The sequence below is a fragment of the Podarcis melisellensis genome (genome assembly GCF_964234715.1).
Source record: "Podarcis melisellensis genome assembly, chromosome: 13".
NCBI classification, from domain to species: Eukaryota; Metazoa; Chordata; class Lepidosauria; order Squamata; family Lacertidae; genus Podarcis; species Podarcis melisellensis.
The window spans coordinates 807,495-868,657 of NC_138545.1; the positions used below are offsets into that span (position 1 = coordinate 807,495).

At 54.1% G+C, this 61,163-nt stretch overlaps 2 protein-coding genes across 3 annotated transcripts; both read left to right on the plus strand.

Moving 5' to 3' along the window:
- Nucleotides 1-23,839: 23,839 nt before the first annotated feature.
- On the plus strand, nucleotides 23,840-42,072 carry SERPINE1 (serpin family E member 1). The gene is made up of 9 exons (XM_081886912.1): nucleotides 23,840-23,859; nucleotides 24,254-24,561; nucleotides 28,344-28,577; nucleotides 29,389-29,583; nucleotides 30,706-30,904; nucleotides 38,250-38,350; nucleotides 39,415-39,501; nucleotides 40,606-40,689; nucleotides 41,930-42,072. The coding sequence occupies exons 2-9, from the start codon at nucleotides 24,255-24,257 to the stop codon at nucleotides 41,965-41,967; spliced, it is 1,245 nt and encodes a 414-aa protein (XP_081743038.1). The 5' UTR covers nucleotides 23,840-23,859; nucleotide 24,254; the 3' UTR covers nucleotides 41,968-42,072.
- Nucleotides 42,073-45,855: 3,783 nt separating this feature from the next.
- On the plus strand, nucleotides 45,856-54,437 carry AP1S1 (adaptor related protein complex 1 subunit sigma 1). 2 transcript variants are annotated; one of them, XM_081886570.1, is made up of 5 exons: nucleotides 45,856-45,976; nucleotides 48,686-48,864; nucleotides 50,572-50,680; nucleotides 52,813-52,956; nucleotides 53,604-54,437. In XM_081886570.1, exons 1-5 carry the CDS (start codon nucleotides 45,974-45,976, stop codon nucleotides 53,649-53,651), a joined length of 483 nt encoding a protein of 160 aa, XP_081742696.1. In that variant the 5' UTR covers nucleotides 45,856-45,973; the 3' UTR covers nucleotides 53,652-54,437. The 2 variants fall into 2 exon arrangements, with proteins under 2 accessions (XP_081742696.1, XP_081742697.1); XM_081886571.1 differs by having other exon boundaries at nucleotides 52,813-52,950.
- The last annotated feature ends 6,726 nt before the right edge of the window (nucleotides 54,438-61,163 follow it).

A 61,163-nucleotide genomic window follows, 5' to 3' on the forward strand; every position in this document is an offset into this window, starting at 1 on the left:
AATAGTTTGTAAATCCTTATTTGAAACAATTTGTATACAATTTAAAACAAATGTAACCGGCAAAGTCCTCAAAGCAAAGTCCCTGCTTTATTCTTCCGTTTTGACAGCCTTTGACAGCTGTCAAAACTCCCGATGCTCTTCCCCAGGTAGTTTCGCGGATCACTCCAGGGATTCCGGGGGGGGGGGTTGTTTTTTTAATACAAATTCCACTTTTCTCCTCCAGCACAGTCTTATAATTTTCCCTCGCGAAGTTGCTAATTCATGAAGATAGAGATACGCTCGATCTTAGTCGTTAAGTCCTTTGTTTTGGCTCTTCTACAATTAAGGGGTAGGCTGACTTCCTTTTTTCCACCTCCCCCGTTCGCTCCAGATTTTAAAAATTTATCCCTCTTTTTTAATCCATAGTCCAATTACTCACGGGTTCTTCTTTTAGGTCCAAATTTTCAATAGAAGAAGTCAGCGCTCTCCGCCGGATGGCATGCGGCTGCGCTCGGCAGGGATAGCAGAGAACTCAAAGCACCACGCTTCTCCCCGGCGCCCGATCCGTAGCCTTTAAAAAGGCTCCTTCACGAGCCGGGAGGGCGCTAACGGTGCCAGCCGAGTCTCCATGTCCACGGCCTCACTCTGGCCGTGGTTTTTGAGGGTCCCCGCATCGCCGGTGCGGTAGGACCCAGCCCCTGCCGAGCAGGCTCCCTCCGGAGCTCGGAGGGAGCCCGCCATTCGGCGATGGCGCCGACCCGGAAGTCCTGCACAACCTTTCTTATTCTAGGGGTGGGTCTGTAAACGACGCCATACCATGGGAGCTTTGTTCAGTTAAATATGGGTCCTTGGACGTGGCCATCAAAAAGATTGGGGAATTGGGCACTGGGGCCTTATTGGCAAAATGCGACGTCGAGTCAGCCTTCCGGCTGCTCCCGGTTCATCCTGAAGATTTTTGGCTTCTAGGTCTCAAATTCAGGGATAGCTGGTATATGATAGCGCGGCCTTTGAAACCTTCAGCACATTCATTGCATGGGCCTTCAAATCCACATCTGGTTCCCCTTTCGCACCCATTACTTAGATGACTTTCTTATTATGGCGGCCCCAGACTCCCCTGACTGCGCTCTATCCCTAGCTACATTCATGCGCCTTGCAGCTGACTTTGGCATACCTCTGGCTGCTGACAAGAGCGAGGGCCCTTCAACTCTCCTTTCCTACTTGGGTATTGAATTGGACACAATTCGGCAGTCGTCGCACCTCCCACAGACCAAGCTGGAATCCTTGAAAGTGTTTCTGGAGGCAATGCTTGGGGTTAAGAAGACCACCCTTCGCCAGGTGCAATCCCTATTGGGTCATCTTAATTTTGCATGTAGAGTAGTGGCGCCAGGCCGTGCCTTTTGTGCCCGTCTGGCTCGGCTCACGGCCGGGGGGGTAGCACCCCACCATCACATCAGGGTGACAAAGCAGATAAAGGACGATCTGAGGGTTTGGCTTGCATTCCTGCAGGATTATAATGGGATTTCCTTTTGGCAGAAGAGCCTTAACCCCAGGGTGGAATTCCAGGTTCATTCTGATGCTTCTGGCCGCTTTGGCGTCTTCTTCAGGGGACATTGGTGCGCCCAGCCATGGCCATCTTCTTGGCACGCAGCAGGCATCACTCGGGATTTAACCTTTCTGGAGTTCTTTCCTATTCTAGTCGCCATTCACATCTGGGGAACCCTCTTTTCGAATTCCAGGGTCTGTTTCTGGTCCAACAATCAAGCGGTGGTAAGAGTTATATCTAGGCAGTCAGCAAAGTCCGAGAGGGTCATAAGGGTCCTGCGCCTGTTTGTGCTGGAGTGCCTGCGGCACAATATTTCTTTCACTGCCCGCTTCATACCTGGCCTTATCAATAACATTGCTGATGCCCTGTCTCGTTTCCAGATGGAGCGTTTCCGCGCGATGGCACCAGGAGCAGCCCAGTCCCCGGACGCCTTCCCAGACGATCTGTGGGAGATTGGAAGCGAGAAGTAAACCAGGGAGTGTTGGCAGCAATAGCACCTTCCACTAGACGTTCTTATTCCAGGGCCTGGGATGCCTTTGGGCGCTTTCGTGGCTCTGCAACATGGCGCGCATCTGAGGAGGAGGTGCTTCAGTTCTTGGTGCTCCTAAAGCGCAAGGGCCTTGCCATAAAAACTTTAATGCTTTACAGGGCAGCTATTTCTTTCTTTTGTAAATTCCGTCACTGGCCAGACCCCTGTGACAGCTTCCATGTCAAGAAGTTGCTGGCTGGGTGGCGACATTTCATTCCCCCTCGTCAGGATGGCAGGAAGCCTATCACCACAGACATACTTCATCTAATTTGGAAAAAACTACCAGAGATCTGATGGTCAAATTTTGAAACTCGTCTCTTTCGGGCAGCATTCTCCCTAGCCTTTTTTGGTGCAATGCGCATTGGGGGGGGGTTTGGCTGGGCCCCTGCAATCAGGGTTGGCAGACAACGACATCAAGTTCTCTGGGCATATGTTGAATGTCAAGATTCGGTCCTCAAAAACTGACCAATTGCGGAAAGGGGTCACGCTTGCGCTGCCTCCGACGGAACAGGCGGGTCCCTGCCCATATCGTGACACTCGCCGCTTCTTCAGGGTCCGGCCACAGTCCAAGGGCCCTTTCTACATTCACTCAAACACGCGCCCGTTGACGCGATCACAATTCACAGTGGTTTTACGCAAAGCCTTATCTGCTTACGGTGTTAGTCCCCAGGAATATTCTGGGCACTCATTCCGTATCGGGGCTGCTACTTCAGGGCACTCGTTCCGTATCAGGGAACGATACAGCGGCAATACAGGGTTGGGACCCTGCACACATCAAGACACTGGGGCGCTGGCGCTCAACAGCCTACAAAAGTCACATTCATCCCGGCTCCTCCTCCTTATCACTTGCAATTTAATTGTCTTACAGGTTTGCCCACCATGAAGATCTGGGTGATAGGCCACAGCATTGTCCATTGGGCAGAGGATTATGCCCAGTCTCAAAATCGTGGCCATAACCTTAACATCCACCCAAGGTACGCTTTTGTTGGATGGCCCAGCGGGGCATGCGTTGGCAGAGCTTGATGCCCATGCTGCGTAGTGCCGCAGCGACCCATGGCCCTCCAAGGGTCTTGATTATACATGCGGGGGAGAACGATCTAGTGGAGCAAAAAGGCATTGCCCTTGCCCTTGCTGCAAGGGCAGATTTAAAAAGCCTGCATGCCTTGTACCCATCAATGACCATCGGCTGGTCCAATCTCCTACCCCATCTTCGCTGGGGGGGGGGGGCTTCCAATCCCTCTCGCCTCAATTACGCGGTGAGTAAAATTAGCAGGGCCACGCGCATCACCATGCGCCAAATTGGTGGGTTCTCTATCCCACATCCCACCATCACAGCAGATAGAGTTGACCTATTCCGGGGGGGGGGGTGCACCTGACCCCACTGGGCAATGACTTCTGGCTCCACGACTTGTGACGAGCCTTTGGGGACTGGATAGATTGTGGTGTTTGATTGGTCCTCGGTTGTGGGACTTGGCGGCGAGGCCCCTTAGGGCCTCAAGGCACAGGCCTTGGCAAGGTAGCCTTTAGTCTAACATCAAGTTGGGGGGGGATGCATTCATGCTCTCTTCCCATGCAGCGGCACTTGTAGGGCCCGTTAAAGGGCAAAACCGGGAGTCCCTGGCCCTAGAGTGGCGGCATGTAGGTCAAACTCCCCAGACGAGGTCAGTGGAAGGGCATGCTGTGTAAGTTTGCGCTTTGCAGTCCCCTCTCACTGGGCCTCAACTGCCTGCATATCCTCAGCCAGGCGGGCTGAGAGGGTTGCCTGCCAAGGCCTGTGCCAAGCTCCCCACTTCTGAAGCTCAATCAAGTTGTGGCCAATTTGAACCCATACTCTGGTCTCTTGTCTCATCATTTGGGATAACGGGGTAGGCACCACAGACAGGGTTTAGCGCGTGTGCCCGCAAACAACTACCTAACATTCAGAAGACATCTGAAGGCAGCCCTGTTCAGGGAAGTTTTAGTGACATTTTAATGTTTTAGTGACATTTTAATGTATTTTTCATCTTTGTTGGAAGCCGCCCAGAGTGGCTAGGGAAACCCAGCCAGATGGGCGGGGTACAAATAAATTATTATTATTATTATTATTATTATTATTATTATTATTATTATTATTATTTGGGGGTGTAACATGGGGATCAGCAACTAATACAAGCTTGGGTTCTGTTTTGTTTGGGGCTTCCATCTTGTCCCACCTGGTGGCAGGTGGGAGTCCTGTCATGACAGTCTTCAATCAAGACCAAGCCGACAGGCTGCTGTTTGGCTCTGATATTCCTGGCTGGTGTCCTTGCTTTTTGTCCAAGGGAGCCCTCAGATTTCTCTGTTAACACTAGACAGGATGGTTTTGCTCTGCCTCCGAAGTTGGAGTAATAATAATAAACTGGAGGCAGTAACGCTTCTGAATGCCCGTAGCTGGAAACAGGGAAGTTTCACCTGTTTGGCCACTGTGAGGACAGGATGCTTGAAGTCTATAATTTGGTGTAAAAATTAAAATCACAATGCATTAACCAAATGGAGCAAATCTTCTTAGCTGCCAGAGCAAATTTGGTTGCCTGGTGTGTAATTTTTAGGTATTTATCGGCTAAGAGGTCAACTATCAGTTCTTGGGAGGATCAATCCAAGAACCAGAAGTGGAGTTATAAATTTTTCTCTGGGCACCGTATTTAAATTGCAAATCAACTATTAGTAGTACAGTGGTACCTCGGGTTACATACGCTTCAGGTTACAGACTCCACTAACCCAGAAATGCTTCAGGTTAAGAACTTTGCTTCAGGATGAGAACAGAAATCGTGCTCTGGCAGCAGCAGGAGGCCCCATTAGCTAAAGTGGTGCTTCAGGTTAAGAACAGTTTCAGGTTAAGAATGGACCTCCAGAATGAATTAAGTACTTAACCCAAGGTACCACTGTAGTGGTAGTAGTAGTAGTATACGACCCCTATACCTGTAGATTTCAGGGAAGTTCACAACCTAAAACCACAACATAAAAACAAAAACATAATAAAAACAAAACCACAAAGTATTCCACAAATGGAGATTGCCAAAAAGGCCTGTTCTGGTGCTGCCCCTCTCCAGACCTCTCACGGAGGAGGCACCAATAGTGGATGATATCCTCACCCCGACTACATAAGTGCATTTCTGTTCCATGTGTGCTATTCCAAGATTTCTTCCCTCTAAGTACATTGAGGGCACCTGTTGAAATCCAAGTTCAACTAAGGCCCTGTGTAATTGTGGAAAAAAGTCAGTGAGGCCTTGAATGGATGTCCTTAATTTGAGGGTACCAAACAGAATAATGGGCAGCGATAATGGATGACCCTGCTTTGGCTGGTTTCGTGGTCGAAGATCCAGTTTCTAAGATCATGCAAACTAAGAGATAAATATTTGGAGAGTCTGACACTTTGGGGAACCAGCCTCCTGCCCGTAGCTGCTCCAACCAGCAGAGCTTGGTGAATGTATGGTCCTCAAAGGAATTTAGTATCTGAGATGAGCTAAATCAATTCTAGCTGCTATCGAGGGGAGACCCAGCTCAGCTCTAAGATGAGCCCATGGAGTTCCAGCAGAAAGCCCACCGGCCCAACATCTGGAGAGCATCTGGTTGGCTGGACTAGGCAGGCTTGGAGGGAGGGAAGGACTGACTACAAGACATGCTAGCTAAGCGAAACCTCCCTATTCAGAGGCAGTCTACCTCTGAATGCCAGTTGCTGGGGGTGGGGCACTGCCCTTTCTGCCCTGCTCGTGGCCCTCCGCCCGGCCAGGGTGGCAGAGACGATGCCAGTGGACTTGGCGGTTTCTGCTTGGTGTGGCCCTCCTTCGATTCTTCTCCCCACAAGCTCTGAACTTGAACTCAAGATGGTGAAACCTTTCCTTTTATATCCTCTTAATCAGCAGGATCTCCTGAAACCAAAGCCGGCTGCCCCAGCTGCATCTTTCCATGACACACGCGCGCAAGCAGGGGTGCGCACAGTCAGCCGACCGCAAGTTACGCAACCCCTGTTGCATAACCTTGAATTCCTACATGCCAAAGGACTGCTCCAAAGCCAGAGGGGAGGAGGCTCCCTCGGACGCCCAGTGACATGAAGAAACCTCTGGGCTCGCCCCTCTCGCATTCCTCTTGTCACAGCAGTCACAGAAGTCGCCAGCTGTGCCGCTGGGCCACATACTTGGGTGGGGTGGGGGGTGCCGGCCTGAAGCTTCTTTCCCCAAAGAGGAGCCCTGCGGAGGCCCAGAGACGAGGCTGGCTGGAGGCCGGTTCAGACATGCAGCCACACGACTGGATCCGTGGGCGATGGGGTGAAGGTGGCGCATGATGCATCAGCAGCCTCCGTGGGGAGGGTGGGACGTTGCCCCAGGGGTGTGGGGTTGATGCTCTGCAGGAGGAGGCTGAGTTGGGTATATTTATTCAACATTCGTAGGCCACACTTTCGTGAAAATACAGCAAAGTACAGCATAACAGGCAAGAACGGGCATCCACACATGCGAGAAGCCCCACGTTTGTGTCTCCAGGCCCTGGAACCACAGAGTCCTATAATTGTAGAGTTGGAAGGGAACCCCTGAGGGTCATCTAGCCCAACCCCCTGCAATGGGAAAGGGAAGGGGGTGTCTGAACGGGCCTGCCAGTGAATCTGCTGTGGCAACTGCTTGTCTGAACACTCGGGCAGATCACAAAGTTCTGGAAGAAACTTAAACACACAGTGCGCCCACTTAGAGCTCCAGCCAAAGGTTCTTTTATTTGGGGGGGGGGGCATGGGATCCTCTGGCAACAGCAGAGGGGTGTGAAAGGAGGGTGTGGACCTGTAGCAGGAGTTGCTGTTGCATCACCCTGGCAGACTTGTGGAGGGTCAGGCTAGATGACCGCTGGGAACCGTTCCCAACTCTTCGAGGTTTGCCCTGGAGAACTTTGGGCTGGATTGTTCATTAACTAGAGAAGAGGAGCAGAGGGTGGGGGAACCCTTTGGATCTCCTTTGGATCTGGAAAATCATAGAATTGTAGAGTTGGGAGGGACCCCCAGGGTCATCTAGTCCAGCCCCCCGCTGCCGGAATCTTTGCCCAATGTGGTGTCCAGGGAATATGCAGAGATAAGATACATATATAGCTGTGTTTCAGTTGCCCCAATATATGGGGCCGGCTTCCCCTACCTGTTGCAAATGTTTCAGTCTAAAGTGTGCATCTCTCACGCCAACCCCAGAGAGCCACTGGTGTGTTGAAACCAGGAACAGGGGGTGGGCAGTTAAACAACTCGCCAAAAACCCCAAGTCCCCACCACAGCCTCGAACTAAGGCCAGGACAAGGACCATTTATGCAAGCACCATAAACACACCACAGCAAAGAGGCTCAGATAAGCAGTCTATAAAATTGTAGCAATAAGCGGATACCATGAATGGTGCTGGTTCCAGAATAGAATCAAATAATCGCCAAAATTCAACGGTTTGGCGGATTCCCTTGCTTCCAAGGGCTAATGACTCCTCTGGAAGAAGGGAATCCACAATCCCTTAAGCACAAGGTCACATACTCCTTCCGCCTCCACAAGGTGGAGGAGATCAAGGCCAGCCGATACCCCAGACAGACATCCATCGGGATAGTGGATTGAATCCTGATACTTTCGAAGGAGAAGCGCAGGAAAGCCCTACAGCCGGAGGGATGTGTAAATACTTTTGATTGTTCTTTGGGGAAGAGGGTAGTTAAAAGGTGTCGGGAACGGGGGGGGGGGGCTTTTGAAAGGGATGGGTGACAGGCTCAGGTTTCTAAATGCCAAAAAATTCCTACTTATTCATGTTTTTATACCGTATGTTATGCTGCATTTATAATTGTTTTAAATTTGTTGTTAGCCGCCCTGAGCCCGGTTTTTGAACCGGGAAGGGCGGGGTACAAATTATTATTATTATTATTATTATTATTATTATTATTATTATTATTATTATTACTTTGTGACATATTTGTGATATGGGGATGCTGCTGGAAAACGTATTATGGGAAATAGGGAGAGGTCTTAAAAGTTCACGCAGCCCGAGAATTGGGGGGTTCCCCACTCTTTGCGTGTTTGAACCTTGCTGCAACTACGGACCGCTGGTTACTTCTTCAACTTGGCTGGAGACTCCTTCCTTTGCTGACCAGAGAGAGGGGCGCCCCAAGGAGCTGGGCAGAGGAGTAAATCCGCACCCCAGAATTTTTCTTTATCAGGTGGTGGGATCCTGGCAGGCCTCCCCCCTATACACACTTTGGCCGGTGAAGCGTTTTGGTGCTGGTGGGAAAACTCCTGCCCTGTCACTCAGAGAGCTCCCCCCCGCCCCTGCTCGCCTCTGCGCGGTCTTGGGATTCCTCAAGAGCCGACTCTGCGCCTTCTTCCAAGACCAGAGAAAGCAGTGACTCAGCTTGGCTGCTGCTCCGAGACCTGTGTGGGACCCGGCAGGGATCCTGGGTGTGCCGCCCCTCCCTCCGCACCCATCTGTCACGTTGAACTCCTTGTGCTAAGCTGGGACTCGGGACCTCTGTCATCCGAAGGAAAACTTTGCCCGGGGAATAGTTTCCAAAACCGTCAGCCCACAGAAACGAGAGTTGTGGCTGCGCGGTAGCCTCTTGTGTGTACGTGTGTGCAGTGGGGAGGAGGAGCTAAAGACAGTCTCCGTGTGCGTGCGCGTGCGCGTGCACACACCCACACAGGGCTGGCATTCCTCCGTGTCGCAGGGAGCAAGCGGGCACATGTCTCTCCATGTGGCCAAACTCACCGCGTCTGTCTGCCGGCCAGCCGCGCCCACATCTCTTCTCTGCAGGGGCTCATAGCTCACAGCCCAGCCTCCCGCCCAGAAATCTCACCCAGACCTCTAAGCTTCCGGGGCTGTGGGGATGAGTCTGTGTCTGGGAGGGAGGGAGAGGGCTGGCGCCCCTTCCCCCTGGGGCAGGGGCTGAGCCCCGAGTGGGGTGAGTGGGTTCTTCCTGATTCATCGCCGGGGAGAAAAGTTGGAGGAGGAATAGGCAGCCACCTCCAGCAGCACTTAAAAGATGCTGGAGGTCTGCCTGTGACAGGGAGCAGTTCAGATGCAGAGGATGAAGCAGAACATCTCTGGGAGCAGCTGACCAGCTCAGGGGGTACAGGACAGGCTATGGCAAGGGGTGTCCACTACCCCCCTCCCTCTGCCGAAGTCCTTCTTTATGCAGCACAAAGTTAAACTGTGGAACTCCCTCCCACAGGATGGTCACCAACTTGGAATTCCATGGGGGAGGGGAGAGCTATCAATGGCTTTTGTTCTGTCTCCACAGTCAGGGGCAGCAATGCTTGTGAACCACACTTGCTGAAAAGGAGGGCAGAGGTCTCTTGGGCTTGGGTGCTTCTCACCTGGTAAGAAGGGGGTGTTGGACTCGGTGGGCCTGATCCAGCAGGCTCTTCACAGAATCTTGGAGGGGGCCACGAGGAGTATCTAGTCTAACCCCCTGCAATGCACCAACTACCAAAGGAACCATCGCAGCTCCTCCTCTCTCTTTCTCTCTCTGTTCTTCCATCCTGACACCCACTTTCCCAGAAAGCCCAGTCATTCCTTGGGCTCCCCCCTCGGGGCTTTCCAAGCATCTGGGATGAGAATGAGACGCCCCCTCAGGAAGCATCTGGAGAAAGAGAGGAAACCCAAAGGCCTATTCGGAGATGGAGCGACAGGGACAGGAAGGACGGAGGAAGGCTCCGGCGGCAGATAAAGGCCGGCGGGGAATTCTGGGCTGCACCGAACCCGGCGGCTCCATGGCAGATGGGGATGACTCAGCTATGGAGAACCTGGAGCTGGGGGCTGGGGGGGCTGTGTGTGATTGATGAGCCCTATTGAGGGGAGGGGGAGCTGGGAAGAGGATCAGGGCTCAAGAAAAGGGGCCCATCGAGGCCAGCACCCACTCTTCACAGTGGCCAACCAGATGCATTGTCCAGCCTTGTTGTTGTTTAGTTGTGTCCGACTCTTTGTGACCCCCTGGACCAGAGCACGCCAGGCCCTCCTGTCTTCCACTGCCTCCCGCAGTTTAGTCAAACTCATGTTTGTAGCTTCGAGAACACTGTCCAGCCATCTCGTCCTACATCGTCCCCTTCTCCTTGTGCCCTCCATCTTTCCCAACACCAGGGTCTTTTCCAAGCAGTCTTCTCTTCTCATGAGGTGGCCAAAGTCTTGGAGCCTCAGCTTCAGGATCTGTCCTTCCAGTGAGCACTCAGGGCTGATTTCCTTCAGAATGGAGAGGTTTGATCCTCTTGCAGTCCATGGGACTCTCAAGAGTCTCCTCCAGCACCAGAATTCAAAAGCATCAATTCTTTGGCGATCAGCCTTCTTGATGGTCCAGCTCTCACTTCCATACATCGCTACTGGGAAAACCATAGCTTTAACTATACAGACCTTTGTTGGCAAGGTGATGTCTCTGCTTTTTAAGATGCTGTCTAGGTTTGTCATTGCCCTTCTCCCAAGAAGCAGGTGTCTTTTAATTTCGTGGCTGCTGTCACCATCTGCAGTGATCATGGAGCCCAAAAAAGTAAAATCTCTCACTGCCTCTTATTTCTTCCCCTTCTATTTGCCAGGAGGTGATGGGACCAGTGGCCATGATCTTCGTTTTTTTGATGTTGAGTTTTTTTGATTGCCCAGCTTAAGAAGGCTAATAACAGTCCGGGACTCATAGCCAGGATGGGCCCTCCTGTTAAACTGCCCTGCATGAGCTAGGCCCCTGGCGAGGAAGTGGGTGAATCCCACCCAGAGGGTGCTGGGCTCTGGCTTCCAGCATCCTCCTCCTCCTCCTCCTCACCCCCCACCGCCCTTGGCCCTGCTCTCTGCTGGGTCCCTCTGGGCGTTGGAACCTTGAGAATGACCCCCTGTAGTTAGCCACACACACCCTGACCTAGGCTGGTATTGTCCGCTCTGACTGGCAGCTCTTCTCTCCCACCCCACCCCCAAGGTTTCTCCACCTGGGTCTCCTGCGTGCAAGGCAGCCCCCACCCCCTGGGCTATGGGTCTACCCTCCCATAACAAGCTCCTCCACATCAAACCCCACTCTGGGCTAGCGTCAAAGAGGAAACCTCCACGTTCAGAGGCAGCCTACCTGAAAGGACCGGGAGCAAAGGACAGCAGACAGTGGCCACCAGATAATACTTTTTTAAACAATAATTTTATTATTTATACCCTGCCCATCTGGCGCCTGAGCCTGTTCTAGCAGAAGCTGCCAGTTGGTGCTGGGATTAACTCGAAGCCCTGAACAGACTCCAAAACCCACCATTTTTGCATTTTGTTCCTTTGACTAGACCACCAGAATCCGTTTTCAGAGCTCCCTCCTGGCATATGTGAATCAGCCGGCAATGAACAACGGAGCCTCTGAGCATGTGGAGAGTGCCGCTCCAGCTAGGAAGTTAGAATCATAGCATTGGAAGGGATCCCCCCAAAGGTCATCTAGCCCAACCCCCTGCAGTACAGGAATCACAGCTAGGTCACCCTCTGTCATAGAAGCCAACACCTAGAAGCCCCCGCAATAAAATATTTGAAAAGTCGATGGGCATTTCCATTCAGATGGTTTGTGTGCACTGCGTCATGTGACCGATTCTGCAGGTAAGCCCCGCCCTCACAGTATTTTATTCAATTGGCACCTCTGCCAGAAAAGGGCCTTTCTTGCCGTGTCAGAACCCCTGGGCTCCAGGAAGCTGTGAGCCCCAGCACCTCTCAGTTCAGGCCCCTCCTGGACCTCCCGGGCACAGCTTCTATCAGCGCCGGGTGGTGATGCAGGGCTGAGTCGAGTCTGCCTGGAGCAGGAGATCGTGGGGAAGAGGCATCCATGAATCAAGGACAGCTCATGGGGCAAATGTCTGTGGGGAGGCGGCAGTGTGTGTGTGGGGGGGGGGGTGTCCCAGGACTCCCACATTGATCTGGGACATGGGAGGGCAGGGGGGGCAATAGGGTTGTCTCTGGAGCCAGAGAGACAGGTCCTTCCTGGAAGACGTGAAGCTTAAATAATTAGTAACAGATTAGTATTAGCCTTATTAATTGCCCCGCCCTTCACCCTAAGGGCACAGCACAGCATCGAAAACATTTTGCAACCAGAAAAATAAGGTGGGTGCTGAAAACATACACCTGAAGTGCCAAAAGCCATTCTCTCCCCCTCCCCCGACGCATATATTTTTTTACTTTTCATACAGTTTAACAAATTCAGTACAATATTCTCTTATGGTTTTGACTCCCCATCCTTCCTTCCACGATGTTTCTTCAGCATTCGCAGGAAGCAGTGCAATGACACCTCTGTGGGGAGGGAGTCCTGCAGCTCAGGGGCCACCACTGAGAAGACCCTCTCCTGGGTCCTATTGTTCTAGGACAAATCAGACTGCTGCGATTTGGATCCTATGCAACTCAGTACATATCACCTTGTAAGAAAGCAACCGCTTCAGTAGTGGCTAGGGCCCTTTTACAGGACATCATTCCGCGATATGGGGTACCCCGTCGACTGCATAGTGACAGGGGAACACACTTTATTGCGGAAGTAATCCAACAGGCAGCTGGACTCCTTCTTTGTTCCGCATGGACCCACGAGCAACCTCGCACCTAGATTTTTCCGTAACAGAAATTAAAGGTCTTGAGTCCTGAAGGAGCTGCAGAGGGCCTTCCTAGCCCCGCCAGCAGCTGCTCTCCATATGGGGCTGGCACACTCACCTCCATCTCCAGCCGATAAATATTTGCCAGTCGGCTGGCTTGGGGTAATGGCAGCTCTCCAGCAGACATGGCAGGGAGCCAGGGACAGGAGGGGCCCACAGAAGCCAAACAGAAGACAAAGGGGGAAAGATTAGCTGAAAATGAGCTCAGCTGTCTGACCTGCGCTCCTTGGAAGTAAAGCAGGAGCTCATTCATTCGTTGCTCAGTAGTGGGGGTGGGTGACAAAAGAAGCCCCCTTTCTCCATTAGCTGAAAGGTAGATGAGGGATGCTAAGACCACACAAGGAGACTCTTTAGGCTATGTTTGCAGCGAGAAGAATCACATGGAATAAGTCTGTCTTGCTTTCTGAGGAGGAAGACAAAAGTACTCTGCTTCTGTGTTACCTCGGTCTTCTCCCCGAAGGGGAATCGCGTTCAGCCCCAGAGAAGCAGAACGAATACTATAGATAAAGTAAAAGAGGCCAGCGTCCACGCAGAAGAACACAAACCTGATATGAGAAATGGCAATACCCGAAAGCCAGCAGGGAGAGATTTCAGGATTCACCTAGAAATCCAGAGCTCAAATTGAAACAATCGGGGATTCTTCTTGTTATCAAGCTGCGTGTGCCAATGGGCCTGTCAATCTCCGGAAGCCAGCGATAGCCGGAGCAATGTCCACACAGTTTGTTGCGCAGCGGCCATTGTCTACGGACTTCATTCTCCTCTGACTTCACTGTTTACAATTCCTTTCCCTGCCAACTCTGCCAGGAACTCAGGATAAGGGCTTGGGGTTTATCTGACAAAGTGGAGAGTCACCCATGAAAGATTCTGTGCCGGAATATCACGAGACGCTGCTGTTGTTGTTCCCGCATAATGACAAAGGCGGGAAATAACACAAGGAGAGTTAAATAATAATAATAATAACAGTTTGAGGACTCCTAGATGAGTTTGGGGCAAAGGGAATTCCATTCTAGGGTGCTGGAGGAACTCGGAGCTGCTGGCTATCCTTGTAATCGTTCTGATGGCTTGGCGAACGGGAGAGGTGATGGAAGGGTGCAGGTGGACAAATGGGGTCCCTAACATCAAAACGGGGGGAAGTGAGAGATGGTCCACCCTGGTCCACCCTGGCAAATATCTAGCACTGGGGTGTTGTTGTTTAGTCATTTAGTCATGTCCGCCTCTTCGTGACCCCCTGGACCAGAGCACGCCAGGCACTCCTGTCTTCCACTGCCTCCCACAGTTTGGTCAGACTCATGCTGGTAGTTTCGAGAACACTGTCCCACCATCTCGTCCTCCGTCGTCCCCTTTTCCTTCTGCCCTCCATCTTACCCAACATGAGAGGTTTTCTTTCCAGAGAGTCTTCTCTTCTCAGGAGGTGGCCAAAGTCTTGGAGCCTCAGCTTCAGAATCTGTCCTTCCAGTGAGCACTCAGGGCTGATTTCCTTCAGAATGGAGAGGTTGGATCTTCTTGCAGTCCATGGGACTCTCAAGAGTCTCCTCCAGCACCAGAATCTTTGGCGATCAGCCTTCTTGATGGTCCAGCTCTCACTTCCACACATCACTACTGGGAAAACCAGAGCTTTAACTATACGGACCTAGCACTGGGTAGCTCCGTTGGTTACAGCGTAGTGCTGATAATGCCAAGGCTGCAGGTTCGATCCCCCGTTAGGGACAGCTGCATATTTCTGCATCGCAGGGTGTGGGACTGCTAGACTGCTAGATGATTGTCAGGGTCCCTTCCAATTCCACAATTCTATTGTTCTAGAAAATGTAAGGAAGTGAGAACATAACCAGAGTTCTGTTGGATCAGGCCAAATGGCCCGTCTATGTCCCGCATCCTGTTCTCACAGTGGCCAGCCAGATGGGAAGCCCTCAGGCAGGAACCGAGTGCGAGAGCAACTCTCTCCTCTTGTGTTTTCCAGCAACTGATACCCAGAAGCATTGCTGCCTCCAACTGTGGAGGCAGATCACAGCCATTGTGGTCAGGAGCCACCGATAGCCCTCTCCTCGTCCTCTGTGAATTTGTCCAACCTTCTTTTAAAGCCATCTAAGTTGGTGGCCATGCCTGCCTCCAGTGGGAGTGAGTTCCATAGACCAACTATGTGCTGCCTGCAGAAGGACTTCCTCTTTTTTTGGTACATATTTTTTATTAACTTTTCTGTCCTGAATCTTCCAATACTCAACCTTCTGTGGATGTTCCTGAGTTCTAGTGTTAGGAGAGGGAGACAGGAGGAGAAGGTTTTTCTGCCCCCTCTCACCTTGCCTCTCCCTGGCTTTTTCTCCGAACTAAAAAACCCCAAATGCTGCTGTGGCTTTTCCCCATAGGGGAGTCATTCCGTCCCCTCAACTCAACCCCCGTCTAGAACAGTCAGCCTGTGAGCTTCTAAGAAAAGAATTCACGGCTGCATTACAGGGTCCAGCGGCAAGAGCAAAATTCACGCCAGAGAAGCCTTTTCCGTTTAAAAAAATGGGTGAGCCCAGGGTTGAGCAACTGTAGCCAGCAAGAACCTTGGCCAATGGCCTGGAGGGAGGGTCTCTCCCAGGGTCCCCAAAGCCACGGCTCAATACAGCCTTGGCCAACCTGGAAAAAGGAAAGAGGGGAATGGAATCAAGTTGATTGCAAGCCAAAGCCCAGGCGGAACAACTCTTGCCTTACAGGCTCTGCGGGAAGAAATCAGATCCTGCAGGGCCCTGGTCTCATGAGGCAGAGCATTCCACCTGGCCGGGGCCAGTGTTGACAAGGCCCTGGCTCTGGTGGAGGCTAATCTGACTTCCTTAGGGCCCAGGACCTTATTTATGGACCTTAAGGTCCTCCGTGGGGCAGACCGGGAGAGGCGGCCCGTAGGTATGAGGGTCCTAGGCCGTGAAGGGCAGCCTCATTTATTTCTCTTTCCTCCAGAGTCTGGGGGTTCCTGCTCTGTTCAGTAGAACTGGATAGGAGAGCAAGGCCCCTTTCGGATCCCTCCTTGCAGAGGAAAGAAATGTTGAGGGCCTGAGGGCTCAGGGACCAGCAGAAAAGGCCCTGAGGGAAGACAGAGAGGAGCTGCTTAAGGAAATGAAGTTTGCAGGCACTGAAGCAGCTGCGACCCTTCCCTTATTGCAGCGGGTTGGGCTAGATGTCCCTTGGGGGTCCCTGCCTTCCAACACTGCAATTCTTCAATGGGAAGCCACAGTTTCAGGACCACCACGGTGTGTGTGTGTGTGTGTGTGTGTGTGTGAGGGGCTGCCTGGAAGCAGGGTCAGCCCAGGGGAGGCCTCCGCTTGTCAGCAGCCCAACGCCGCGCTGTTCTGGTCCTCTCCCGGGCATCTCCTGACCAGCCCAGAGGCTTCCCCCGCTTTTGTCTCTCTCCGGCTCCTCCCGTCCCTGGGAACGCTGAGCCGGCGGCCGACCAGCAGCCTATTGTTCAGCAGGAGCAGGACGGGAGCGGGTGATGGGGCAATGGAAAGTCGCTGCTGTCCCGGAGACCCCCGTTGCGTAACCCGCCCACCCCATTCCTCTGCGATGCGCGGGGATGCGATCCAGAGCTCCCGCCCGGCCCTTTATGGAGCGGAGTCCCGCTGGGCTGCCGGTCTGAGCAGCCGGCTCGGAATGTCCTTGCCTGAGGGCCACTCACTTGGCCCCTGGCCGGCCCCCTCCAGCCACATGCCTGACTCAAGGCTCACACGGAAGCTCAGCGGGAGGGAGGAGGGGATCCGGGACCCGGCCCTCTCCAGCCGCTGAGTGGGTGGTCCACAAAAATTCACACCCTCTCCTCTCTCCCAGTCCCGGTGCTGGGAAGGGAACCCAGGAGTCCCAGCGGCTGGGATGCCTGCAGGGTGAGTGTCCCCCTCGCAGGGGAGGCGAGATATTTTGGGCCTCGGAGGCGTGGAGAGCAGCCAGGACAGAAATAGCATCCCGGTGGGGTTAGCCTCTCATTCATGTTTTCCTTCGCACGTGGGCGGGGAGCGCAGGGGCCTCGCTGCTGCTGCCGCCCTCCTCCTTCCACGCACGTGCAGACACACACACACACACACAGCTCTCACCCTGGACCAGAATCAAGAGTGCTGCAAACCCACGTAGTTCACACACAGCTCCGGTTTAGGCAGAAGGCAAAGAGGAGAGACTGTGTCAAATCTATTATTATTAATTGAGAGCTGAATGCAGGGAAAGCGGGGGACCAAAGGTGGGCAAAATACACCCCCCCCCTCAGAGACACTGCCTCTCCCCCAACACCCCACACACCCCTAGAAGCTGTTGGCACAGCAGCCACAGCCCAGGAACAGGCCGGCTAAAGCAGGTGAGGGGAGCTGGTGGGTCTCAAACCCCCACTCATTTAGGGGCTTTCCCTGTGTGTGAAGAAGACAGGCTCTGGCCGATTGAGTGGACAAGACCAAGATGGGGTCCAGCAGTCAAGAAGGCAGTTTCTGCATCTGCTGTGTGGGGAAGTGAGGGGCAGGTGGGGCTGATCCACCTGGGAAGGGAGCCCGTGTAGGAGAAGGAAAACTCTGGTCCTAAACCTCTGCTGCCTTGCAGGAAACGTTTGAGAGGCTGAGAGGGGGGTCTTGTCATCGGGGCAGCCCAGGACCTCAAGATACACTGCCCAGGCTTGCACCCTGGGGAACTCACAGCGGTTTCACTTCACCCCTGGAAGTGCACTCCATTGCCTCTCAAGACAAACGGGTGCCAACAGTATTGTCATTTGCATTTCTATCCCGTCTTTTTCCTCCAGGTGGGGCATGCCTGGTTCTTCTCCCACCTCCTCGCTTAATCCCCACAACAACCCTGTGGGGTAGGCAAGGCTGAGAGAAGACAGCGGCTGCCCCCCAAGGTCACTCAGTGGGCTTCACGGCCAAGTGGGGGATTCGAACCCAGGTCTGCGACTTCCTGACACTCTAACCAGTCCGCTACCACCGGCTCTCAGGTGCGCAGAATGAAAGAGAGGCAGCTGCTGCCTTGCGTGGAGTCTGACCTGGTGGAATTCACCTCGCTCAGCAACACCCACACTGGCTGGCAGCAGGGCCTTTCCAGGGTTCCTACCTGGAAATTGCCATTTGGGGACTAATCCAGGGACTTTCTGGATGCAAAGCAGGTGTCCAGCCCTTCAGAGCAATTGGTTACATGGCACAGCCATTCTGCTGCTGCTAAGCTTGGGTCATGAGGGTCTTGGGGGCAGGGATCTTCCTTTGCACTTCTGACACCACGACGCACCTTTGCACATGGGTGGCACTACATGTGTGCATTTGGCAAGGACAAGGCGACGTGCTCCGGGCTTAATCGGGGGTCACGCTGTCCTCCAGGCCTCAGCCCAGAAACCTTTCTTGAAGCCAGGGTCCGTTGAATGTCCAGGCCCCTTGGAGCAGTCTGCACTCTGGGCATGAGCAGTGTGCCATCCTTGGGAGCCATGAAGGGCCCAGGGATTCAGACTTGCGTGTGTGCGCGCGCACACAACCCTGGCCCAACTACACTGGCTGCCGATCAGTTTCTGGGCCCAATTCAAAGGGCTGGTTTCTGAAGGCCCGAAATGGCTCAGGACCCCAGTATCTCAAGGGCTACCTCTTTCCCCATAGGAACCAACCCGGACCTTGTGATCATTATCTGAGGCCCTTCTATGTGTTTTCCCCCCCTTCCACGGGAGGGTGGCAGCATGAGAACAACAGGGCTTTTTCCGTGGTGGCTCCCCACTTGTAGGACACTCTAATGAGGCTCATCTAGCAGCATCATAGAATCACAGAATTGTAGAATGGGGAGGGACCCCGAGGGTCGTCTACTCCAAGCCCCCTGCAACGCAGGACTATTTTGATGTAGGCGTGTGTGTTTTTTAATGCTGGTTTTAATGTACAAAGGTCCGTATAGTGAAAGCTGTGGTTTTCCCAGTAGTGATGTATGGAAGTGAGAGCTGGACCATCAAGAAGGCTGATGGCCCAAGAATGGATGCTTTTGAATTCTGGTGCTGGAGGAGACTCTGGAGAGTCCCATGGACTGCAAGAAGATCCAACCTCTCCATTCTGAAGGAAATCAGCCCTGAGTGCTCCCTGGAAGGACAGATCCTGAAGCTGAGGCTCCAAGACTTTGGCCACCTCATGAGAAGAGAAGACTCCCTGGAAAAGACCCTGAAGTTGGGAAAGATGGAGGACACAAGGAGAAGGGGACGACGGAGGACGAGATGGTGGGACAGTGTTCTGGAAGCTCCCAGCATGAGGGAGGCAGTGGAAGACAGGAGGGCCTGGCGTGCTCTGGTCCAGGGGGTCACAAAGAGGTGGACACGACTAAACAACAACAACAACATGAGTTTTTTTGCTTACAATATTGTAAGTTGCATTGCCGTTGTGGAAAAAAGTGATGAATAACTTTATTAGCTATTGTTTTGTTCCTGTTCCAGTTCCTGTTACGTACTTTGTGGTTTTACTCTGTACACTTCTGCTGTGAACCACCCTGAGATCTTTGGATGGAGGTCATTATATAGATTTAATAAATAATAATAACTATGCTGCCCTCTTATGTACTTCCAGCCCCCTTCTCTCCCTTCCTTCCTCTCTGTCTCACATGTGGCTCCTGGGCCCCTAAAGAGGATTCCCCGCTTCCTTTCTGCTCTCTTGACCTTCCTGCCCAGGCCTCCTCTTGCCCCATACGCAGAGCAGCCTCAGCTGACATGTGGGGGGGAGCGTGGCGGTTGCAGTGGGGCATTCCCGGACACTCAGGAACAGCTGCGGTCATCCTGTGGGTGTTTGGGGACACCGGGTTCATCTGTGTGTTGTCGTTTGTTCCCCCAGAGGAGAGAGTCACTGGAAAATCTTCCTCAGCAGCTCTCAGCATGGCCCTGGAACGTGGCCTCCTCCGTCATGGGGCCCCACTGCCTGGCAGCCAGGCAGGAATATGCTGAGTCAAGGCCCCCAAAGTGCAGCAGGGGCAGTTAGCAGCCGTTCCCCTGAATCAGCAGGAGATAGGGCCAGGGTGCAAAACCTGACCCCTTCTCCTGATAAAGCCCTGGCCTTTCTGGCCCCAGAGCTCAGCCGGCATCACAGCGATGCACCCGCTCAGCCTAGACCCCTCACCAAATGTGCAGCGAGCTCCAGGAAGCACATTACACACTGACTGACCCTACAGCCGATTGGACGGCTAGATGCCTTTGGGAGGAAACTTGCACCTCCAAACACCTTGGGGCAAGGTGCGGCAAATGCCTCAGGTGGCAGGACCCAAAGGCACAGCAGATCTGGCCTCCAAAGAACGCACTGGCGCAGTGTTGGTGCTGACCTTTAAAGCCCTAAATGGCCTCAGCCCAGTATATCTGAAGGAGCGTCTCCACCCCCATCGTTCTGCCCAGATACTAAGGTCCAGCTCCGAGGGCCTTCTGGCGGTTCCCTCCCTGCAAGAAGCCAAGTTACAGGGAACCAGGCAGAGGGCCTTCTCGGTGGTGGCGCCCACCCTGCAGAACGTCCTCCCACCAGATGTCAAAGAGAAAAACAACTATCAGACTTTTAGAAGACATCTGAAGGCAGCCCTGTTCAGGGAAGCTTTTAATGTTCGATGCATTACTGTATTTTAATATTTTGTTGAAAGCTGCCCAGAGTGGCTGGGGAAACCCAGCCAGATGGGCGGGGTATAAATAATAAATTATTATATTATTATTATTGTTGGCCATTGCTGCTGCTGCCGAAGCGGCTGTGGTGAAGAAGCAGCAGCAGAGTTTGGATTTGATATCCCGCTTTATCACTACCCTAAGGAGTCTCAAAGCGGCCAACATTCTCCTTTCCCTTCCTCCCCCACAACAGACACCTTGTGAGGTAGGTGGGGCTGAGAGAGTTCAGAGAGAAGTGTGACTGGCCCAAGGTCACCCAGCAGCTGCAGGTGGAGGAGCGGAGACGCGACCCCAGTTCACCAGATTACGAGTCCACCGCTCTTAACCACTACACCACACTGGCTCTCACTCCTTCCAGGCCAAACCTGCCTCCTCATTGGCAGCCCCCCCCCATGCAGCCTGAGCAATGGCCTCTTGATAAATAGGAGGTGCTGCTGGTCTCCTCCCACCCCCTCTATCTATATCAATATCTCAACGCCACCCACATGGGCTGAGTTGGGAAGGTTTTGGGCATCACATGGGAGGACAGGGTCTCAAACAGATGTGCGCTCTCCCAAGCCCACATTCCCAGAATGTGTCTCAGCGACGTCCACGCTGGTTTGGCCACGTCCACAGAATGGAAGAGGGCAGGATCCCCCAAGGGCTCAGTAGCTTCCAGCACCAGACCAACACTGCATGACAAAGATGTCTGCAAGCGTGACATGGAGGCTGCGACATCAACTCTGCCGTGTGGGAATCCCTTGCAAATGACTGTAGTGCCTGGAGACAGATCGATTGTGCATCTGAAGCAGTGACCAGAGGAGGAATGGCTGCTTTGGGGAGCGCAGATTGAAGAAATGCCCTGGTGCATCTGCAGCAGCACAATCGGCCGCATTCTTCTGCCCCCGCTGCAACAAAACATGTCTCTCCTGTATCGGTTTCTGCAGCCACAGCAGGCGCTGCAACCTTCCAAAAGCTTGACTTCACCTCCAAAGGAAGAGTCCTCTATTGTCTCCTGAGACAGATGGACGCCAACAACAACAATGTTCTTTGGAAGAGAAGGGTGTTGTCCATTCAACATTTTTGTCGACTGAGGTTGTGTGGCCATCGGTCATGGCTGTTTCAGCCGAGTTTCCTGCATTGCAGGGAGCCGGACGAGATGGGTCCCTTTCAGCTCTAGAATTCCACAGTTTTGCAATGCAGTTTCCCAATCGAGTAAGGAGCAGAAAAATGTACAGACCATGGCAAAGAGAGCCTATGTGAAATAGCAGAGAAGAATGCTTTGCATGACGGAAACAGGTTTTGCAAAAATGCGCGTATGAAGTGAAATTGCATGCAAGGATGTGAATATTAGGATACAAGGGTGGCGTTACAATGCTGGTAGATTTTCATGTAGACACCAACACCCACCAACTGAGGTGCAAATGTGAACAACTGAAAGATGAGCAATAGAGAGAAGAAACCAGAATTGATAGATCTGCCTGTCTGTAGCCCAAGAACACACTCCCTGAAAGGCTGAATGGAAAAAAATAAGCCACGGAAATGGATACGGGTTTGTGGGTGTTCAAGGAAACCCCAGGGAGCATGAAAACAGTTAAGCAACAGGAAACAGAGAGTAGGAATAAATGGACAGCTCTCCAAACGGAGTCAGAGAGATGTAGAAAGTGGTTCCCCAAGGATCTGTACTGGGACCTGTGATTTGAACTGGATCATAGATAAAATGATTCAGAGTTAAGCGCAGGCAGTGAAGCGGCCGGGTTTGCTGATGAGACTAAATTGTTCGTGGCTTCAAAAAATATTAAGAGATTGTGAAGAGCTCCAAAAGGACCTCTCCAAACTGAGTGAGTGGGAGGCAAAACGGCAAATGAAAATGGCAAATGCAGTTCACGGAGGGTCAAGGATTCTTCATTCCACCTGTGTCCTTGTGGGGTCTGTGGGCCAGGAGGGAGACCTTGGGGGTCACAGGAGAGAGTTCTCCGAAGATGTCGACCCAGAGTGTGGCCACTGTGGACAAGGCAGGTTCCCACGCTAAAGATCTTTAGGAATGGACAACGAAACCGGCAGTATCACAAGGCCAAAATACTAATCTGTGGTGTGGCCCTGTTTGGAGTGCTGTGTGTCCGGTTCAGGTGGCCTCACTGCGAAAAGGATATTGCAGAGTTGGAGAAGGTTCAAAGAAGATAATAATAATAATAATAATAATAATAATAATAATAATAATAATAATAATAATAATAATAATAATAAAAAAAAAATTTTATTTATATCCCGCCCTCCCCAGCCGAAGCTGGGCTCAGGGCGGCTAACAACAATCAAAATAATCCAACATTCTAAAAACATTCATTATAAAATTAATTAAAATCAAATTAAAATCAAATTGATGGCAACCATTAAGCAAAATTCTGTGCAGATTGTCAGAGGAGGGGGTCAGGCTGCGCCCTGACCAAAGGCCTGGTGGAACAGCTCTGTCTTGCAGGCCCTGCGGAAAGATGTCAAGTCCCGTAGGGCCCTAGTCTCTTGTGACAGAGTGCTCCACCAGATCGGGGCCACGGCCGAGAAAGCCCTGGCTCTAGTTGAGGCCAGCCTAACCTCTCTGTGGCCTGGGATCTTTAGGATGTTTTTATTTGCAGACCGTAAATTTCTCTGTGGGACATACCAGGAGAGGCGGTCCCGTAGGTACGAGGGTCCTAGGCCGTATAGGGCTTTAAAGGTTAAAACCAGACCTTAAACCTGATTCTGTACTCCACCGGGAGCCAGTGCAGCTGGTATAGCACTGGGTGAATGTGATCTCGCAGCGAAGACCCCTGGAGCAACAGAAAGGATGGAAGGGTGCATTGTGTGTGTGTGTGGGGGGGAGTTAGTTTAGAGAAAAGGCGAGTAATATGAGACACGATAAAAGTTTATCAAATGCTACATGGCATGGAGAAGGTGGATAGAGGAAGGTTTTTCTCCTCTCCTAGCACTAGAATTCATGGCATTCAAGGAAGCGGAATTTGGGAGATTCGGGATGTATAAAAGAAATGGTTAACTTTCGGAACTCCCCGCCACAGGAGGCAGTGATGGCCACCCACCTTGGTGGCTTTAAAAGAGGGTTAGGCAAATTCATGGAGGAGGAGAGGGTTGCCAGTGGCTTTATGTTGTGGGAGGTGGTAATATTTCTGAAGCCACGGGAGAAGGAGGGAGTTCCAGTTCTGCAGCCAAGGGCTGAGATTCCTGCATTGCAGGGGGTCAGACTAGACGACCCCTGAGGGTCCCGTGCAACTCTACAATCCTGCGATTCTCTCTCTCTCCCCACTTCTGGAAGACTCCTGGTCCTGGGGCAGGGATGGGGTTGGGGGGGGGCTGCAGCAGCAGCAGGAGGAGGAGGGGCCACATCTGGGCAGCCAAGCCCCCTCCGCGCTCCGCTGCCGCCGCCGGGGCGTGACTCAGCCTCTCCGCGCCCCTCCGCCGCCCCCCTCCCGCGACAAGGGCGCAGCGAGAGTTGTTTGCGGGCGTTGCTCATCGCGACGAGGGAGGGAAGCGGCGGGGCCGGCCGGTGACTTCATCGCGGCTTCCTGGCCCGCGGCTGGGCGGGCGCGCATAAAAGCAGCCCTCGGCAGGCAGCCCCAGCAACAAAAGCCGCAGCACCGAGCAAGACAGAGAGAGAAAACAAGCAGGTAGGAAGGAACCGAAGCAGCTCGCTCGCTCGCTGGGCGCTTGGGCAATCCTGCGGGCTGCAACGCACGTCGGGAGAGGCGGACGCATGTCCAAGCAGGGTCCCGTACCCGCCGCGCCTTCCTTCCCGCGTTGCAGGGGCTTCAGGCTTCCTCCGGAGGGGAATCGGGACCGGGAAGAGCCCCGAAAGCGGCCCTAGGGCGGGGGGACGACGACCAAGCGCTGTCCCGCCGCCCCCTCGACGAAGGCGCCCCCGGGGAAGGGAGACCCCTCTCCAAGCCTGGCTCTCGCCCTACTCCGTCCCCCAGCCCCGCGCCCCTATTCCCAGACGGCCGAGCCGTGCGCCTTCCTCTCGTCGGGGTCTCCTCTCTCACCGCCTTCTCCTCCCCTTCCTAGGATGCCTCAGCCGTCGAGCATGATCCCCGGAGCCTCCCGGTGCCTGATCTGGGCTGTCACCCTGGCGGGGCTGCTGGCCCTGTCCTGGGCGTCCCCGGCGCCCCTCGCCCGGCCGGGTGTCTCCCGCGTGGCGAGCCTCTCCACCGACTTCGGCGTGCGCGTCTTCCGCGAGGTGGCCGCCGCCTCCGGCGAGCGCAACGTGGTCTTCTCTCCCTATGGCGTCGCCTCGGTCCTGGCCATGCTGCAGATGGCCGCTGCCGGCGAGACGCGGAGACAGATCCAGGACAGCATGGCTTTCAGCCTCGACGGTGAGTCCGCAGCGCGGATGGGGGGCGCTCGCTTGAGAGGGGGCTGGAGGGAGCCGTGGGGCGCAGCGGCTCAGGGAAGCCTCCCACACTTTGTCCTGGCTTTGCTGCAACAAGGGGAACTTGAGGTTGGCAGCAAAGTTCTGGCTCGCTGGCATCCTCCTTGCAAGACGTCCACTTGAGGTACAGGATGCATCCCCCTAGGGGTCCGGAGAAGCCCCGCGGGACAGACCCCACCACTAGCCCGAGCAAGCCAGCCCACTCAGGCAAGAAGTATGGGGGGAGAACCCCTGGCTATTTCCCTGACACCCCAGCAGTGGCCAAGCTGGGTTGTGATGCTGTTCTCAAGGTCCCTGAGCTGACCCCCACCCCATGCAAGGAAGGCTGCTGCCTCCCCATCCCTGGTGTTGCAGTGGGATTCAGGGGTCCTTCTTGGGAGAAGGAACTGAGGGGCGAGTGGGTGCCCTCTTTCCCTTGGCCTCCAGTGTGGTGTAGTGGTTAAGAGCGGTGGACTCTTAATCTGGTGAACCGGGTTTGCGTCTCCGCTCCTCCACCTGCAGCTGCTGGGTGACCTTGGGCCAGTCACACTTCTCTGAAGTCTCTCAGCCCCACTCACCTCACAGAGTGTTTGTTGTGGGGGTGGAAGGGAAAGGAGAATGTGAGCCGCTTTGAGACTCCTTCAGGTAGTAATAAAGCAGGATATCAAATCCAAACTCTTCTCCTCCTCCTCCTTGAGCTCCCTGCCTCTTCCAAGCAGAGCCAGATTGATAGCTGGGGGGGGGGGGAGGGAGCTGTCACGGGCTGCTCTCCTCTCAGCTATCTGGTCAAAGCACCAAAATAAACCCCAAATCTTCGCTAGCTGAGCTGGTGATACAGGGGGAGTTACCCACTGTGTCAACATTCATGTTTTGTTTTGCTTTTAATTGGGGAATTAGTTGTTGTTTTTAACTACCTCTTATGCAACTGGGCGACTCATGCATTCAGAACATAGAATTGTAGAGTCATCTAGTCCCACCCCCTGCAATGCAGGAATCGCAGCTCAAGCATCCAGGACACATGGCCTTCCAACCTCTGCTTAAAAACCTCCCAGGAAGGAAAGTCCACCATCTCCCAAGGGAGATCTCCTTCCTTGCAATATCAAGCCACGGATTCGAGTCCTACCCTCTGGAGCAGCAGGAAACATGCTTGCTCCATCTTTCACGTGGCAGCCCTGAAGACATCTGATGTTGGCTCTCATCTCTCCTCTTCTCCAGGCTAAACATACCCAGCTCCTTCAACCATTCCTCATCAGGCTTGGTTTCCACACCCTTAATCCTCTTGGTTGCCTCCTTCTGCACACCTTCCAGCTTGTCAATGTCCTCTTTAAACTGAGGTGCCCAGAAATGGACACAGGACCCCAGTTGCAGTCTGATCAAGGCAGAATGGAGTGGTACTATTCCTTCCCTTGACACTAGTCTTCTGTGGATGCAGCCTAGAATAGCATTAGCCTTTTTTGCTGCTGCATCACCCTGTGGACCACTAAGACCCCCTGATCTCTTTCACACGCACGGCTAGTAAGCCAAGTGTCCCCCATCTTCCAATGATGCAGCTGGTTCTTCCTGCCTAAGTGTAGAACCTTACATTTATTTTTTAAAAAATGTTTTTATTAAAGATTTTCTTGGGTTACAAAAGTACGTACTTTTGTGCATTTTCAGATTGTAAAGTCCTTTCTACACATCAGTTATATTCGCTGTGAGACTGATGTGAGACTGGGACGCAGGTGGTGCTGTGGGTTAAACCACAGAGCCTAGGACTTGCCGATCAGAAGGTTGGCAGTTCGAATCCCCGCGACGGGGTGAGCTCCCGTTGCTCGGTCCCTGCTCCTGCCAACCTAGCAGTTCGAAAGCACATCAAAGTGCAAGTAGATAAATAGGTACCGCTCCGGCGGGAAGGTAAATGGCGTTTCCGTGCGCTGCTCTGGTTCGCCAGAAGTGGCTTAGTCATGCTGGCCACATGACCCGGAAGCTGTACACCGGCTCCCTCGGCCAATCAAGCGAGATGAGCACAGGAACCCCAGAGTCGGCCACGACTGGACCTAATGGTCAGGGGTCCCTTTACCCTTTACAGCATAAGGTTGGGGGAGAAGAGACGCGGGAAAAGAGATGGGGGGGGTGGAGAGAGAGAGAGAGAAGCGGGGTAGAAAACTTTCATCTGTAAGCTCCTTACACCACTTTCCTTAGATGCCTCCCACTTTTCTTTCTTGTTGGCACATTGTGTGCATTTGGGCCTTCAACATTTCTCCTTTTAGAAACTCCCTTCCATCTTGGACCCCCTTCTCTTTATTTCTGACCACGGGATCTCACCCAGTAGCTCCTTCAGCTTTTCAAAATTGGCCTTCTTAAAGTCCAGACTGCGTGTCTGACTATGCTCAGCTTTCCCTTACTTCTGTATCCTGAAACCCAGGAGAACATGACCACTTTCTGCCAAGTTTCCTGGTGCTTCCACTTCGTCAATCAGTTATTCCCTGTTAGTGTGGACCAGGTCCAAGACAGATGGTCTCCTTGTTGCTTCTTCCACCTTCTGGGAAATGAAATGGCCAGCGAGCAACCGGGGAGTTTTTGGACTGTATATTCTTAGCAGAGTTGGGAGTCCCAACAGATATTGGGGTCGTCAAAGTCTCCCATGACTACTATATCTCTCCTTTTCGAATCTTGGGTAGTCTGCTCTAGGAAGGCATCACCCAAGCCTTCTGGCTTGGCGGTCTATAGCAGACACCCACAGTAAGGTCATTGTTGTTTTCCCTCTCCTGAAATTTATACCCCTATACTCTCAACCTGCCTTCCATGCTCCAAGTCGTGGATTTCTCCACAAGTGTACACATCCTTTATATACAATGCTGCTGCTCCTCCCTTCCTGTTTGGTCTGTTCCTCTTGAACCGGTTATAACCTTCAGCTCTGACATTCGTCTTCAGCCTCACCCTCCCAAGTCATGCCTTCGAGAATCACACTCCTTGTCATGTGAATCCATTGGTTTGGGTAGATGGTGCATTGAGAAACAAGCTGCAATGGACAGTGAAATGGTGGAACAAATGGAGAGAGAGAAAAGGGGGGGACGCTTGTATCTACAGGACCTCCTCTCCTGGTCTGCCCCGCAGAGGACCTTAAGGTCCATGAATAATCATAGTTTAGAGGTCTCAGGCCCTAAGGAAGTCAGACTATGCTCCAGCAGGGCCAGGGCCTTCTCAGTGATGGCTCCGACCTGGTGGAACGCTCTGTCCCAGGAGACCAGGGCCCTGCAGGATTTAACCTCCTTCTGCAGGGCCTGTAAGACAGAGCTGTTCCACCTGGCCTTTAATATGAATTAAGCCTGATCTTTTATTCCCCTTCCTCCCCTTTTTATGAAGATTCCCCACTCTGGGATCCCACAGCTAATTCTCCCCTGGTCTCCTCGCTGGCCCAAATAGGACTAATTTAGCCAGCTAGCCCTGGTGATCATCTAATGTTTATTGGATGGATTTCGTCCCTAAATTGATTTTTGAATTCTGAGGCAGTGGAAGAAAGGAGTGCCTGGTGTGCTCTGGTCCAGGGGGTCACGAAGAGTCGGACACGACTAAATGACTAAACAACAACAACAACAACAACTGTATTTCATGCTATTTTTTGTTGCATCAATTAAGTGTTTTAAATTTGTTGTTAGCTGCCCTGAGCCCGGTTTTCTGAACCAGGAAGGGCGGGGTATAAATAAAAATGTATTATTATTTATTATTAATGATCTCCTGCCCCCACTGGGTGCTTCCTCCCTGCAGAGTGGGGCATCCCCAGAGCCCTGCGTTGGTTGCAGAAGGCGCTGACAGACCCCAGGAACAAAGACGTAGTGGACACGGCCGACGCCCTCTTTGTGCAGAGGGACCTGGAGCTCAGCCCGGGGTTCATGCCCCACTTCCACCGGGTCTTCCGCCAGACGGTCAAGCAGGTGAACTTCACGGAGAGCGAGGAAGCGCGCAGGATCATCAACAGCTGGGTGCAGGACCACACGAAAGGTGAGTCTCTCCCTTGGCAGCACTGCAGGGCAAGGGGGGAACTGGGCCGCCTGACAGTCCCGATGATTGACAGGTAGGCAGGCCAATGGGGGGACAACGCAGGATCCAGCCCACTTGCCAGAAAGGGCTATTTTTTTATTATTTGAGGACATATTGTAAACCAAGTAAAACATTAGTGAGGTTGATATAAGCACGCGCAGTAAGAGATAATAAAGGGAAGCATGAGGGAAAATTTATAAATGTATTTGAATTGGATATGCAGTCATAAAAATATATGAAATAAAGAACCGCAGAAGGGAGGGGGAGGAAAGTTGAGGCAAAGGTAAATTAGATTTGTAAAGTTTGCCCCCCCCGACTAAAATATTTGTAAAAGTTGAAAACGAAAAATGAAATTAAAAAAGAATTTTCCACACAGTGTTTGAGAGTATTGCAGGGAGCTGAAATAAATAAGGGAAGAAAAGAGGAAAAGTAAAAGTAATAGAAACAGAGGAAAGCAACAGGAACAAAATAACAAAAAATATATAATCAAAGTTATAGAATTATATATGTGTGGATAAATTTATTGTTTCCCTCCAGTATATGTTGATTAATGGGTTTCTATGATTTCGCTAAGTATGTTCCAAAGGTCATTACATTTGTCCCTGCACAATCTCTGCCTGCAAGGGACCCCTTCATGGGGTGCAAGAGATGCCTGCCATCTATCCAGTTATTATTTTTATTATGCATCTTGTGTCTTTATGCTGCGAACCGCCCTGAGGTTTGTGGGCGAAGGGCGGTGTGCAAATCTGACAGAATGCATGGCTTCCCCCAGGGATGATCCAGGACTTCCTGCCCGAGGGGACCCTGGACCACATGACCCGCCTGGTCCTGGTGAACGCCATCCACTTCAAGGGCCTCTGGAACCTGCCCTTCCCAGAGGCGGCCACCAGGGAGCGCCTCTTCCACAAGCTGGACGGGAGCACCCTCTCCGTCCCCATGATGGAGCAGACGGCAAAGTGCAACTACGGTGAGCAGGGGCTTGCCGAGAGGTGGGGTGGGGTGGGAAGGGGTCTTCCTCTTCCTCCTCCTCCTGGAGAATGAGGTCATCAATGTGTCAGGAACGTGGTCCCCCAGAGCGCAGCCTCAGAAATTGACAGGGACGCGGACTTATAAAAAATATTGGGGGGGGGGGCCGGGAAAGCTCATGAATAATAAATAAGCTCATGAATATGCAAATAAAGTGGCGCCGCCTCCTCGTGAGCGAATAGGGGAGAGCGTGCTGCGCCTATTAATCAGCTCCAAAGGAAATTGGGTGGAGCTTTTGCTCGGGAGGGAGGGCAGGAGGCATGCAGCCCGCCCCTCCCTGTGCATTTTGGGCTGGGGGAGGGGCGGCGATGGCGCTCTGCTGGAGGGGCGCCGGAGATTATTGGGGGGGCAGAGCCCCCCCAAACGAATTTTTGAGGGGGCTCGGGCCCCCTCAAGCCCCATGGAGTCGGCGCCTATGGAAATTGAACTAAGCGAGCAAGGAGCCAAGTTTAGAGAGCACAGCCCGGCCCCCTCCCTCCCAGGGAAGAAGCTGTTAGCTCCCAAGGAGAGAGAGAGTTAGAAGTCGACAGGAGCGCTGCCAGGCAACTAGCAGATAAGCCTGAGGCTGTGTCTTCGGGGATTGGGGAGAAGACAGGCCAGCCGTTCAGTCCCCAAACTAGGAGACGAGAGAAGCTCAGAGAACAACGGAAGGGAAGGAGAAGAAAGGCGGGGTTTTGGCGTTCTTCCTGGTGGAAGAATGAGTCAGACTGAGCAACTACTGTTAATGAGAGCAGGCGGGAGGGACGTGCTCTGGACGTGTTTCTTCTTGTAATTAAACTTGTAATTAAACTTGTAAGCAACATAAAGCCGTTGCTGCTTATCAGGCTGCTTGTTTGCCAGAGACCGTTATGCAACGGCTACTAGTCAGGATGGCGATGCTCTGGATCAGGAACACTTTTGAATCCCAGCTGCTGGGCTCCTCTAATGGAACCTCCAGGTCCAGGAGCAGTCTATCTAGAGTCCTAGATTTCTTAGCCAGGATGCTGGACCAGGTGGGCCCCCTTTGGCCTGACCCAGCAGTCTCTCCTTCTGTTCTTATGCCCTCCTGTCCTTTCCTCTGCAGGCGAATTCTCCAGCCCTACAGGAGTGGAGTACGATGTCATCGAGCTGCCCTACCAGGGGGAGACCCTCAGCATGCTCATTGCTGCCCCGTTTGAGCTGGACACCCCGCTCTCTGCCCTGACCAACATCATCGACTCCCAGCTGGTGGCCGAATGGAAGAGGAACATGACGGAAGTGACACGGCTCCTGGTCCTACCCAAGTAGGTGCCACGTCACCTGAGGAGGGCAGGTGGGAATGTGGGGAACCAAGACTCCCCTGGGTCCACGCCAGACCCCCATCTCTCCTGTTGGATGGATTTAGATGAGCAGGGGTGGTTATTTTATTAATTATCCTTCCTCTCCCTCACTAGAACGCAAGTATCTATTACAGCAGAGTAAATTCTCCACCTGTGCGCAGCTTATCTGTAGAAGCTCTTGGGAGAAGTTTATATAACCTCCTGGAGCAATTATGATATGCAAGGATGCAAACTTGGTTTATCTTCTGCCGTCTATGTTCCCCTCTTAACAAGGAAATCACTCTCAGGCTGTTTAAGTAAGCCAGAAAAAAGTAAGGTTTACTCACATTAAAAGTCTTGCCAGGTTTCAACAGTTACAGTGGTGAAAATCAAAGGGGCAGTAATCCCTAAACGTTACAAAACTCTACAGCCCATTTAAAAATGGAGTGTGCTTTCTGGGAAACCCAGCCAGGTGGGCAGTGTATAAATAATAAATTATTCTTATTCTTATTCTTATTCTTATTCTTATTCTTATTCTTATTCTTATTCTTATTATTATGGAGGGAAGCTTATAGACATCTGTCAGGGTTTCTGGGAGAGAGGAGGAGATGACAGAGGAGACGGAGAGCGAGTGGGAGGAGGGGCAGAAGGATGAGGAAGAAGATGATGGAATTCTGAGGGAATCCACGAGTCTGAGCAGCGAGTCAGAGGATTCTCAAAAGGGGGTTACCTTAATCAAGCAAAGGGGAGGAGAAGGGAGAAGCGGAGAGGAGCCCAGTGGAAGACAGAGGAAGCAAGAGACGTCTCAGCCGGAACGGAGTAAAGGGGGGGGAGTTGTCAGTCTCTCGGAGGGAGCAGGATTAGGAGAGAACAGAGAGAGGGGGTTGGAGCAGGATGTTCAGCCGGAAAGGGTGGAGAGCAGAGCAGGGGGTGGTGTAGCGGTCGAAAGAAAGGTCAGCAGCAACGTACGCGCGCCAAGTTCAAACGTAGAGGCGCGCGGAAGTGGAGAGAGCTCAGGGGAGGAGCCCGGCCCTAAAGCCAGAAAGAGGGGGGAAGAGGCGGCAGAGGATTCAGCCTCAGGCGAGTCACGGAGAGAGGGAACCCAGGGGGGCAGGAAGACCCTGCGGAAAAGAAAGGAGAGGAAGAGGTGGTCTAGAGCCAGGCTATTAAGTTGGTGCGGAAGAGGGGAGGAGTCAGAGGGGACTTCAGCGGTCTAACGTGGCAGACGTACGGCCACAATGCTGAACTGTATGAGAAGCAGAAATCTTTAATAAACTTTTCCTGTAAATAAGCTGCAACGGAGTGAGGTCTCTTGTGAGCTGGGACCAGTCCTGGGTGGCCGTGACAGTAAGTCCCCTCTCCGAAAGCAAAAATTTTTTTTTGCGAAGCTCACGAACGGGAGCAGCCATGAGCGCTGAGGAGCAGCTGGTTGCATTGCGGAATCAGGTTACCGCTCTCACATCGGCAGTCATTGCTTCGCAGAAGAAGAATGACGACTTGGAGAAGACGTGCCAGGATTTGCAGGCAAGGTGGGAGCGCGCGGACAAGGCGGGGGCCCCAGGATCCAGAGCGGAGGGCATTGCGCTTGGACGGAGGGGGGGTGCCCTAGTTCCGCATTTTAATGGCAACTTGCAAGACTATCTCAATTTCAGAGCGGACGTTGTATATGCACTGCACTTACTCCGTCACGATTTTAAAGATGAGGAGGAGAGAGTGGGGTTCATTGTTTCGCACCTGCATGGGGAGGCCAGGGCTTGGCTACGCAATTTGTGGCGCGAAGATGGACCGGCCCGTCGCGATTCAACTGCGTTCATCAAAGCGATGGATTCTTGTTTTCAATCCTCTGTGGATGTGGACATTGCGCGCCGTCAAATGCACGGGCTGAGGCAGGGGAAAGCGACTGTGCGCCAATACCACTCTAAATTTTTTGCATTGCTCACCGCCTTAGATTGGCCAAAGGACAGTAAACCGGTCAGAGATCTTTTTTGGGAGGGATTGAGCCCCCCCATCAAGGATGGGATCGCTAGGGGGGACAGACCCCAGACCCTAGAAGACGTGGTGCAACGGGCTTTAGCTCTTGGAATTCGACATGAGGGGCGTCCGTGGCACGAGGAGGACGGGCCCCAAGCGCGTGCGCAAGCAAGGACTCTCCCTTTTGTGCACAGGGACTTCAGCCGTGCGCACCCCTCGCCAATGGGGAAGGACAGAGAGGAGCCAATGGAGATTGGTGGTGCTAGGGCTCAGAAGCCATCCCAGAGCCCTGTCCCTGGTGCAGCCAAAGCGAAGCCTCCTAGAGGAACCAGGAAGTGTTACATCTGTGACAGTGCGCACCATATGGCGAAAGAGTGCCCCCAGAGGCTCCAGAAGCACACTGCAGCGCTGGCAACTGTAACAGCAGAGGTGCAACCAGGGGAGCAGCTTCAGGGAAACGACAGTGCCTGGCTGGAAGCAGAGCTACTGGGGCTCAGCCAGGCGGATCTGTAGACAAGCCCCCAGCATCACTGCAGAGCGTGGACCCTTTGCCTCCCAAACCGGCAGTTCTGCTCACAGCAACACTCCAGTTGCCTGATGGGAGACTCCTCGAGGTTCCAATAACGATCGATTCGGGAAGCAACGCCGACTTCATGGGACTGCAGTTCGTTAAGCAGCACAACATGGCGCTCCTGCCTGCAACGACGCCTCTGAACGTGGTCACGGTGGACGGCAGGAAGTTGCTGGGGGGGCAAGTGGTGCAGCAAACCCCTCCCATGATGATGCAGATTGGCAACCATCGAGAGCTTATTAGTTTCAATGTCACCCACTTATCGGACACACCCATCGTGTTAGGCATGAGTTGGCTGGAGAGGCACAGTCCCGCGGTTGCGTGGTACCAGAGGCAGATCAACTTTTGTTCATCGTATTGTGCTCAGCATTGCTTTCAGACCGATCAGGGAGGAGAAGCTGAGCAGCCATTGCATCTGGGTATGGTGCAAACAGTGCCTCACAAGTACCAGGAATTCTTGGAGGTTTTCTGTGAGAAGGAAGCTGACAAGTTGCCGCCTCATAGACCTTACGACTGCGCGATTGATTTAGTGCCAGGGGCGCAATTGCCTGCTGCCAAGCTGTACTCCATGTCGGAGGACGAAATGCAAGAGCTTCGGGAGTTCATAGACCATAACCTCAAGCGAGGTTTCATCCAGGAATCTAAAGCAGCGGGAGGCAGCCCTGTTTTCTTTGTGAAGAAGAAGGACACGCCCCAAAAAAGGCTTATAGTGGATTACAGGTTCATCAACAGCTTGACTAAGCCCAAAGCTTTCCCCATGCCCAAGATTGACGACCTTTTAGCGACCGTCAGGAGGGGCAAGATTTTCACCAAGCTGGACCTACGTGGAGCTTACAATCTCATCCGCATCCGGAAAGGAGATGAGTGGAAGACCGCCATGTTCACCCCTCTGGGCACATACGAATACAGAGTCATGCCTTTCGGCCTCCAAAATGGCAGCCACGTTTTTCAAGCATTTATGCACCACGTGCTAGCAGGTCTCCTCTACAAAAAGTGTGTCTGCTTTCTCGACGATATCCTGATTTTCTCGGAATCGCCGGAGGATCACGATAAGGACGTGAGGGAGGTCCTGCAGAGGCTGAAGGAACACAGGCTGTACGCCAAGTTGGAAAAGTGCCAGTTTGATGTCAGAGAGGTTGATTTCCTTGGCTACAAGTTGTCCGACGAGGGACTGGCCATGGACAGGGCTAAGGTTCAAGCGCTGTTGGACTGGAAAAGCCCTCGAAATCGGAAAGAGGTCCAGAGGTTCATCGGCTTTGCCAATTTTTACCGCAAGTTTATTAAAGGTTTTGCGAACGCGACGGCGGCGATCACTGACACCCTCAGTTCCAAGAAAAAGAAGTTCGTCTGGACCGAACAAGCGGAGCGGTCCTTCCGGACGCTTAAAGGTCTTTTCGCCTCCGAAGAGCAGCTGCTCCACGTGAATCCCGGCAGACCCATGCGGGTAGAGACCGATGCGTCAGATAGAGCGGTTGGGGCCGTTCTTTTGCAAGAGGATTCACAAGGCAACTGGAGACCGGGTGCGTTCTACTCCCGGAAGCTCAGCAAGGCGGAGCGCAATTATACCATATGGGACAGGGAGTTGTTGGCCATTCAAGCAGCTTTCAAAGCGTGGCGACACTTCTTAATAGGAGCCAAGCACACGGTGCAGGTCCGCACGGATCACAAGAACTTAGAGTATTGGCGGACGGCTAAGTTGCAGACCCAGCGACACATGCGCTGGGCGGAGTTCTTTGCGGACTTCGACTTCAAAATAGAATACATCCCAGGAGACTCCAATGTTATTGCAGACGCGCTGTCCCGAAAGCCGCAATACTTGGAGGAAGCAGCTCCAATCGCAGCAAAGCACATTTTCGCACCGCAGGCGTGGACGTGCGCTACCATCGCAGTCGACCTGGACGCGGTGCGACGCGCGTTGCAAAGGGATCAGTTTGCACAGTCTAAGATGGAGGAGCTACGCGGAGGGTCGCGACACAACGATGAGTTTCAATTACAAGATGGACTTTTGACTCGTAAGGGTGCCCTTTACGTGCCCACCGACGATCTTCGAGCCAAGGTTCTGCAACAGTTGCATGACGCCCCTAGTGCAGGCCATTTCGGCAAAGAGAAGACGATGGAGTTGGTGGCTAGAGACTTTTGGTGGCCCCAGATGAGAGGAGAGGTGGCGGACTACGTCGCCAGGTGTGATATCTGCCAGAGGTCCAAACCAGTGCACCAGAAGCAGGCGGGATTGCTAGAACCGCTGGAGACACCGCAGCAACCATGGGAGAGGGTAGCGTTGGACTTTGTTACAGACCTGCCCAGCTCCAGAGGTAAGACGGCGGTGTTAGTGGTGGTGGACTTGTTCACCAAGATGGCGCACTTCATCCCTTGTGCCAAGGTGGCGACGGCAGAACAGACCGCAAAGCTCTTCATCGATCACGTCTTCAGAGTGCATGGACTTCCGCAGTCCGTCTTGTCCGACAGGGGGCGCCAGTTTGTTTCCACTTTCTGGCGAAAGCTTCTGGGCATCTTGCACGTCAAAATCAACCTGACATCGGCGAGGCATCCACAAACCAACGGTCAAGCGGAGAGGGTCAACGCGATCATGCAGCAGTACCTGCGGTGCTACGCCAACCAGCGACCTGCGGCGTGGGTGGACTATCTGCCGATGGCTGAATTCGCCTACAACAACACGAAACACGCTTCCACCGGGGTGACGCCTTTCTTCGCGAACAATGGCCGTCATCCCAGAACCTTCCCGAGATTTGCGGCACCAGGAGGGGGGGGGCCTCAAGATGCCGACCAGTTTGCAGCGGAGTTGCAAGAGGTGCACGAGGAGCTGCGGAGACATTTGGAGCTGGCAAAACAGGCGTATAAGGTGCAGGCCGATAAGCACAGGAGGGCGGGAGAGGACATCCAGGTTGGGGACTGGGTGTGGTTAGCAGCCCACGCGATGCCGGCCAGGTCATTGGCCAAGAAGAAGTTAGGACACAGGCAGCTAGGGCCATATCAAGTTGAGGCTAAGATCAATCCGGTGGCTTTTCGTCTAGCCCTTCCGGAAGGTTCCAGGGTGCACCCGGTCTTTCATAGGTCGGTGCTCACTCCCTACAAAACCCCACACAGGTTTCAAGAGTCAGGAGCACCCCCAGAGCCACGTAGGAGGGCGCCTGAGAGGGGGGAATCGCCAAGACCAGGACCTCTTAACGAGGTCACAGAGATACTGGACTCGAGATGGGGGGAGGAGGGAGTTGAATATTTTCTCGCCAGGGAGGGCACACCAGCCGCTGCTAATAGTTGGGTGCCAGGCTACGAGTTAGACGAACCCCTTTTGAAAGAAGAGTTCCATGCACTTTTCCCACATAGACCCATGCCAGCTGAGTACTTTGATGACTGGCTTTTCACACCCACATTGTCAGATAGCACGTTCAGGGGTTTCTCTTCCCCCGAGGAAAGAACACCAGAATCAAGCCCGCCCAGGGGATCGTGCTCGGGGGTGGACACGGAAACCCCTTATTGGTGGGAGGAGCAGCCAGAGGAGGAATGGCGTAAGAGGTGGCTGATAGGTCCTTGGCGGGCAGCACCGGAGGAAGTAGCGATGGAAGCAGAGACTGAGAAGCATTTGGGGGAAGAACCCGACTTCGAATACACTTACACAGAACTGCCAGCAGAGAACATTGACGTAGACGACCTGTATCCTGAGCCTACCCCCGAAGAGCCGCAGTTTCCACAACCGGTCCCCGGCGAGCGGGAGGGGGGAAGGGGGGGCTTCGAGGGGGGGATGGATGTCAGGGTTTCTGGGAGAGAGGAGGAGATGACAGAGGAGACGGAGAGCGAGTGGGAGGAGGGGCAGAAGGATGAGGAAGAAGATGATGGAATTCTGAGGGAATCCACGAGTCTGAGCAGCGAGTCAGAGGATTCTCAAAAGGGGGTTACCTTAATCAAGCAAAGGGGAGGAGAAGGGAGAAGCGGAGAGGAGCCCAGTGGAAGACAGAGGAAGCAAGAGACGTCTCAGCCGGAACGGAGTAAAGGGGGGGGAGTTGTCAGTCTCTCGGAGGGAGCAGGATTAGGAGAGAACAGAGAGAGGGGGTTGGAGCAGGGTGTTCAGCCGGAAAGGGTGGAGAGCAGAGCAGGGGGTGGTGTAGCGGTCGAAAGAAAGGTCAGCAGCAACGTACGCGCGCCAAGTTCAAACGTAGAGGCGCGCGGAAGTGGAGAGAGCTCAGGGGAGGAGCCCGGCCCTAAAGCCAGAAAGAGGGGGGAAGAGGCGGCAGAGGATTCAGCCTCAGGCGAGTCACGGAGAGAGGGAACCCAGGGGGGCAGGAAGACCCTGCGGAAAAGAAAGGAGAGGAAGAGGTGGTCTAGAGCCAGGCTATTAAGTTGGTGCGGAAGAGGGGAGGAGTCAGAGGGGACTTCAGCGGTCTAACGTGGCAGACGTACGGCCACAATGCTGAACTGTATGAGAAGCAGAAATCTTTAATAAACTTTTCCTGTAAATAAGCTGCAACGGAGTGAGGTCTCTTGTGAGCTGGGACCAGTCCTGGGTGGCCGTGACAACATCTTACCCCATTATAGGTAAGAAGTGTGTCCAGTGACAGGGAGAAGTAAAGTTTAACTTTTTACTATTCCCCTTCCCACCACAAAAGTTTAGAGAATATGACATTCTGGAGTCCCCTGTCTGTGACTATCTAGCAATCATGCAAGCTGTGATTTGGGTGCAGATCCTGCCACATCTCCCAGCCATGATGTGGAGCCAGTGGCTGCCTGGACTGTGACACACACCCCTCACCTCTCGCCTTCCTTTTTCTGCAGATTCTCCTTGGAGAGCGAAGCAGACCTCCGGGGGCCCCTGGAGACCCTGGGAATGAAGGACATGTTCGACGCAAGAAAAGCCAACTTCAGCAGCCTGTCAGGTCAGTCCCTTCTGATCCCTGTGTGAAGGCCCTTCTGGCCATCTGCACCCCGGGGTGCCTGGTTGTGGCTCCCCAACTGCAGTATGTGAGAACGTGTTTCAGAGTTAAGGCAGCGAGGAAGTTCTTCCTAATGTTTAGGTGGAATCTTCTTTCTTGTAGTTTGGATCCATTGCTCAGTAAGAGCTGTTTGACAGTGGAATTTGCTGCCAAGGAGTGTGGTGGAGTCTCCTTCTTTGGAGGTCTTTAAGCAGAGGCTTGACAACCATATGTCAGGAGTGCTCTGATGGGGTTTCCTGCTTGGCAGGGGGTTGGACTCCATGGCCCTTGGGGTCTCTTCCAACTCTAGGATTCTATGCTTCTGAATCCTGGATACTCCAAACCACAGGAAGGGAGAGCTGCTTTTGTGCTGGGAAATTCTCCTTTGGGAAGCTGGTTGGCTCCTGTGAGAGCAGGGTGCTGAGCAAGCTCTTATTAAAGTAATAACAAAGAGGAAGGTGCTGTTGAGCATGTGCCAAGGGCCTGGACCTGGCCGCAGCCACCTCCCAGACGACACAGGAAAGTCAAACAGCATTTTGGAGTGCAAATGTTTTTAGGGGTGTGCTGCAGAAGCAGCCACCCGATCGGAGAGCTGTTTTCTCCTTCCACACTCCAAATAAAAATATATTGCAGTGTTGCAGAGGACGCGGCGGGGGCTATATGGATGCCCAGCTTGCTTTTAGCATCATAGAGTTTGAAAGGGCTTGCAAGGGTTGTCTAGTGCAACTCCACCAGCAACGCAGGAATCACAGCAACAGAATCCCTGGCAGATGTGCCTCCCGTCTCTGCTTAGAAACCTCAAACGACTCATAGAATTGTAGGGTTGGATGGGTCCCCCAGTGGTCATCCAGCCCAACCCCACATGGGATGCAGGAACTGCAGCGAAAGAAGTCCTTGCAGGCGCCCATCTGTTTGAAAACTCTCAGGCATCCCAGCTGAGAACGAGGCGGCCAACGGCCCCCCTTGCCCCCTCCTGCCCCCTTTCTGTGGCCCCCTTTCCCTGCTCACTGCCTTGTCCCCCATTGCAGACCAGGAATCCCTCTTCGTGGCTCAAGCCCTGCAGAAGGTGAAGATCGACGTGAATGAGAGCGGGACAGAGGCCTCCTCTGCCACAGGTGAGGGTCGCTGTTGCTGGGAAAGGGTGACCCACTTCTCCTTCCTGCCGTTGTATTTTTTGGGGGGGGGGAGTTTTGAACCTGCTTATCAGAGCTTTGATCAGCTTACTTACCCTTCAGAAATGTTCTGAACTGCTTAATATAAAAATCGGTGAGCAATAAAATTCAAGTATGCTTTCAGTGCGTCATATAACATCGGGAAGTACCAAAAAGACAAGGTGACAGAACGCCAAGCAGGCCGGGCCCACCTTGAATGGCTGGGGAAAGCCTGGGGGAGGGAAGGGTTGTATCCAAAAGACACCTGGAGCAGGTGACCAAAGATGGAGCCTCATTTCCTGCATCATCCCAAATAGCCGCGGCAGAAAAGGCCCTTGTTAACCTCTCCCCTTTCCCCAAAGCAGAGCAGTTGACCACTGACCCTATTGCTTAGGGGGTCTTTGGAGGCTTCATCCAGATACACCCCCCACTGCCTCTCTTTCCTGGGGTGATCCCAAAGAGCCAGCTCATTTCCTGGGCTGCCTCCAGTTCCTCACATCGATGCAGCCCTCAAACTCCTCTTCTTTCTAAAAATCTATTTTATTAATTGATAATAAAATATTGATAATATCAATTTTATTATCAACATAAAAGGTAAAGGTAAAGGACCCCTGACAGTTAAGTCCAGTCACAAACAACTCTGGGATTGTGGCGCTCATCTCACTTTATTGGCCGAGGGAGCCGGCGTACAGCTTCCAGGTCATGTGGCCAGCAGGACTAAGCCGCTTCTGGCAAACCAGAGCAGCACACGGAAACACTGTTTACCTTCCCACCGGAGTGGTACCTATTTATCTACTTGCACTGTGTGCTTTCAAACTGCTAGGTTGGCAGGAGCAGGGACTGAGCAACCGGAGCTCACCCCATCACAGGGATTTGAACCGCTGACCTTCCGATCGGCAAGTCCTAGGCTCTGTGGTTTAATCCACAGCACCACCCGGGTCAACATACTATACAGTAAATTCCAAACTAAGCTAAACAGAATAATAAAAAAGCAACATATCAAACAGAAAGAAAACTAAAGAGAAATAGAAAGTATGATGCAATAAGAATCCTGTTTCCTTTCCTCAGCTGTCATCATCTACGCCCGGATGGCCCCCCTGGAGATTGTGATGGACAGGCCCTTCCTCTTCCTCGTGCGACACAACCCAACCGGTAAGAGCGCTTTTCTCAGAATCGTAGCGTTGGAAGGGACCCCTAAGGGTCATCTAGCCCAACCCCCCGCAAGGCAGGAATTGCAGCTCAAGAAACCCTGATTCCCACGGCCACCCGACCTCCTCTTAAAAGCCTCCAAGGAAGGAGAGCCCCACACCTTCCGAGGGTGTCCGTCCCCCTGTGAAACAACTCTTGCCTTCAGGATGGTTTTCCTGATGTTGAGTCTGAATCTCCTTCCCTGCAATTTGTGGTTTTGCTTCTGCAGAGAACAAATTTGCTCCACCTTCCGCGTGACAAACCCTGTAAACAGAGCAAGGCTGCGTTTGGGAACGGTGCAAGGCTGCCTCCTGGTGGCTGCCTCTGGGACCACCCAGCCTTATTTTATTTTTTTCCTCCAAGGCAGGAGTGACCTTTGAACCCACCTATATTATATAGCCATCAATGCATTTTATATCCCACCTTTTCCTGTGTTAATGGAGAAATCTGAGGGCCCCCTTGTACAAAAAACAAGGACCCCAGCCAGGAATCCCAGAGCAAAACAGCAGCCAGTCGGCTTGGTCTTGATTGAAGACTGTCGTGACAGGACTCCCACCTGCCACCAGGTGGAACAAGATGGAAGCCCCAAACAAAAGAGAACCCAAACTTTTATTAGCTGCTCATCCCCATGTTACACCCCCCCAAACTACATCACTAATACATCACGGTTACATCACGAAAGGGGAGGTCAGGTGGCAGTAATCTGAGCATCCTGGACCCTGCCCCATGGTTCCCCTTGCCCTCCACCAAACACCCATCAAGTGAACAAAAGAGATCTTTACATTTCCCTGTTTCCCAGCCAAGTCCATCCCACCCTTTTGTCTTCATCTGGGTTTGTTATTTCTGGAATGGCTACCTGTCTGGCTCTCAGGTATCAGGATGCCAGGGATTATCCCTCAGGCAGAGGGGCTGCTGAGGAGCTGAGCTCAAGTGTCTATATGAATTTCTGAAGTTTTCCCAGTGAGCCAGTACAGAGATACATTTATCAGTGAATTCTTACATTTGGTATCGTGCAGCAAAGGCCCTGTGGATAGATAGGAAGAAACTGTGATGAAGTGTTTTGTGGGGACAAATCACAAAAGTCACAAAAGTGATTGTGCTGGTTTTGGTAGTGGGCTGCATGTGCAGGATATCTGCTGGAGGGGCAAACACCCCCCAACCTGTACATAAATTCCTGCAACATGTCTCTTTCTCTCCTTTACAGGCACCATCCTGTTCATGGGGCAAGTGATGGAGCCCTGAGTGCCCCCCCTCGTTCAGCCAGAATCTCTCAGGAGCCAGAAGAAGTTTTTCCTCCCTTTCTGTTCCCCTCCCTCTACATTCCTTCCCCCACCCCACGAGAGACTTGCCTCCTCCCTGCTGCTGAGTGGTCGCACCAGGTGCAGTGTCCTCTCACCCCCCAGGGAAGAAGCCTCAGTTGGTTTTCGGCTGGGAAGAGGCTCCCCCCTCCGCAGACCCCTCCGCCCCTTGGGAGACCCGCTCTTCGGAAAGACGAGGCTCCAACCACGATGTGCACACAGCCGCTTCTGCCTCCGCCAGAGTCTTCCTTGCTGGGGGGCCAGGGAACAACTGAGCCCCCTTGCTCACCCTCGGATGGGGTGGGGCTGTGGCCATGCCAAGAAATCCCCGATGATGTGTGCCCCCTACCTCACACTGGACTGGAACCCTGCCCAGTCAGGGCTAGTGGCTTCATTTGATGTTTACGCCGGAGTAGAGCAGGGTTCTGCCTTCTCTCTTTATTATTATTATTAAGTATGTCTGTATGTGTTTGGAGTGGGGAGGGGATGAGGGTTGTGTCTCCCCCCCCCATTGGATATGGATGGGTGGGGGCTACAGATTAGCACTTTGAATACGTCCATTTTCCTTCTGCACTGCTAAGATGGACATTTGTTATGAAGTATGTTTTAACAGAGAGGCTTAATATAAATTTGGCTTACTGTTTGAATTTAATGAAATATGTTGTTGGGGTGGTGATGATGATGATGTTGAGGGAGCTGTGGGCAAACTTCCCCTCCTCCTCCTCCTCCTCCTCCTCTTGTGCCCCCCTGAGAAAGGGCAGCTTCCCTCCCGTGGGGCAAACCGCTCATTGCCGCTCCTTCTTGCAAGATGCCAGCTCTGGGAAGGGCTAAGAAAACTGCATGGATCTCCAACGTTCCGAAAGGGATCTTCTCCTTTCTTTCAAACCCAAACATTCCTGGCCTTAACACTGCCCCGTTGTCCTGACACGGAGACCTTTGAGATGCTAAGGATCCTGCAATTTCTCTGGCACACAGAAGGAGCCCTTTTGCCCAGACCCCCAAGGGCCACGGGGTCTTCTCCAAGCAAAAAACCGAGGCCTCTCTTTCGGAAAACCCTGCAAAGTTTCGAGGCAAGACTGCCGTGACCCACACGGGCCCAGAAGCTGCTGCGAATGGCACTGTGCCAGCAGCGTTTGCCAGCCTGAGGGTCCCCCCCCCTCCATTTCTGCTTAATGGCTCTCTGGCCCAAGTCCCCGTCCCCCCCCCCCGTCCTTGTGATTTCCCAGGACAGCTTCCAGTTAATTGTAAAAATGGCCCTGGGATTGCTGAGCCCAGCAGATGCGATGTTTTGCCCAAAGGCCTTGGCTGCCCTCCAAGTGGATTATCCCCACTGGATCCGCTGAGCTGGGCGGCTGCCGGGGACCCCCCAGCGAGAACCCTTGAAGGCTGAGCTTGGTACAAATTGGGGGGGGAGTAGAGGGCACCCCCCACATAGGTGGGGAAGGACATCCCAAAGGAAAGCTGGTTTTGTGCAGTGCTGGCGCTGAAAGAGCAAACTGGAAGCACTTTGGGAGCAAGCCAGTTCTGAGCGCCCCCCTCCTCAGTAGGTAAAAGTGCCAGCATTTAGATATTTAATTGGGGCCTGGGAGTCACCTTCAGTTTCAGGTGCCTGCTGACTTTAGCTGACTCAGGAGCATCCGTCTCTTGTGAGGGTGTCTGAGAAGGACGTCTGTTTTCCCCTCCACTGACCAACTGCCTCACGGCTCTTCTCTGCCTTGCACTTGGAGGTCACGCCTCCCCCCTGCCCCCTTGCGCTGCCTCAAAAACTAGTATTTATACAGAGAGATCGAATTCTATTCCCAGAGCAGGTTATTTTTTCACTTTTCTGTACAGAAATCTGATTTATATTTGTATATATATAACTATTTCTATATGTGTGTGTGTGTTTGCGGGGAGAGTATTTTGCATTCTACTTTTGATAAGAAATAAAAACACTACGACCATCCTGGCGGCTGTGTCTGTCCTGAGTTTTCTCCTGTGCAAAACGGGTCCTGATTCTGGGCTCCTCCTACACCCCTGCAAGCCCATTCCCAAACCTACAGGGTGGTGCAACCTACAGCAGCCTCGGCCACCCAGGGAAGAGAGACTCGGTTTATTGCACAAAGGCAACTATAGGGCAGCCCCACAAATCTCCCTCTTGCAGACCTTCTGCTTCAGTCCCAGCCCCACTCCCTCTGCCACCCCATAGAAAGGTCCTGGCCTGCCTGGCACCACAAATGGGGGGTGAGCCAGTGAGATAAGCAGCCCCAAAGCATTTCCTGAGGTTTTGCTGGCTGGGTGGTGAATTGGGGGGGGGGATTTATTTATTTATTGACAGGGTTTTGATCTGGGATGCTGTGTGGGATATTTATTCCTTGCACTGGTACCCCCACCTGTTCTCCCCAAAGATCTCATCGCATGGTTCTCCCGCTTCCTCATTTAATTCCCACAACAACCCTGCGAGGGTGACTAGGCTGTGAGAGGCAGGGACTGGCTTCTCAGGGTCACCCAGGGATTCGAACCCAGGCCTCTCCCGGGTCTTAGTCCAGCAATCATAGAAACAGAGAATTGTAGAGTTGGCAGGGAACCCCAGGGGTCATCCAGCCCAACCCGCTGCATGCAATGCAGGACTCTCAGCTGAAGCATCCCAGACAGAGGGCCCCCCAACCTGTGCTTAAAAACCTCCAAGGAAGGAGAGTCGGCCCCCTCCCAAGGGAGACCCTTCCGCTGTAACCACTCCACTCCACCACCGGCTCTTATTAAAAAGAAATTAGGGGGAGGGGGGAGGGGAAAAATGGATTGAATGTGGCTTTGTCAGGGGGGCAGAATAAGTGGGGTTGAAGTGACCTGCAGCTGGAAGGGACCCCCAGGGGTCATCCAGCCCAACCCTGTGCAGGGCAGGAGCTGCAGATGGAACTCATGGGGACTTGAATGGCGAGGGGTGGGGAGGTCAAGGAGGAGGAACTGGAAGGGGGAGACGGGGGGGGGGAAACAAGTGTTCCTGAAGCGGAGTGTCTATAATGGGATCATAGAATTGTAGAGCTGGAAGGGACTCCCAGGGGTCATCCAGCCCAACCCCGCTGCGTGCAATGCAGGAATCTCAGCTGAAGCCCCCAAGGCAGAGGGCCCCCCTACCTCCGCTGAAAAACCTCCAAGGAACTGTAACCACTCCACTCCACCACCACCTCTTATCAGAAATGAGGGTTAGGGGAGAGGGAAAAATGGGTTGAATGTGGCTTTGTCAGGGGGCAGAATAAGAGGGGTTGAAGCATAGCTGTCAAGCGTCCCTTATTTGGCGGGCCAGTCCCGTATCCCAGCGCCATGTCCCGCTGCTGTCCCCTATTGATGAGGCTTCCTTTGGCTGCTGGCTGGGCTTTCTGCCTTCGGCTCGGAGGGGCTCACAAGCTGAACATTCCTGTGCCCGGAAAATCCCTTATCTGGCTGCTGACCCCTTATTTTCAAATCTGTAAGTTGACAGCTATGGGTTGAAGTGACCTGCAGCTGGAAGGGACCCCCAGGGGTCATCCAGCCCAACCCCCTGAAATGCAGGAATCCTGCCCGCAGCAGACCCTGGGTCGGGGGCTCATAAATTAGCATATGCAAGTGGGGGGGTCTTCAGTTGCGCCCCCTTTCCCACGTGGCCAGAATCCTCCCTCCTCGCGCCCCTTTCCCTCCCGGATGACGTCACCACAGGAGGCCCCTCCCTCCCTGCTCCTCTCCGGCTTCCCCGCCCCTCCCGTCGCCCGGGGAGACAGGCCCCGCCCCCGCCCGGTTGCCTCGGCGACGGGGAGCGAGAGGCGCCCCTCCCGCCCCGGAAGCGGGCGTCGCAGTGCGCAGGCGCGGCCCCGGGGCGGGGGGCGGGCGGGGGGCGGGTCCGGCCGGGAGGCACCTGGGCAGGTTCGGGCCGCGGAAGAGGAGCCGGAGGGCCGCAGGGGCCGCGCCGAACGGCCCGCCACGGACGGACGCCCGACATGGTGAGCGGGGGGGGGCGCGGGGAAGGACCCCCATCCGGCGCCCCGGGGGGAGGAGAGGGGGGCTGGCTCCCACGTGGCAGGGCGGCCACTTCCGGCCCCGGGTGCAAGGGGGGCTGGATCCTTCCCCGGGAGAGGAGGGCCGCCCCCCAGAGCAGAGGGACCCCCTCCCTCCCTCCCGGGACAAGGGCGCCTCTGAGCATGTGCAGACGGCGGGGAGAGCAGCGCCGCGGGGGGCTTGGCAGGCGGAAGACATCCCCCCCAAAGGAAGACCCCCCCGGATCACAGGGCAGGGGGGTCCCCGGCGGGAGCGGGGTGACCCCCAGCAAGGCTTGGAGTTGTTCACCCCAAAAAAACAGCCGGTCCCCTGGGTGGGGGTCCGCTGCGCCCCCCACCTCTCCCTCCTCGCAGCGCCAAGGGGGGCTTGGCAGGCGGAAGAGATTCCCCCCCCCAGGAAAGACCCCACAGATCCGCGTCGGCGGGGGTTCCCACGGGGAATGGGGGTCCCTGGAGGGAGGGGGAAGGGGTCTCCGCTGACCCCCAGCAAGGCTTTGAGTCCCTCAACAGAACCAGCCGGTCCCCTCGGTGGGGGTCCGCTGCGCCCCCCACCCCTCCCTGCCTCCTCGCAGCGCCCAGGGGGGTCTCGGAGCCGAGGGTCGGGGGGGGGGTTTCCGGAGCCCCGATCCGCCCCGCCTGCCTCCCTCTGCCCCACCCGGCCTCTTCCTGGCGCCTCCGCCCCGTCCCGCCCCACGGAAAAGGCACGTCCATGCCGGGCTCGCCTGCCAGCTCTTTCCCTCCTCCTTGGCCATTAGCGGAATTGGCCGGCGAGGCCTCTGAGGTGGGGGGGGGGAGGGGGGGCAAAGGCAGGACTTGTGGGGCAGGATTTCAGGGTGTGCTTTTTATCAAGGGGGGGGGCGCTGATAAAGAGGCAAGGCTAGCTCAGTTGGTAAAGCAGGAGATTCTGGATCTCGGGGTTGTGGGTTTGACTCCCACACTGGGCAAAAGACTCCTGCATTCTAGCGGGTTGGACTAGATGACCCTCGGGGCCCCCTTCCAACCCAACGTGTGGATTCGGGCTCACCGCCTTTGCCAGGCGTTTTGGGCAGGCCCGGAGGGAAGTGGCGCCTAGTGGGTGTTGCAAAGCCCCTTCTGGCTCTCTCCCACTGCTCCATAGGGCCGGGAGTGGCCGCCTCTCCCTTCCTGAGCCGCCCCTCCTGGCTCACCTGTCGAGGCTTGTTGGTGACTCCCAGGGAGGATTGCTCAGCTGCGCTCGACCCGCCTTGCCTCCTACGCAGCAGCTGGCACCAGGAGCGCACAGTTGCCCTGCGGAACTCCCTGCCACAGGAAGCAAGGGATGGCTTTAAAAGGCAAATTCCTGGAGGAGGAGAGGGCTGGCTGTGGCCACAGGTGTAGATCCCAGTGTCTGGAAACCCCAGGAGGCGAGAGGGGTCCTGCGGAGCTCAGCTCCTCTTTGCTGGTTTCCCATAACTGGGGTAACTGGCCGGCCCCAGTGAGAGCAGGAGGCTGGACAAGAGATGAGCTGTTGGCCACATCCTAAGAAGAGGAAAGAGATCCTTTTGCCAGAGGGGCTATGGAAGGGGGGGAGCCATTATTATTATTATTATTATTATTATTATTATTATTATTATTATTATCTCTCCAGCAGAAGGGGGTGTCAGACGAGTCCGGAAAGGGAGTGGGGCCCGGACTCCTGGGTTCTTTAGGAAGAGGAGGGGGAACCTGGGAATCTGTGGGGGTCAGTCTTTGTGGATTGGTTTTTTATATACCGTATTTTCCGCCCTATAGGACGCACTTTTCCCCCTCCAAAAATGAAGGGAAAATGTGTGTGCGTCCTATGGGGCGAATGCAGGCTTTCGCTGAAGCCTGGAGAGCGAGGGGGGTCAGTGCGCACCGACCCCTCTTGCTCTCCAGGCTTCAGGAAGACGGTCCCGCAGGGCTCCCTACGCTGCAGATAGCAGCCTGCCGCCCAGCGCGAGGGGCGCCCTGAAGCAGAGCGCCCCGCACGCCAGACAGACATCGGCCAGCCCCACAAGCTCGGGGGACAGCAGGGAGGCACAGCGCCGCCATCCCGCTGTTACTCGACCTGGTTCGGTTTCCCCGACCTGGTTTTGGGGGGGAAATAAAGGGGGGGAAATTTCCCTTTATTTCCCCCCCCAAAAAAACTAGGTGCGTCCTATTGGACGGAGCGTCCTATGGGGCGAAAAATACGGTATATATTGCATTTTAAAATTATTACTCATTCATTGTTTACTGGTTTTGTACGCCGCCATAGGTCTCAGGGCGGCCCGCAGCATAAAACTACGACATAAAAACCGCAAAATGCATAGTAAAAATAAGAATAAGAAGAAACCAAGCACCACTCCCCTAATTCCCCCGACCTTTTTTTAAAAAACCGCCCTGAGATTTGCAAGGGAAGGACTGTGGGAAAATGTAATAAACGAAGGAATTTTTGTTCTGCCTCTGGAGGGAGCAGTTCTGACCAGCCTCCCTTGGGCTGCTTTTCGGCCGGCTGCGTCTGTGTGGCCCCCACCCAAAAAAAGAAATATTGGAAGGGCCTCATTCTGTCCTTGCAGGGGACCCCCTTGCTTTGCAGGATATAATTTTCCTGGGGTTTTTTGGGGGGGGTGTTGCTGCTTGCTGCCATAGGAGCCTCCCCTGACCTCCCCCCCACTCTCCTCTCCGCCCCCCCAGATGCGCTTCATGCTCCTCTTCAGCCGCCAAGGCAAACTGCGCCTCCAGAAATGGTACCTGGCCACCTCCGACAAGGACAAGAAGAAGATGGTCAGAGAGCTCATGCAGGTGGTCCTGGCGCGGAAACCGAAGATGTGCAGCTTCCTGGAGTGGAGGGACCTCAAGGTGGTCTACAAAAGGTGACTCTCGAACCCGCTCCCCACCCGCTGCGACTCTGGGGTGGGCTGGATGACCCCTGGGGGTCCCTTGCAACACGGCGATCCTTGGAAGGGACGGCCTCTCCTCCGCTGGAGGTCTGTCATCAGGGACCCTTTGGCTGCGACTCCTGCGTTGCAGCGGGTTGGGATGGATGACCCCTGGGGGTCCCGTCCCGTCTTGCCCACAAGAGCGTCAGGACAAGGTTTGGAGGCCGGAAACAGGCAGCAGCTGCTTGGAAAAGGCCAGGAGGAAGCAGAGGAGCCTTTGTCTGGCTCCGGGCTGCTCTGCCGGGGGGAAATGTGTTGCAAGTGTGGTGCCTGCACCGAGAAGGCCCTGCCCTGCTCCTGTTGCAGGAGGTCCCTTGACCCAAAGGGGCACCACTTTCTCTGAGCCCCCAGCCCCCACCTTGAAGGGGGTGACCTGGTTGTCGCTTTCTTCATAGCTGCCCTGGGGTGTGGATTGGAAAGCCCCCCCAAGCTTTGCTCACCCTGAGTTGGTCCCTGTCTGTTCGGGGGGGGGGCAGTCTCATTTTCTCTCTCTTTTGGGGGGGGCAGGAACGGAGAATAAGCATCCCCCCTCCCTAGGGAATGAAGGACTCTTAGACCCACAAATTACTTTATCTCCAGCAGGAGTGGGGGAGCCCCAGACCCAGAGGCTGCGTGTGGCCCCCCCATTCCCTTCTGTGTGGCCCTTGCCAGCTCTTCTTTGCCCGGCTGATTCCTCCGAACTCTGCTGGCATCTCTTTCTTGGCTTCGCAGAGGGAGAAGCCTGAGCAGGAGCTACCCCATTCTACAATACTAAAATATACCGTATTTTTCGCTCTATAAGATGCACCAGACCACAAGACGCACCTAGTTTTTGGAGGAAAACAGGAAAAAAAATATTCTGAATCTCAGGAAGAGTTCTGTTCTGGCATCTATGATAGCTGCACAGCCTGCATTCACTCCATAAGACGCACAAACAGTTCCCCTTACTTTTTAGGAGGGAAAAAGTGAGTCTTATAGAGCAAAAAATACGGTATATATTTTAACAGCAACAGCTCCACCCCCTTTTACCTCTGGCCCCGCCCCCTGGAGTGTGTGGCCCTCAGAGGCTTGTCCAGAAGCGGAACGTGGCCCTCGGTTTCTCTGTGCTCTGAACCGCCTCACAGGGCTGTGCTGAAGGGAGAAGCCTTCTGAGCATAGCCGTCAACTTTCCCCTTTTCTTGTGAGGAATCCTATTCGGAATAAGGGAATTTCCCTTTAAAAAAGGGAAACGTTGGCAGCTATGCTTCTGAGACTAATTATTGCCCCATCACTGCTGCTGTGGGGCAGAGGGTGGGGTGGGCAGGTGAACCCCAGGTGACGGGCACCTTTCTATGGCTGCCTGCAGGGACAGCGTTGTCCTGCAGGGGGCACCTCGAGCTCACCTTGGCTCCTCTGTGGCCAAAGGGGGCCTCTGCAGGTGCGCACGGGGTTAATAAGGGCCCTGCGCCCCACACACCCCACTTCCTGCCAGCATAGGCACCTGCTTTGCCCCCCCTCACCTGGAAATGGCTGGCCGGTCGCCCCAGGGAGGGCAAGGCAGGCTTGGGTGTGGGTGGGCAGCTGGCGGCCTCTTCAAGGGGGCACAGTGGGGCGGGGGAGGAGGCTGCCCCCCAAGTGAGCCAGGTAGCTGTCCTGACCCCATTTTCTCGCCCTCCTGCCCAGGTACGCCAGCTTGTATTTCTGCTGCGCCATCGAGGGCCAAGACAACGAACTCATCACTTTGGAGCTCATCCACCGATATGTGGAGTTGCTGGACAAATACTTTGGCAGCGTGAGTTGTGGGGAGGGGCTTCTCCCGGGGGTTGGGCTAGATGACCATTGGGGGTCCCAATTCTAGGATTCCGTGACTGCAGAGCGCTCTTTTCCTGCTTCTTTGTGGGTGTAAAAAGCACCAGCCTTCTGCCCCCCTCTCTCTGTATGTCGGGGACACACGACTTTATCTCAACTCTCTCCTTTCAGTCCTGAACCCTAGAGCAGAGGTGCCTGGAATAATAATAATAATAATAATAATAATAATAATAATAATAATAATAATAATTTATTATTTATACCCTGCCCATCTGGCTGGGTATTCCCAGCCACTCTGGGCAGCTCCCAACAAAAGATTAAAAATACAAGAAAACATCAAACCTCAAAAACTTCCCTAAATAGGGCTGCCTTCAGATGTCTCCTAAAAGTCAGATACAGTGGACGCTCAGGTTGCGAATGTGATCCATGCAGGAGGCACGTTCGCAACCTGCAGTGTCCGCAACCGGCAGTGCTGCGTCTGTGCATGTGCGAGTTGCGCTTTGGCGCTTTGGCGCATATACGAAGCACGATTTAGCACTTCTGCGCATGCGCCGTAACCCAGAAGTAACCTGTTCTGGTACTTCCGGGTTTGGCGTGGTGCGGAACCCAAAAATGCGCAACCCAAAGCGTCCGTAACCCGAGGTATGACTGTAATTGTTTATTTCAATAATAATAATAATAATAATAATAATTTATTATTTATACCCCACCCATCTGGCTGGGTTTCCCCAGCCACTCTGGGCAGCTTTCAACAAAATATTAAAATACAATAGCCTATTAAACATTAAAAGCTTCCCTAAACAGGGCATCTGGTGGGAGGGCGTTCCACAGGGCGGGCGCCACCACCAAGAAGGCCCTCTGCCTGGTTCCCTGTAATCTCCCTTCCCGCAGGGAGGGAACCGCCAGAGGGCCCTCGGAGCTGGACCTTAGTGTCCAGGCAGAACGATGGGGGTGGAGACGCTTCTTCAGGGATACTGGGCCATTGAGGGCTTAGAATAATAGGATCATAGAGTTGGCAGGGACCCCCAGAGATCATCCAGTCCAACCCCCTGCAGTGCAGGAATCTTTCCCCCCCCCCCCCGGGCTTGAACCCACAACCCATAGATAAAGATCTCACGTTCTTCCAACTGAGCCATGAGAAGAGCCCTGCTGGGTCAGGGCCAAGGGGGTCCCTATGTTAGCCCACCTCACAATGACGAACCACGTGCCCCAAAGGGGAACCAGCAGTAGTAATCACAATATTATTCATTTATTACTTAATAAGTTGGGTCTGCCACTCTGGGCTGCTTCCAGCAAAAGATTAAAAACTGCATGAGACGTCAGACATTAAAAGCTTGTGGGATCCCAGCAGGAGAGCCCTGTGTTTTCAGCACCTCGTTCCCAGAGGCTTTGCTGCCTCCAATTGTCTTGTTCTCTCTTAAAGCCAACCGAGTTGTTGGGTGTCGCTGTCTCCAGTGGCAAGGAGTTCCGCAGTTCTACTCTGCGCCAGAAGTTTTCTCCATCCTGAACCTTCCAACGTTCAGCTCCGTTTAAGCTGAGGCAGTTGGGGGGCACTGGCAGACCTGGGAGGGGGGGTCCTGTGAGGTCCTGGGCTCCCCGCCCCCTGCTCCCCCCCCCCAACCCACCAACAGGAAAATTTCTGACCTGCTGCTGTGGGGAGGCGGGAGGGCAGAGGCTAAACCCCGGTGCTAATTAATCTTGCGGTCATTTTGATTCCTTAATCCCCCCCCTCCACCTCCCCGCCCCATAGAAAGCCTCCCTCCACCACCCCCTCTCCTAAGCCTGCTCTTAGACCCACAAAATCCAGCTAAGCATGGCTGATAATTGGGCTTAACGAGGGCTTGGCAGCCGCCCCAGCTAATTCCTGCTGCTAATGCACCAGAGCCGCTTATCGCCCCCCCCAACAGGAAACACAGCCAGATTGGAGGGTCAGGATCCTGGGCGTAGCTGTCCACTTTCCCCTTTTCTTGCGAGGAATCCTATTCAGAATAAGGGAATTTCCCTTTAAAAAAAGGGGGGGGAATTGACAGCTGTGATCCTGGGAGCAGTGGGGTGTGTGTGTTGGGGGCCCCTGCTTGGTTCTCACGCCCCCTTTCTCCCCCCCCCCCGGGACAGGTGTGTGAGCTGGACATCATCTTCAACTTTGAGAAGGCCTACTTCATCCTGGACGAGTTCCTGATGGGGGGAGAAGTTCAGGACACCTCCAAGAAAAGCGTCCTCAAAGCCATTGAGCAGGCGGACCTCTTGCAGGAGGTAGAGGTGGGCCCCTGCATGGGGGTCCTGCATGCCTGAACCGTGGGGGGCGGCAAGGACTGGGGGGGGGCCTTCTCCCTGCACCCCCCTCTGGAGACAATCCATACGCTTCCCTCCAGCTGTGGGGCCAAGCAACCTGTTGTTTCTGCTGCCCTGGCCATGCCTGCTTTCTGTCTGGGGGTGTTGCTGCTGGAGGAGCCCCCCAAGAAAGCTGCCTTCCTGGCTGCTGCAACTGCTGCTTTCTGCATGCAATGAGTCACCGGCAGCCATCGCTCCCCCTCTCTGCAGTGGGCGTGAGCGACTCAGCCGCCTGCCGCTGGGGCCGAGTGCAAATCCACGGGGTGGGGAGGAAGGAGACGCAGCAGCCTTGGCACCCTCAGCCGCTGCCACCCCCCCCTAAGAAAACCCCCCTGCATGTTGGCACATCTGGAACTCCCAAACCCTTAGAATGGAAAAAGGCCTTGTTAGTTGTTTTTGGGGTGTGTTGAGCACCTCTGAGCAAGCGCAGAAAGCCTTCCCCAAGTGTGGACTCGAGTGTCGGGGTAGCGGTTGGGGTGGGGGTCTTTCGGGGAGGGGGGCAGGCTGCTTCCCCCCCCCACTTCCCGCTCCCCTCCTCTGAACCCGCCTCCCCTCTGCTTCTCTCCCTGATACAGGAAGACGAGTCGCCCCGCAGCGTTTTGGAGGAGATGGGCTTGGCGTAGACTTGGGATCGTGAGCCGGCTCCCCCCCCTTGCCCCCGCCACTGCCCCTCGTGCCCCCCACATGCAGTGGGGCTGAGAGCCTGTGGCGGCCAGGCAAGCTCTGCAGCCGGCCTCCTGGCCAAGGAACCTGCAAACCACTCGATGTAAATACTGAACCACCAGCTGGGGGTGGGGTGGGGGGTGCCCTGCGTCAGAGTGTTGGGGGGGGCAAGGAGGCATTTTGCCCCCACCTGTTGGGGGGCAGAGAGAGAGAGAGAGAGAGAGAGAGAGAGAGAGAGAGAGAGAGAGAGAGAGAGAGAGAGAGAGAGAGCGCAGCGTGGAATTCAGGGGCACCGAGTGATCTCCATTCTCCATCGTTTTTTCTGTGCCCCTCCAAACTCTCCTACTTCTCCTACCGCCCCCCCCAGCACCCCCAATCTGTTCACACCAGCAACGTGGCACTTCCTGCCGCCCCCAAACCTGTGACTCACCCGGGCAGCATGTGACAGATCCCAGAGGAGGGGGGGCGGCAGCAGCGCCTCTGCCTTCTTCCCTCCCTTTCCTTCTTTCTCATTTTTTTTGTTCCGGGGGGCAGGCGCCCCACATGTATGTGGGGCACGTGGACGCAGGTAGCCGGAGATTCGGAGGAGCCTGCTGTTTGGGAGACCAGCAGCCCCCCCCCCCGACTTTGGGTGTCTGTCTTCCCTCCACTCCCCCCAGACCCTTTCCAATAAGGCATGATCTTTCCAGACCCAAGGCGTGAGTGCGAGTGTCTTCTCTGTTTTGGAATAAAGCGTGTGAGGAAGACGGTGGCCTGGCTGTGGTTCTTGCCTCTCCAGCGCAGACTGAGATGCTTCCAGCCCCAGCTCAGAGGGGGGGCAGAAAGAGCAGAGGGGGTCCAGCCCGGAGGTCGCTTGGCACGGCTGGCGGAGGTGCAGGTCATTTGCCGTCGCACGGAAGGAGCACCTGAGTGTAAACAGAGTTCATCTGCATCGCTCTTAGAATTGCGGAGCCGGAAGGGAACCCCAGGGGTCATCCAGCCCAGCCCGCTAAGAATGCAGGAATTGCGGCGAAGGAATCCCTGGCAGGGAAGCCCTCCATCCGCTTTTCCAGGCTGGGAATCTTTCGCCTGGAAAAGAGGAGATGAAAGAACCGTTTTCAAGCACCTAAAGGGCTGGAGGATGGAGCAAGCTTGTTTTCTCCTGCTCTGGAGGGTAGGACTCGAACGCATGGCTTCCAGTTACAAAAAAGGTGATTCTGGCCAAACGCCAGGAAGAACTTTTCTGACAATAAGAGCTGTTCAACAGTGAAACAGACTCACTTGGGAGAGGGTGGACTCTGCTTCCTTGGGGACCTTTAAGCAGAGATTGGGTGGCCATCTCTCAGGGATGCTTGAGCTGAGATTCCTGCATTGCAGAGAGGGGGTTGGGCTGGATGACCCTCGGGGTCCCTTTTGACTCTACAAGTCTATGATTCCAAGGGAGTTCGTTTCACCGTCAAATGGCTCTTAGCCTCCTACTGTTTATTCTGAATCTCCTTCCTTGCAACTTGAAGCCATGGCTTCAGGTCCTGCCCTCCCTCTTCCATGTGACACAGCCTTTAAGGAATTTGAAGCCATCTACCATATCACCTCTCATAGTCTCCTTTTCAGGCTAAACATCCCCGGCTCCTTCAACCGTTCCTCATCAGGCTCGTTTCCCAGACCCCTGTCAATCTCTCAGCCCACCTTCCGGCTCTCCTTCCCAAACTGGGGTGCCCAGAACTCCAGCCGGGGGTCTGACTGAGGCAGCCCTTGGGGCAGGGATCTGACTCCCCGAATCTTTCAGGAAGAGGAACCTCTGGACCCAAAACCATTGAGGTGGGTGTGCTTTGCAAGAGCGCAGCCGCCCACTGAGATGAGCTTTGCAAGAGGCCAGCTGCAAACCCAGCTCCTTCAACCGCTCCTCATCAGGCTCGGTTTCCAGACCCTGGATCATCTCGGTCGGACCCCCTCGGCCAATCAACATTCCAGCTTGACAACGCCTTAAATTTTAAATCACCCGTCCTTTGCCAGCAGGTCCTGGTTCTAAAATTCGGAATTGAAAAAGGCTTAAAACAGGTTGCAGCTGCGGGAATAGGGTGGGCCCTGAAAACACAGACGCCTTGGGTGCCCAGGTTCACCAAAACGGAGGTGTTGGGGAGTTGTAGTTTGGGGGCTGCCAGAGGAGACCCACCACCTGGGGATATTTGAGTTGCCAGGAGGGCATCGAAACACCTGGGGTTGGAGGCCTGCAAGGAAGGAGGCAGCCTCTCAGGTATTTGGGGCTTAAGGTGGGCGATGATCATCTTGGGCCCCACCTGGGGGCAAACTGGCAACCCATGGGGGGTTTGTGGCTGCTGTTTGGGGCTGGGAGGGGAGAGGAGGGCCGGGAAGAGAGGGTCAGTGAGGTTTACCTCGCCTGGGCCGGTTCACTCCTCCGGATATCGCTTTTTGGGCCGAATCAAATCTCTGTGGACACGTTTTCTGGCGCCGTGGATGCGAGTCCCTGCTGTGTCGGTTTTGCACAGCACATGGGGACTCGGCGAGCAGGCGGCTCGGTTGGGGGGCAGCTTGGGGGCCATTTAAACAACCTGTGGGCTGTTTGTGGCCCAAGGGCCAAAGGTTGCAGACTTCTGTTCTACGTCAGGGCAGTCCAACCTCCCAGATCAAGTGGGCCACAAAAGTACAGTGGTACCTCTGGTTACTTAATTTGTTCCGGAGTTCCGTACTTAACATGAAACTGTTCTTAACCTGAAGCACCACTTTAGCTAATGGGGCCTCCTGCTGCCACCGCACCGCCGGAGCATGATTTCTGTTCTCATCCTGAAGCGTATGTAACCCGAGGTACTATTTATGTGTTAGTGGAGTCTGTAACCTGAAGCGTATGTAACCCGAGGTACCACTGTACTCCCACTCAACCCCTGGGCTGCACACTGCATTTGTCATGGGCGGGAGTGAGTGGGGAATTTTTATGCCCCCTTCCCACTGTCAGATACGTGAGGCACTGGGCTTTGGGAAGGAGGTGCTAAGTATAATGTGCGTTTGGGCACATTGGGGTTTTTGGAGGAGTGTCGTGGGTGCCCCTCCCTGCCTCTAGTCCTTCCTCTCACACCCCCAACCCCCCCCCCCAGCAGAAAGCTAGAGCATCTCACTTTGGTTTTCCAGGGGATCTGGTTGAAAGTCCGATCTGGCGAATTAAACCCGAGCACACAGAGCTGAACAGCCCTCTTTCAACTTCCTCCTGGAGTTCACAAGGACTTTGTGGGTGCCAGGAATCATAGAATCAGAATTGTGAAGTTGGAAGGGACCTTGAGGGTCATCCAGTCCAGCCCCCTCCATTGCAGGAATCTCAGCTTTATTAATATTATTACTATTACTATCATTGCCGCTGTATAATGGAGGCCAGGCCCCTGGCTCCATTCCCCCTATGCTCTGCACAGCTTGGCCTCCTGGTCTTAGTGGGCAAGAGGTCATTCTAACAGCTGCCTCAGGCCTGGCTTGTTGTGGCTGCTGGGAGGAAATTTGGGTGGGCTGGGGGTGAATGCAAGGTTGGGTCTCCTTGGGGCTAGAGGTGGGGAGGAGCAGGAGGGAAGGAGATGCAAAAACCCAAGAGATGATCCAAACTGAGCCCCAAAGCCAGCAAACTTTTTCAGCAGGGGGCCGGTCCACTGTCCCTCAGACCTTGTGGGGGGCCAGACTATATTTTGAAGGGGGGGAAAGAAGGAATTCCTGTGCCCCACAAGTAATCCAGAGATGCATTTTATATAAAAGGACACGTTCTACTCATGTAAAAACACGCTGATTCCTGGACAGTCCCTGGGTCAGATTTAGAAGGCGATTGGGCCGGATTCGGCCCCCTGGCCTTAGTTTGCCTACAGAGGAGCCAACTCCTAAGGTCCCTTCAGCCCCCAATAAAATATCTGAGGTGGGCAGGTGCCCCCAAAGTTGATGGGCATTGCCATTCAAATGGTGTGTGCGCGCACGGCGTCTTGCATCGATTATGTCGGGTGGGGCTCCCCCCCCCAATAATTTTTTTTCAAGTTGGCACCATCGGTGGAGAGGACCAGCCTGCATAAATCTCGGGACCCCACAGTTATTAATTAATGTATCTGGGAGGAGACACAGCCAAGATCTCTGCAGGATGATCTCCCATGGAAACGTTCACCGAGACCCCCGAGATCTCTGTAGCTCCAAATCCCGGCTCGGATTAACCCCGGAATAGAAGGACGGGGCGAAACGCCTCGGGCTCCTTCGAAAGTGAAATCCACGTTTTCCCAGCATCCTGAGACCCGCTCTCTGGGTTTTCTCCCTCGACGGAAGCGGGGGAAGGAAGAAAAGGAGCCTCTCACCGGGACTGGTGTGCGCCCCTCTCTCTTGCACCCCCCGTTTTCTATCAGCCCCCCGCCCCGTGGAACGCAACAGAGGCACACGGTAACAATGCTCCACATTTCAAAAACAAAAACCCGCGGTTGTTGTGAAATAACCCACAAGCTTCCTGGCTTTTTCTTTCGGAGCAAATCAGGAAATAAATAAGGGGGTTGTTTATTTTGGGGGGGGGTTAGAGAAGGGCTTTTTGTGTTTGCTCGCTTATGTTAGAAGTTTCCAGCAAGCGAGCGGGCTAACTCCTGACTCTCCCCGCAAATTCCGCAGTGCTTGGGGGGGGGGGCGATTTCTGCTCCGGAGGACCAGGCAGCCCCCGATGAAGCTGACTCTCCCCATCTCGCTTCGTCGGGTGGGCCAGCGCTGCCCCGCGCCCCCCTCGGCCTGTGAGACAAAGGGCCGGAATTTGGCCATTCAGATTCCAGGGGGCGCCCCGTGAGACGCCCCCACCCGCGCCATCTCCCTTCGCTCCTGGTCCTTGTTGCGCCCCCTAAATCTGGGCGGTCGCTCTCCCCTAAATCGCCCGAGGAAAGGAGCGAGAAAGCGGGGGCGCCGTCGGGGGCTTCTCTTGCAACGATGCGGAAGGACCCCCGACCTTCGTCAAGGGGGCGGCACCGGCAGCAGCAGCAGGAGGAAGGAGCGCGCTCCGCTCTTTGGGACCCGATCCAGCTGCAGAGCGCCTCTTCTCGCCCCTTGAGGAAAGTGCCACGTGGTGTCGGTGGGGCTGGGAGGGGCTCCCGGTCTCCCCACTGGACAGCTGCCCCGGAGACCCTCCCGAGTCCCGCGCCGCAAGTCCCGCGAGACCCTCCCCTCCAGGCCGGCATGTGGGGCCGGGGGCCGGGAAGGGGGCGGCCCCAGGGGCCAGAGGCGAGGCCCGAGCCGGGAGGCGCCTTTCTGTCCCGCTGCTGCGACGGGTCGGCTCTTCGGGGAGTTTTCCGGCGCGGGTGAGTGGCGGGAGGCGGTGGGGGCTAGTCGCTTCGTTTTGCCCTCCTCCGAACCCCCCCAACTCCGCCTGCCTCGGGTCCGGGCTGTGGCCCTGCAAGGGGGCGGGCGGGGCGACCCTAGCGGGATGGGAAAGTGTGGGGTTCCCATCCGCTGCCTTGGGGAAGGCCTGGTTTTTTGGGGGGGACAGGGCTCCTAGGTCCTGCAAGTTGTGGAGGTTCGGCTCGCCCCCCCCCCCGGCCCGAGGTGCAAATCCGGGGTTGCCTCCTCCAGCTCCGCCGCGCAGAGCGAGCTCAGAATATCCCGTGACTCAGTTTAGGGTCCCGAGGTGCAACGCAGCTCCTCCCCACCCGCCTGAAAGCGCAGCTGTTTCCGGGAGGGGGGGTGGGAGCCGCGGGCGGCTGGACCCCTTAGAACAGTAGTTCTCAAAACTTTTTTTTCTCTGGGCCGCACTTTCACCCAAAAAATTTGCTAGCGCCACGCTGAACTTTTTCGTCGCAGAAGGAAAAGCAAGAATTATAACACAGGACATAGCAGCTTTACGATACGATCACAGACGGGGCGTCCAGAAAGGATGAAATAACGCAGCCACACAAGGACATGAATTTTCCCCAAAATATCATATTGAAGGTCCGCCGCTCTTGCCATTCTCTCCTGCCCCGCCCTTCCAGACCCGCTGCATTCAGCACTTGCAGCAAAAAAATAAACTTGAGCCCCTTTGTTTCTGCACAGATTTTCACAGGTGCACTAAGTGTTATCCTGAGTTACAGGTATGTATATTGTGTATGTGTGTGTGTTGGGGAGTGTTTGTGTGTAAACAGGGAGGTCAGAGAGAATTCCGCATTTCTCTTGCCTGTAACCTCTCTGCTTACAATCCCTGCAACAAAACCCCTGTGTATATATACCTATAATTCAGGATAACACTTAATGGAGCAGATGGAATTGGACTGGGTAAGACTGTGCCATAACATATTTCGTTGTTCTTTCTCAAGTGTGTATGTGGGTAGGTTCAGCCGCCACTCTGTACATGCTCAGAAGCCGGTTCTGGAGCTAGGGCCTGTTGACCTCTTCCACCTACCCGTCGCCCTCGCCCAGCCCCTCTCAAGACCCTTAGAAGAATCAGGAACGGCTCCTGCTCTCTCAGACAATTTCCCCGGCGTTGCCTTTGCCTTTGGGGCAGGAACACAAATGCATCTTAGACTCTTCCAAAATGTTTTAAATTTGGGGAAGTTGCATCCCCCCCCCCGCTTCCCTGGCTTGAATCCTCCTTTGCTTTTTTCTTGTGAGCTGCCTTGGAGGACTTTTCTAGCTGAAAGGCAGCCCGGGAATAAACTTCAACATGGCCTGGCACACTTCCGGATGCCAGCTGCTGGAACCGCTGGAGGGGGGAGGCCCTTTGGCACTTCCTGGTTAGCCACAATGCAAGCAGAATGCCGGACGAGTTGGGCCACTGGCCTGATCCTGCAGCCTCTCGGGATAAGTTCATGCCTCTGCTGGGTGTGGAGGTTACGAGGGGGATTTTTAGGGCTGGGTGATATACAGTGGTACCTCAGGTTACAGACGCTCCAGGTTACAGACTCCGTTAACCCAGAAATAGTACCTGGGGTTAAGAACTTTGCTTCAGGATGAGAACAGAAATTGTGCGGCGGTGGCAGTGCAGTGGCAGCGGGAGGCCCCATTAGCTAAAGTGGTACCTCAGGTTAAGAACAGTTTCAGGTTAAGAACAAACCTCCAGAACTAATTAAGTTCTTAAGCCGAGGTACCACTGTATTGCCATATAGTCCAAAACCGGTTTGAAGTCCATATTGTGATACCAGTTTCATAATTGTTGACCTGGCAAAAGTATCGCAAATCATGATGTGTGTCTGTGCTATGCAAAAGTCACAGTGTGGGGAAACCTGTGAAACCAGCCAATGTTTCTCTCAGTTCCTTCAGCCCCAGGTAACTCTGCCGTCTCAGCTCCCCAGTGCCTCATGTGGGGGGCAGCAAATTACAGGAGCAGGTGCTGGCAAAAATCACAGTGCTGGGGAAGCCAGCCGATGGCTCTACACAGCTCCATCCTTATTTCAGACATGGTGATATATCTAGGTGTCATGATGTTTAGTTGATGATATATTGCAAATGGGGTCACGAAGAGTTGGACACAACTAAACGACTAAACAACAACAACAATATTGCAATGTTGAAAACCA

Bases quoted from the DNA above. Each gene is read 5' to 3' on its own strand.
- AP1S1 (XM_081886570.1), top strand. The intron at 48,865-50,571 runs GTGACTCTCGAA...CCTCCTGCCCAG, and splicing joins CTCAAGGTGGTCTACAAAAG to GTACGCCAGCTTGTATTTCT. The intron at 52,957-53,603 runs GTGGGCCCCTGC...TCCCTGATACAG, and splicing joins ACCTCTTGCAGGAGGTAGAG to GAAGACGAGTCGCCCCGCAG.
- SERPINE1 (XM_081886912.1), top strand. From the start codon at position 24,255: ATGCCTCAGCCGTCGAGCATGATCCCCGGAGCCTCCCGGTGCCTGATC. The intron at 24,562-28,343 runs GTGAGTCCGCAG...TCCTCCCTGCAG, and splicing joins CATGGCTTTCAGCCTCGACG to AGTGGGGCATCCCCAGAGCC. The intron at 28,578-29,388 runs GTGAGTCTCTCC...GGCTTCCCCCAG, and splicing joins GGTGCAGGACCACACGAAAG to GGATGATCCAGGACTTCCTG.